This window comes from Rhipicephalus microplus, chromosome 5, assembly GCF_043290135.1.
Source record: "Rhipicephalus microplus isolate Deutch F79 chromosome 5, USDA_Rmic, whole genome shotgun sequence".
In the NCBI taxonomy this organism is placed as follows: Eukaryota; Metazoa; Arthropoda; class Arachnida; order Ixodida; family Ixodidae; genus Rhipicephalus; species Rhipicephalus microplus.
Window position 1 is genome coordinate 113,460,355 of NC_134704.1, and position 72,089 is coordinate 113,532,443.

Consider the following 72,089-nt stretch of genomic DNA (forward strand, 5'->3'; position numbering starts at 1 on the left):
CACGCACTGCGGTCACTCATGATGACAGGAGCAAAAAAAAAAGATAGAACAGAGCTTTATTTTGTCCCCGGAAGCAGAAGAACATTGGAAATGTGGATATATGTTACCCACGCTGGGTATTTATAACTCATCGTTGACGTCCGTATGATTGATAAGATATACAACCTCTCGAACGTTATTTTCAGGGTTTCTTTGCCCATTTTGTGCATAACGCTTGGTGCAGCATCGCTTATTTACCTTCGAAAGAAGATAGCATGGGAAGTGACTGCACAGACGATCCGGTTATACACCCAGAACTGCTGAGGCATTCCCAACATGAAAGAATAAAATAGCTGACAAATGTTGATTACGTTTTAAATAGCCTTATTTCATGCTTAGTGGTCATGGCATGTCCCTGTATCTCTGAGATCGTTCAACGAAGCCTCGCAAACCCTTACCGTGATATACGCAACACTGCCCTCAGATGTAGAACTTTCAATTGGATTGTTTTTTGCATTCATGCATGTTTACTTTCCCTTTGCCTGATTGAAAAAAAAAATCTTCGTTACGAATATAGAACTGGCTGCCATTAAAAAAAAACAGCCCTTTTCAATGTTTTACTGCCTCGGGTTTGGAATAAAAATCCCCTAAATATTCAAACTATGCTAATGTTCGGAGTAAAAAAATCAATTTGACCGATCTATTTAGTACACGAGAGATACTCAATCATTTTTATTTGATAGACATTACTTATTTTTTTTGTGCCAGAAAGTGGTCGTAATTGCAATCAGTTTTTAACAGAACAATATTTTACAGTCATGATGTCGACACTTGCCGAAATTTGGCCACGATGAGCATGTCTGTCGTGGTCCTGAGCATGTTCAGTCTTAGTTTCGTCACAGGAACTGAAAATAAGCCACATTTCTTCCAGTACAATTTTGTTCTAATTATTTTTTTCTGTTTGTCGACTGTTCTACTCTATCCGGAGAAGCCGCAAGCGGATTGATTGTATTTTTTGATTGTAACGTTTTGCCAGCTTAAAGAAGACGACATAACACAAGTTAGTTATTTCTTGTCAAAACACATCCTCAACTTCGAAAATTCATTGAAACAAAATGATTTCATAACCAGCCACTACGTACTAAGAACGGCGTTTTTTTTTCGCACTACTACATTCTTCTTGCTGAGTATCTGTGAGTTCACGTAAATGTTGACTTCGACGTTTACCGTCTGTTCCCTCACTTTTGGAGGGCTTTCTATTCAAATGTTCATTTTGAAATATGATCTTCCGCCTTTTGTGACAAGGGCTAGTCCTTTTTCAGTGTAAATCAAACTAAACAGGTTGAAATCGTTATCAGGCACAACCCTTCGAGTTTGACGTGCATTTTGTGTACCTTTACTGTGCGATAGCAAACTTTGCGAACTTACCCTGAATATACGCAGATAGCAAATACTTTTTTATTTTACCTGACTGACTCTAAAGCCAACCATTCATAAGATACTAGGCCTTCACAGTTTATACTATCTCTGTCTCGTTCTTTTTCACTGCTCGAAGCTGGTACTTTGAGCTGTAGAGTAAGCCTCCTAATTTTTTACAGCGAAAACTATTATGGGACCGCAACTGGGGCCGAATTTGGCGCTGTAGCTGTTAATCGCCGCCCCCACATGAGAGTGATTATTACCACTATTACGCGAAGTAAAAAAAAAACTGGCAGATCCCACGTACAGTGGAAATCGATGCTTTGTGAAGCACGAATGAGAAAGGTCGATATGTCACTTTAAAATCAGCACAACGTTACGAGGCGGAGATAAATTGTGCCGTACATGACTTCTATGTCATGATTATCATATTTGGACGTGTCATTTACCATTGTCGTCTATTTACGTCACCTCATACTTAATTTGGTATTGCTAGTAAGCTAGTAATAGGGCCAGTTTGGACGTGTTAATTACCTTCACGATATACCGAATTTGGTATATGTGGAGCTAGCGAAATGGCCGTGAGCGCATTATGAGCGTGGTATATTGTCACGTTCTTACATGACACGAATGTCATGAATATCATGCTTGCACAAGTCATATACCTTTGTCATCTATTGACGTCACGTAATACCAAATTTTGTATATGTGGAGCTAGCAACCGGCCGCGAGCGCATCATGAAGGCCCCAATATACTCTGACGTAACGTTGACGAGTGTGTGGGCTTGTCGCAGTGACGCTACGCTAGCAAAACGCGAGTACACTATAGTTTGACGTTAGGCGCGACCGGCGCGACCAGCCTCCGTCGGCACGGTCCGGCGGCAACCGGCGCTAAATGTGACATGCTGCCTTTTGCGCTGATGACGTTACGCAGCTCTACCCAGACAGCTCTATGTCGGCCTCTCTTCATGATGGAGGGATGCCGGGCGCATTCAAACGCGCATGCGTCAAAGCAACGCAGCGTGGCGTGCGATCGGCGCCTGGCGTGGCGCGACGAAACGAACGCAGGAGCGCACGCGCGCCGGGTCACGTCGAAATGTATTGGCACTTTGAGTGTGGTATGTAGGCATGTTCTTAAATGACACGCATTTCATGATTATCATGTCTACATCAGTCAAATACCTTCGTCATCCATTCACGTGACGTAATACCAAAAATTGGCATAAGTGAAGCTAGCGAAGCGGCCGTGAGCGCATCATGAGTGTCGCGTGAAGTCATGTTGTTACATGACACGCATTTGATAATTATAAAGTTTGCACCAGCCATATACTTTCGTCATCCATTCACGTACCGTAATACCAAATTTAGTATATGTGACGCTAGCAAAACGGCCACGAGCGCATCAAGAGCGTGGCGTATAGTCATGTTACATGAAACGCATGTCATGATTTTCCTGTTAGGCTCTTACGCTTGTGTTCTCGATGCAGTCATGTCATACCATACCAGTTTTGCAACTGGTCATGTAAACGAAACCACCGCAAGCTCAGCAAGACCATGAAATATAAATAACGACATTCATGACATACACTGTAAGCAAAAGTTAGCCGAGATGGGAGTTTCTAGAGCACATGTGCCCACAAAACTCCCCTGCCCCAATTATTTACTCCCTGGTAGGGAGTGAACTCGGCACATGTCTTCGTAAAACGCCCCCTCCATAATCACAGAGTTTATGAATGACATGACCTTGTTAAACTCCCCAGGGAGTTTCAGGTCACGTGGTTACAAACTCCCTATAGGATCTTTAAAAACCCTCTTTGGGCGTGACGTGTGTGTGTGTGTGTGTGTGTGTGTGTGTGTGTGTGTGTGTGTGTGTGTGTGTGTGTGTGTGTGTGTGTGTGTGTGTGTGTGTGTGTGTACGGGCATATGTTTGCACGTCGGTGTGAAACACATGTGCTTTGTGTGGCTAACCGTGTAAGCATCTGTCAACAGGCAACGAAATTAAAAGTGCAGCGAAGAATAGCAACGACCGGTTGGTATTTACTGGGAACATTTCAATATATTTCACACCGTTCAACCACGCTGCACATCGGCCCGATTCCTCAACAAAACACCGTGAATGCCGCGCTTCAAAGGGCCGAGTAACAAAAAACTTCGACGAATAAATTAATGGTAGCAAAAGTAAGCTGTTACGATCGTCAGCGGCTGCTCCTGGAGTTTCACCGTCAGAAACTTCGAAGTGGTCTGAAGTAGGCTTCGCTCGACTACGGCAGGCTGGCCGGCAACCGGTCTGAGAGTTGCACCGGCGACGCGCTCGCCCCGTCTCCGCCGATAGTGGCTTCTCGGAGTGTCACCGGTATTTCACCGGCTGTAACATCTAAGTGGTAGGAAGGCTTCGCCATGCCGTCGGTATCAAGCCGCCATCGTATCGAGCTCGCACTGCGCGCCGGCCACCGCGGCAAGCGCTACGAGCTAGCACTAACCACCGGCGAGGCAAAGAATGTGTTTCATTAAAAAAATTAAGGCTGCTGGGATGTATAACAGTCTTCTGCGCCTTGCGACCGCAGCTGTCAATGACTAACTACAAGGCGAGCGCCGAACGAGGCGGAGTACGATCGTCAGCGATTGCACCGTAAAACTTCGAAGCGGTTCGAAGTAGGCTTCGTTCGACCACGGCAGGCGGTCAGCAACCGGTGTGAGAGTTGCGCCGGCGACGCGCTCGCCCCGTCTCCGCCGATGGTGAGTTCTCGGAGTGTCACCGGTATTTCACGGGCTGCAACATCTAAGCGGTAGGAAGGCCTCGCTATGGCGTCGGTAGCAAGCCGGCATCGTATCGAGCTCGTACTGCGCACCAGCCACCGTGGCGAGCTCTGCGAGCTATACATGCAATGCATGCGAGCAACGGGAACAGCGACTGCGAACCGTCTCATTCGTTTAAGTCTATCGCTCCATAGCTTAAACTGCATGAATAGCGGACACCTATTTCTATGCATGGGAAAAACGAGACGTAAACTGCACATCAGCGAGCATTTTGTGATCGCCAGCTCTCATTCATCGAATCACCGTGCCGTACTCGTGAGTGAGGCCTAGTCGTCGAACGCGGTAGCGGCGGTCTACCTCGGTTCATCGCTGGAGCTGCTAAATGTGCCTCGTTAATGTGTTCATTCAAGGCCGCGCGCACTTTGTGTATGATTCCGTGCATTTTACGGGTCTACAAACAGTACTGCTAATGCAAATTCAGCCTGTACGATAGAACGTCGACTGATAAATTTTTTTCGCTATAGTAGAAAAATAATAATTATTAGGCAGGCTTAGGATAAAAGACATGTGTGTTGAAGTGCTTGCATCAGACCACCGCAAGTTCAAACTTACGCCGTGCGTATTTATTGCTTAATTAATTGCGATAAAAGGCTTTCACGAGGGCTACATGGGAGGTAAGAATGGGGTGCATATATATACCCGGTGACTATATGGTAGGTGTGTACTGCGTGTGGCAAGCTGTGGTGAGTGCGAGTGTTGTGATAAAACGTGAACGTTGTGATAATGTTTGTGTACTGTAATCATTGTTGTGCGCATTAAATGTTATGTAAGTAAAGTTACGCTTGCGCATGGTACGGCTGCTGACGTAATTCTTTTCTTTGTCGATGCAAAAAATTTACTCCCATACTGACCTGAAAAAGTTCCCCAATGGATGTAAATAAAATCCCCCCTGGCACCATGCAAAAACCCCCTACTGATGGTGAGTAAATTTTTTACTCCCTCTGGACGGTGTTTGTAAAACTCCCATCGGGACGTGCGCTAGAGGACAAGGTCATTTACTCCTATCTCGGCTTATTCTGTTTACAGTGTACATGTAATGATTTTCATGTTACGATCAGTCACTTATGTTCTTCATACATTCAGGTTTTGGAATACCAAGTTAGATATCAATATCATTATCGAAACGGCCAGGAGAGCTAAAAGTCGTAAGCGGCTAGATAGATAGATAGATAGATAGATAGATAGATAGATAGATAGATAGATAGATAGATAGATAGATAGATAGATAGATAGACACGCTCAAAGCGGCCGAAGTTTGCTAAGAAATGCCTCGCATTTAAAAACAAGAAAGTTGAAAATGCCAAAGACAAGAAGGATATTGAACAGCGCTACTCTGCGTGGCAGCCCAGTATTCTACCGCAGAGCAACGCCTGTCCTGAAAGCTATATTCCTATACAGGTTTCATATCGGGTAAATAAAATTGCGTCAGCATGTGTGATAAACCGTTTCAGAACGGCAGAGTAACAACCAGACGTCGGACGACGCGAACAGCGTAACAATTGGGTCACAGAAGGCTCCAATTCATTACAAAAGCGCCACAGAAGGCTCCAATTCATTACAAAAGCGCCATTCATAAATATTTATCGTCGTCAGCCACAGCATGAGCAAAGCGCACAACATCTCTTACAAATGTGAAGCGAGGTACCACGCTTCTTCGAAGAACTTATCGTTAACAATTCCATAGTGGACGCTTTCCTACGACCCAAAAATTATGACGATTTACGCCGTAGCAGGTACCACGCAAGTGTTCTGTAGTAGTGGCCCTTAAAATCTTTTTTTTTTTCAAAGATGTCTGCAAAGGTCGGTCTTCGAGTTGTCGCTCTGCGACTGCGTAGTGCGTCGCGCACAAGAATGGTGGATTTTTTTCGCTTACACCGGCCTACTCGTTACTCAACATTCTATGACTGAAACTTTCGGTTAAACTTACTACCTCTAACTTTGTATTTTTTGCTTTATAATTGGACATTGCATGAAGCTGGGCTGAGAAAAAAGGACGGCATTGGTGAACAAGTTGGGCGTTCTTTTGTTATAGCTCTGCTCTTTAAGAAAGAAGTCTTGGCTCCACTGTCATGCCATATTTACACTACAACTTTCTCCAGTCACAAAGCACTGGACAAGGCGCTTTCCGATATGCCGCCCGTGCATGAGCAAAAGTGGTCTCAGACAGCGCACGTAGGGATAAGAACGTAAAAGGATATAGAACGAAAGTATTGCTTCATGAAAATATTATGAGAAAAAGAAACCATGCTACATCAAACGAGACTTACCCAATGTACATTTCCCGCATGCGACTCACAAAGGCTAAGGAATTTCAAAGGCGCTTCCACGCCATCCACAACCACCGCAATACGGAAGAGCGTACGTGCGTTCTAGAGAACAGCTGCTTGTCACGTCCGGCTAGGGAATTCTTTCTCGAGGCACGTTGCCTGAGTGTCGATAGAAGCAAAAATGGGGAAAAACTTCCAGAGATAATAAACAAGATGCCTTTCTATTTGTGTCTTTTTGATCGTTCTTCAAGAATGGCACGGCGCCTGGGCTACCACTGGGGAGATTTCCTATTGACGATGGTCGAAAGCTGTGTGCCATGCTATTGTTAGATTTTGTAAATCAGTTTTTCGTGTAAGTGAGCGTGTGTGTGGTATGCGTGCGTGCATGTGCGTGTGTGCGCGCGCGTGTGTGTGTGTGTGTGTGTGTGTGTGTATGTGTGTGTTGATCGACCAGAGAAAACCTTGCAACAGTGCACAGAAAATGCAATTGCATTCATCCTACTTATTTCATAATTTCGGAACGTATCAGGGTCAAATTGACTGAATAGGCGAGCATAGTATAGTCAAGAGGACTCTACCCGAATGTTTTATGTATACTAATTTATTTACGCAGGTGAAGGAATGCCTCGCACTATAGTAAGAATAAAGCGAGAAGCACTTTTCTAAGCCGCTTGAATTTCTATCCCCTGTGGCCTTGCTCACCATCTGGTAGTAAAACTTTGTTCTCGTGTTACGTTCGGGTTTATTGGGTATGGCATTAGCTAAAGTTTCCATACCTGTGAAACGGCTTTTGATGTTAAAAAATGTTTGTTTTTTTAGCATTAAGTGAAAATGGCTAGGAATTTTTATTTAAGGGTGATACTGGTAGTTTCTTTTAATTAAGTGAATACAAAAAGAAATGAAACAAGTATCTTGCACCTGCTAAAAAAAATCTGCCTGAAAGACGCGACGAAAGATAGTACAACAGCACCAGTGGTTACCCTGATTGCAGCACTCAGTGCGACAGAACTTCATGTTTGACTTTTAGCCCCGCCACTGTGGTCTAATGTTTATGACATTCGACTGATAACCGGAACGTCGTGGCTTCAAATCCCGGCTGTGACGGCTGCAATATTGAAGAAGGCGAAAATGTTTGAGGCACATATTCTTGTAATTAGGTGCATGTCAAATAACCCCACTGGTATCGAAAATTCCACTGCTCTTCACTTCTGCGTCTCCAATAAGAAAATTGCGGTTTCGGGACGTTAAACCACCGATAATATAGTTCTATATTCATGCAGATTTTTTTTTCGCGAATGTCGTACCTACTTGCTGAGACAAAAGCAGTGTGCAAGCATCAAATAACTTTAAAATTCCTACTTTAATAAGCCTAGTTCATGCGATTACTGTGACGTACTTAAAGAGGAGCCATTGCGATTTCGGGTTTATTTAGCTCCCAAATGCGAGTTTATAAAGTTTTATTTCATACTCAGCAAAACGAATCGCTCCATAAGCCCCGTTGCCTTACACGTCGCAGGCTAGTAAAGTGACTGGGATAATTTGCTTATTCAATAATTCATTCATTTCTTCGTTCGTTACTGCTTTTATTATTTACTTGACTAAATAACTTCAGAAACCACATTGAATGCCTAGTAGTACTATTACGGTAGTGCAAAATTCATGGTAGTGTTATGGTGTCGTCAGTGTATCTAGAAAAGAAAAATACTTTTTTTTAGGGAAAGCGTAGTACAGTAGAGTAAGTCTCCTTTTTCATGATCTATATTGTGATTAAGTATAACACGTATATAGAAATAATAGAAATAAAACTAATATAAGTCACCGGGCATAGATCACAAGCGTACAAGAGCAACAATAAGATAGCACTCATATATTATGAAAACACGCACAAGAAAAAAATTACGGCATATTCACGGGGTGAATGATGATGAATGGGCGAAGCTCCGGAGGGATTCATCGGTAAACTGTGAATCTTCCGTGTAATTCGCCCAGTCGATCATCATGTAAAGACGTGAGAAACGCTGTGTGTGTATATACACAAATCAACTTTTATTTGTTCTTAGACGATGGATGGCTTGCGATGTCCCTTGCCACGCGCGCTCGCACATCGGGATTCTGTGTGCGAGCGCGCGCTGCTGCCGCCTTGCGCTCTCTCCGCTGTGCAGCCTTATCCATCCGGCGACTCCGAGCGCGCGCCAACAGCGAACGGATTTTATTACAACGCTCCCCCTAGCGTACGTCGCCACACTAAATCGAACAATTGCCTTCAACCAATGACACGCGCCATATGTGACATCATTCCTATTTTATAGGATCTCGCGTCTTTCATCAACTACAAGTACCGCTTTCTAGTTTATAACATCTTGCATCTTTTCATCATCAGCTACAAGTACCACCATCTAGTAAACACTACAAGAACTAAACGAGAGGTGGCTACATACAGGAGACGGTACCGCCATCTAGTGAGCACTGCAAGAACTAAACTAGAGGTGGCTACATACAGGGGACGGTACCGCCATCTAGTGAACACTGCAAGAACTAAACTAGAGGTGGCTACATACAGGCTACAGGGGACGCACAGCCCACGCCCTAAAGAGCTTCGCCCCTAAAAGCACATAGGTAAATATGGCCATGATTCAAGAAAGTCAACAACTCTTGCTACAAAGTGGTCTAAAATAGGCGAGGTTTAATTAACATCGGACCACTAGATTTAGTCAGAAGGATGTAGTGAAAAAAAAACAACTAAAGTTCAGTGATTTATTCCGAAGCCAGTGCTTGCCTTTGTGCTCGTGCTTTTAAATTGGAGATGGCTCAGTTATTGATTTATGGCTTTTTGTTCTGAATAAAAGTATATTTCGCATTTAAAACACCTTTTCTCCGCTGGTTTACTTATTTTCGTTTCTTATTTTGATGCTTTCTCTGCAGTGTACACAACAGGACATGCGTTTTGGGGATATCAATGTATTTTTTTTTCGTTTCGTCCTCGATGGACTGTGATACGCAAGATAAACCCTAGAGGTCTAATATCCCGATGAGCCTAATACTTACGTTAGTCTCACACGCAAATTTCACATGAGTCCAACCACTCCTTGAAATATGGGTGCCCCCAGGAAATGGTTGCACAGCAGACAAATACTGTATGGGTGGTATTACACAATAGAACCAGTTTCCAGGAGTTTCTGTTCCATCCAGTTTTTTGAAGCCTCGTCGGCTTCACGCGGTCATTAAAGAGGTCCACAGAATATGGTGTTGAGAAGTTCATATGCAGCTCCTGTTCGACTTCTCCTTGATGGTCTCAGGTGTTAGGTAATTGTTTAGTAATTGCGCATTTCAATGTATGAAAAGATACCCATCCGCAAAAACCAGAACAGGCATTTTCGGTAACATTCTTTAGAACATAAATCAGCGGAGTAGAATAGTAAAAGTTATTTTGAGCTGTCACCCTAAACAATCTCCTACGTGTGTCAAGGTAGTCAATAAAGACGTTCACAGAGGCCCAGAAGTTTTGTTGTGAGAGCAACACGAATTGACACGAGGGAGTTGTGTCTTAGTAGTTCATGTTACCAGTTCTTTGTTGTGTATTTTCTTCGTCGGCCATTCGAAGACGAAGCAATATGAATCAAACCATTACACTGCTCCTGACCTTTTCCTACAGAAACCATTGCCGCTAACGGAATCGTTGTAGTGTAGATGCCTTCGCTGACTGATCACAAATCTTGCAAAGCTTTGCGAACCTGTAGTATACCTTGCAAAAGAAATTTTTTGTTCGTTATATATGTATTTTTTCTATCCTAGCTTTTGCGGCAATTGTGAACCCAGAGCAAGACCCTATTTCACATATATTTAGGATTTTGTTTTCATCGTCAATTGTGCATACGTTGCTGTGTTTTTTTTGGAAAAGTACGTTGATCTATTTACCAAATCGACTCATTAAATAACCTGAGCTTGTTATAAGTGCTGTTTTTAAGGCCTACGTCTATTTATTTATTTTTTTACGTATGGGACACTGACAAAGAACACACACGCAGGCGCAATTACACGCGCACACATACGTGCGCTCACACACAGACGCATGTACGCATGTACGTACGCACACAAAGACAAAATTTGCAACAATATTTCAAAGGAAAAAAAAATTCATTCTTAGAGTTTCTTTTCCGTTTTTACATAGCTCACATTTTTCAGCAAACTCGGACTTTCGTGCTTTGTTGTGCGGCACCCATGCGTCTTCTACGCACAAAATCGTACTGATTTCTTGAGGAATATAAGTAGCATTCATATTCCTTAGTCTAGCAATGATCACCTTCAAACACTTACCATTTAGGTACATGTCAGTTATACTTTGAAAGCTCTTACAGTGGGCTCACCTAGCGAAATTTTGCTGCACTCCCATTCGTAATTTTTCATAGCCGATTTTCATCAGTTTAAGCACCCATTTTTTATCCACCGTGGATCGGTTTTTTACGTTTTGTTTGTCTCTCGATGCCAAGCTTACCCACATTGAGGCGTACCCACTACTTCCTTTCTTCTTAGCTTTGCAAAGTGCGGGCCGAAGACTTTTCCAACTCGGCGTGCTCGCACACGTACAAGTGAGTTTCCACAAAGATGGCGTGCGAGGAGGCGACAGCTGCGGGATTAATATCACGTGGGGCTCCTGAAACGCTTTCCTGAAATATCTCTCACCTGACGAGAAACACCAGAAAATAAAAAAAATAAAAAATAAAATAAATTTCTGGCCACCCGAAAAGCACAGCACATTCGCAGCGAAAGTAGGAAAAGCGCCTTTTCTAGAACCTGTTGTAAACTATCTCGGGGCTACTAATACAAGTATGCTTGCAAGGTACCAATTACTCCAACAAATGATTTGGCGGCTCATGAAGATGATCAATGCTGGCTCAGCCCTTTGCAATATATTAAAAGAATTCAACGACCCACTTGCTAGAAAATTCACATTCTATGACGCTGGTTGTTCTTGTACTCCTCGACCACACTATATTGCTGCATTTTACCACGGTTCTTTTCCAATATAACACCTGTATAGGGTTTTTGTGCACCAGAGTTTTGGGCAGTGAAACTACTCGTGTACGCAGTTGATGTCACAATATCTAGTAATCATTATGAAGATATTGAAGAATCATGAAGCATTTCTAAATGTTTCCCCTTGAAGCTTCAGGAAGCCACATAGACAAGAGTAAGTGCCTTGAGTTTTGGCATTTATATTCTCCTTGAAACCCAAGTTTTCACAGGCAATAAATGAACAGCAAAAACACCAGGTAAATATATCGGTGCTTGGATGGAGTCATGCAATGGTATTGATGACTACTGGAAACTGAAAATAAAGAAGTAAACGAGAAACCAAGTAGATGGAAAACAACCAATCAGTTCATATGAGCTAGGGCTAATGTATACAGCTGTTTTTTGTGTGCCTGGGCTATGGCATGTGATGCAAGTGCTGTTCTGCTCACGGGATAACGTGCAATAATTACATCGGGTGTTTTCAAAATTTGTGTAGGGGTCTAACTAGAAAAGGTGCCGTCATGCTGTTCTATATAAAAGTGTTGGGTCTTCACGGAGGAACGAACCCGTTCAAGCTCTCCGTTCCTCCGTCCAGACCCACCGTCAGTTGCTCTACAAAACATGCAAATAATTTTAGAGATTGTATCTTTAATGTGGTGTATCAGTTGCTGTTACCGTGTGGAAGATATTACGTCGGTCAAATAGGTCGTTGCATATATGAGAGGCTGAAAAATGTTATGTACAACATGGATCATTATCAACAAGAATGGCTGTCATTTCACTGCATCACGTGTGGCTAACCACACGCGAGATCATAGAAGCAGAAAAGATATGCTCGTCGAAAGATGCTTGTGTTAGCACCCCTTCTGTCACGCTTACCAATAAAGAAAAGTTGTTGCTTTGCTTGTCGGTGTGATGTACTTGTGCATTATCGTTCTGTTTCGCGCATGACTGGTGCAACTGGTAGCTGTATATAAGCGAAGATCTGCCCAAGAATATAATTGTTAACAGGTCAGTGCTCTGTCTCATCTCTTCTATCCCCTTCTGTCGTTTGTGCTGTTAAGCACTCTTTATCATGTTATACCAACACGCCAAAACCTATTGTTTTTTAAGATTAGAGGAGGTTTATCAATCGAATAACTCCGTGATCATTGTCCTGCTTCCGTAAAGTGCGCGTGTTTCCTTGGTTTTGCGGGGATAATTTCTGCAGCTGTATTTCGTTGATGTAATGCGTGAATGAATCCTGTTTAGGTTTAGGAATATGTTACTTGAGCTTAAGAATACATACTTTTATAACAGGCAGAATTTCGTGTGCAAGGAAAAGCAGTGAGTTTGTAGGTTCCTGAAATGATTTTTATGATTTTCTGTGATAGAAAGCACGGGTTTTCGCAAATTAATATTTTCTCATAGTTGCCTTATTTGCTGTCCCCCTTATCAACAATTCATAGAAACGTCTGAAGTAGAACAACCCAAATTATAGGGATTTAAATACCTGAGAGGGAAGGAGGAAAGCAATTTTACTCAAGCCCCCTACCGAACGAGCTAGATCTGTTAAGAGACACTTTAGGTGAGGCGCCTATGACAGGTGCTTGTGAAAGCAGATTTCAAAGAATGTTTATGTACTGACTTGACCTAGTCGCTAATCGCTGAACAAAATGGCTATACAATCATTGATACGCTTGTTAGTAGGTATAAATTTATTAATTTTCTGGTTTTGTTTATTTTTACTTTAGTTTTGGCTACCTTTACCACTTCTAGAGGTCCAGATATGTTGAAGCTTGTACTTCTTGATTGTTGGAGCCTGTGAAAAACATACTTGTGTCTTGAGCAGACATTTTAATTTCGGCTGTGTACTGAATTTTGGTAATATCACCTATTTATAAAAGGACAATCATGGGACTTCATCTCAAAATACTTCTTGTAGTACACGAAAATTCACGAAAATATTTGCCACGTTTTCACATTGCGTTGCATCATCATGACTCACAGCCATATTCACAAAGTTTGGTTAAATGCGTTTGCCAAATGTGTGCCCTCTAGAATGACATCAGCAACGTTTACTCGTTTAATTGAATTTGATATGACTGTCCTTCCAGTGAATGAATTAAGTTGCCTTCTTACATTGCCAGAAGCAGGTAATCGTACTTGTACTTTAGACAACTGCAATATATCAGTTATTTTTAAAGAGCTTTTCAGATTGTTCTAAATCTGGGTGTCGTCAATCAGCGCGAAATAATATTAGGTTTTTCAGCATTACCAGTTCTTGTTTCTTGCACGACGTTGCTGCTGATTGGTCGGACATGAACAGAAAATGCCGGAACAAAACGAAAACGAAAGAAAAAAAAGTTATTCGCAGCGCCAGGTTTTTCTTTTGCTAGAATGTTAGCGTACTACCCGCAATTAGCACAGATGCCAAAAAACTGCAATGAGTCACTGCACTCTAAAAGACAGGTGACCCAGAAGAGAAACTAAAATAAATAACAAAACACGATAAAAAAGAAAACGCTTATTCACCATGCGAAAGAACTCAAATACAGGAGACACGGAAAGAGACAGCTCGTGCCGACAATACGGCGTCGCCAAGTGTCTGTCTAGAGATAAGAATACAGCAGCGGCAATTCAAGTTTACCCTAGCCTACCATACAATTTGCTTCTTTTTCACTACTCTCTTTGTTGCCCCAATTGGCAGCCCTTAGAGCGCTCCTCCCGAATCTCCCTGTCGCGGTCCGGCTAAGCGTGTCATTGCCATCGAGTCAGTTCCTTCGCATGGCTTTCTGCTTGTGTTGCGGTTCTCTGTATGGCAAAACTTTCAGCAACCTTGCCTTTGCTCGGCTGTCTGCTGTCTCTTCCGTCTCTCTCTGCCTAGAAGTATAATTTAGCCACAAGATTGCCAATAAAGTCTTCCCTGATCCTGAGCGCGGAGTGATCAAAGTTTTGTGGTAAAATATTGGCCTCGGCTGCAGTGGGAAATTTCTGGGGACCGTCATTTGCTATAGATGCTTTATTAGGCGGCCGGCTCGAAGGATCGCTCCCAATAGATCTTTGCACAACTAATGGTTTTGTACGTGGGCCAGTGTGTCGTCTCCTCCAGGAATAAACGACCCACCGCCCTGCGCTGGCGACCACCACGTCGTTTACGAGCACAGGCAATGAAGACATGCGGCTGCACAAAGTAGCCGATGTAGAGTATTTGAGTTCTACTGCTGGCCAGATGGCCAATGTGGGTAGTGCCTGAGACAGTCGATGCAAAGGCACCATCTCGCAGTTTTGATCGCCTCTGATGAGATAATGCATTAGACATTGGTCTGTGCGTACGTATGAGCGCCGTCTTGTGTTGTGCGAGCGTGCTTGTAAAACCTCCACCCACTGAATTTTCATTCAAACCTATTTTATATTTGCTGTACTAAGGTGCGATCGCGGGCAGTTTTTGTACAGTAATCAAGTTTTGTTCTAGGTTGTGTTGTGCAACGTTTGTTGAAACCCGACATTTTGCCAACATTCACCACGTTAGTCATCTGAATGTGTAACCACCGAGACATCCCAAAAGAACTTCACCTGTCTAGCCTGATCATGTCGTTGACAGATATTTTCGCTTTGATCGGGCTAGTTTCTTCAGATATACGGCTAAATTAGCATTTGGTAAGAGTGGGCATCTGTTGCTATTCTTGCTTTGTACTACAAAACTGGCCCTCATACAGAGCTGAGGGTATGTGACACATGCCATTCCACTGCTCACCATACATGCATCATCCAGTCTTTGTTTTGAGTTCATTTTTTCATAACGTTCACCAAGTGCAAACCACACTATGAAAATTTAGGGATCCTCAGGGTTTCCCTTTAGGGACTGAATATCATAGTGATTTTATGTGCTTAGTGTGCACTTCATCGCTTTAGAGCTACTCTAGATGCTACTCTAGATGCGAAATGTTTTAGAACTTGCTTATGTACCACTACGTGGCCTCAAAAAAATACGCGCAGTAGTGTATGTGCCATTTATAATGGGTGTCTGGTTTAAACGATGAAGTCGTTGTAGTAATCACATTATACATTGTACCGCGCAATATATCATGATTTTACATGTTGCATTGTGAAGTCGGAATAGAAGACGCGTGTGTTTGTAAAGCATACCCGTTATGTTCTGACACTGCATAAGTTACACGTGTACCGCGAATTTTTACTGTGATATCGCTTAAAGTGCCGTTAAGCCTCTATACAACAGGCATGCGTTTGAAAAGCATGAGAATTCTTTTTGCTTCATTTTCAAGCGGATGAATTTGTTTTCACTGCATTACCAAGAATACGCGTGGCTGTGCGGTAGACCACTTCTTTGTAACGCAAACAGCCTGGGTTGACTATCATTGAGACTCAGAATTTTTTATTTTTTATTTGTGTTTCCTCTGTATAAGTTCTTGGTCACGCACACATGATTTTTCGCTCACAACCAACGACGCCCCGGCCGACGACACGAATATCTACGCAGATGGCAGGATTTCTGCGAATCCAGCCTCCTTAATCTTGTCTCTTTATCTGAATGTAACACCCTCGTTAGTGCGACCGTGCAAAATTACTGAACTGTAGACACGTTACAGCTTCGCATATCTTCTCCTTATAGCTGTGTCATGAAAGACAAAGTAAACAACAACCCATTTGTTGCACAAAGCCACAAGAAAAGCCGGACGTATTTTCTTGTGGCTTTGTACCACGAACGAGTGGTTGTCTACTTTCCTTTTCTTAGCCATATCGCCACCTTTCGGGTCTCCACAGAGCCTATTGGCATTACCAATGCTGTTTCATGTTTATAAATATAATAGCAACAACAGTCTCGCGAATAGTTGGCCACCAAAAGGTATCAACTTGTCTTCTGGCGAAAATTCGAGCATTCAAATGAAACATTTCCTGGTTTTGTCTCGCTTACCGTATAACAGTAATTCATACTTTATCCCAATTTATCGCCTCCCTCTAACTTCGTCGCTTCTCGTCGTTAATGCCACGCTATCATTGCAGTGAATCGAGAGCATTATTTACTTTGCTAAGTCACTACACAATAAATGTCTCCATCACTTCCCAGCATTCTTCGTAGTGCTTCTTCAAAAAAAAAAAAAAAACTCAACAGATCACACACGCCCTGACGCCCTGAACTTTTGACGGCACGTTATGTGAAGCATGCGGAGGGAAGGTCACCTTGTTGTAAATGTTTACTCAATCGCAGGTCATGCAATGACGCCACGTTTATTTATAAATGTCGCTCTGACAAATAACCGCCACGTATATGTTACTCACCACGAAATTGTTTAATTTATTGCGAGAAAAGCATTTTCACTAAATTATAAAAATTGTGTAATATGTATGTGTGAGTGTGAGCGTCCATGGGGTGTCGTGTGTGAGGCTACGCGTTTATCTGTAGTATATATCACAATCACACCTGCAATAGCATTTCAGGTGAATAAACAAGGTAACGCCTTCATGGCTTCCTCAAAGCTTTTCTCTCTCGGAGCTAGGCCTACTTCGAAAATGTAGGTTAATGTGTAGTCTAGCTTTTTTGTTTTTGAGATTCTTAATTACTTCGGTTAAATGTTTCCTCAGCTGTTTTTTTTATTGGGATATGTCTGGCAGCCTTTCAGTTCTCCCGATTCAAGAAAATTACCCATAATAAATTTCAATCGAAACTTTTTTATTAAGGTCAAACAAAAGAAGTGCAGTGTAGCAAGCAGATGGTAAGAGCATAGAATATGCTGTCATTACATGAAACCACTTGAGAAATGAAATAATCCTAGCAGATACAGTTGAACATAATCACTAAAACATCCACGGATCGAGCGTATATTTGTTGCCAACTCGTATTTGCTTTAAACTAACTTGCACACCAGGGCGGAATAATGGCAGCGCAGAAACAATAATTGTGCCTATTAAATTTGCTGAGGCCTAATAATGTTCGAGAAATATAGTTCGTTTGTACTGTATTTGCTATGGTAGAAATATCTACATATATCTAGAAAACGTTACGTTCTAGATCTACTGCGTCGTTTAAAGAGGGTGTAAAAAGGCAGACAGCTAAGCTTATTTCTCTAATTTTCACATCGAATATCTACGTCACGTGACAATATAAAGCTGTTAACAGCCGTCGTTGCACTACAACAAACTTACTCTGAGGCATACTTTGCCATGGCTTGCGGATATTAGTCTTTATTTATGCTCTCTATCTTCCCGAATAGGCATTGTGTTGGTAGTTTGCTACCATAAGAAAGAGGCTGTTAGTCTCTCAGTAATGACAATAAATAAAATTACCATTCGCAAGATCCTGGTGTGAAACGGGACGCAGAGGTTGCGGAAAAAGTGCTTGTGTATCAGGTGTTGCTTGTACTTTGCCGCATAAAGATTATTACTTGTGGTGGGGCATAATTTACAGGAGGCATTGACATTTTGTTGATGTCGGCTTCAAATGTACTGAAATTGTATGGTGATAGAAATTACATGGACGCTCTCGGTGTGATTCCTCCCATCACCGTCGTGTCTCGGCTGAGCATATGTTATCATCCCAAGCCTGACTACCTTCTCTTCTTGTATTCCCTGAACGTCAAGTTAAGTGCACTTGAAGCACGAAATATTATTTACTCGTATACGTGCCTTATACACTAAATATGGCGCCGAATTGCAATCCCAAATCGAAACGTGCCACGATTTGAAGACATTATTAGTAAGGTGCCATGCATGCAACACTTTGTGAAGTAATCGTTGAACCGCTTTATAAAAAGAGCTGAGGGCCTCACGAATCGACATCAGCCAAAGATATTCAAATTCTTTACATACGAGCGGGCTTACAAACAATTCTTGAGTTGACCGTATTTACCACATACAGCCTGACAATGAATGCTTGGGACGGCGAAAAAAATGAGAGCAAATCCACATAGGGAATGATGTTCAGTTGGGCGAAGCATGCGTCCATGCGTCCATTAGTGCGTGTGTTCTTCCGTTAATCCGTTCATCCGTCTGTCTGTTTGTCTGTCCATCCATCCATACCTTCGTCCACGCGTCCATAATCTATCTGTCTGGCCGTCCGTCTGTCCGTCCATCTGTCTGTCTGTCCGTACATCAATTGAACACATGTACTGCGATCTCGAATCTTTTCACCATATATGCATCATATACAAGTACCACCATCCAGTGCACATTCTGAGGTTTAAACGAGAAGTGGCTACCACGACTACAAACGACATGGTACATATGACCCGTGGCGTAAGAAGCTTCACCCCTAAAGAAGTTGCATGAAACAGCTTGACAATGCTTCACGTCCCATATTCACTCTCGCTAGACAATGGTCATAGCAAACTAAAATAAAACACACATATAACGAGCAAGGCACATGATAATAAATTAAAAACATTTCTCTAAAAATGGAATATATTATGCACATATCTCACAGAACCTATTGAAACTAAATGTATCAAAGAGAATATTCACAATTTCTTGATTCTCAGTTATTTTGAAGTCATTTCAAGTATTTACCAACAATAACAGAATGCTTGAAAACTATACTCAGTTTGTGGCCTCCGAACGAATCAGTCAGAGTCTCGGCTTAGGTGCATATTGGGATTTGGTTTCAAATTAGCTAAACAGCGTAAATAACTTCAAATTTTATTGACATCAGGCCTAATGGAAATTAATTGGAAGTGTTCAGAGAGGAGTTTCATTTTGTTCACCGATTAGAACGCTTTCTCTTTTTCTTCCCTATATTAGCGTGCCGAAACTTACGCAGGGAGGTGGATGACATGGCACAAGATGCCCCTTTGTTAGCACGTGTCATGACTTGGAGTAGACCCTTTTTTTTTCTTCGAACACTGAGCTTACTACGATCCAGCATTCGAGCATGCGGGGGCATCACATGGCGGGCATTCTGAGTATACCGTTAGCGTTAAGCAAAGTCAGTGGCAATGGACAATAAACTTTTGGTTTTGGCGTGGTCAATTGAGTCCATGACATGAGTTGTCGAGAGAAGAAGCAATACTTCTACACTGACTTTGCACTGTGTCAGTAAATTTCAGGCCACATGCCTCGCTGCAGTGTATGTCCCGCATTTTTTAAGAACCTCAAATACCGATTGCCAGTGATGTCTGACTAGGCGGAGTTTGCGTTGCATGCCTTTTTATGCAAATGAAATCACTCCTATGCCAGGTTAACATTGTTTTGTGAGTGTGCAAAGAAAAGCAATATTCTTCTTTGCTAGATGACAGTAATAAGTAAGTTATTTAAAAAAAACGCGTGTTGACCCAAAACGCTGAGGTGGGAAGCTTGCTCGGTAGTTCCTAAAATTAAGTGCGAAATACTGCAACCACGAGTACGAACCGTCATTTACTCTAACATTTTTTAACTTGGAAGTGATAGGTAATTTAAAAATTCCCAATTTCTGACCGCAGTAAACTTGCAAACGAGTCCTGTCATTCTTAGTTGTTCATTTTCACTATACCTCACTGAAAGTAACTTGTCTCAGTACTCTGACGTTTTATATATGCGTGGGTTGTGCAGCATGCGTACCTTTGATTCGCTCCCCATTTAGATATTACTTGTGACTTCATATATTTGCGATAATGTCTGCCTTTGATGTATTATATTTGAATTTGCATTCAATCTCTGATTGCATTCATCAGTACTGTCGGGATGACTGCATTGCGTATTGATTCAACTTTGCTGACATTATGGGGCACCAGCGCATGCATGTATCATTTTTTTTTACTCAAACATGTATTGCACGTGACACTCTAGTGCTGTTGGAAAGCCGAGAATAAAAATTGCTAGTGTTTTTTACGACATTAAATCAAGCCATATAAATCACGAAGAAGTCGACTGAACTAATGGATCGTTTCTTTTACTGCGACAAAATCCAAAAAGCGGTAATGCTCTTTTCTCAGTCTGAAGTCAGTATGTCTATAGAACAAAAATGTTTCGGGTGGTATCGAAGAAAGCAAGGAAGGGGCAATCAATGTTTCTCATGACAAGTAGAAAAAAAGGCGGCAAGGCCAAACATTGTGTTCAGCCTTCAGCTAGAACTGTATGTTATTTGCGAAATAATACCACTCCTACGTGATAATGGTGGGGCGTTCACTGAAGCAGAGCCGGAAAAGAAGCCCTTTGGTTGATCTTCCTTTTTTTCCTTCGTTGCAGTCTGGCATCAGGTCATTGTATGGCCTGGAAATGCCGCAAGCACTTGAGTTGTCGAAGTGACAGCGCACTGTTTAGTGCTGTAGAGTCTGAAATCGATGAAAATGTTTTTTCGGCGACAGTGAAAGGGCGACATACGCTGTTATTGTTACTGTTCCGGTGAATGATTTCTCAAAGAATTAGTTATACCTGTGCATTTTCTAAAAAAATTGTTGGTGAGTTGAAGACAGTGCAGTTTCAAGTCACATTCTACTAAATATTTATCGCGATCTTGTACCAACTAGCCTTCGCAAGTTTATTAGATGTTTCAAAAAACTTCACATTATAGCAAAAAGCACGATTCATTTTAACCAAGATGGTGACATTATTGATTTGATCTAACTCTCCCGCTCACAAGTAAGCCAGTATATCATTGCAGCTCAGATTAACATTGGAACTCTTGAAAAAAGGTAGTAGTACTTGGTAAACTTAGTATTTGATACAATACAGTAAGCTCTGTAAGTAACGGCTGGGAGGTAACAGTTACTACCTTTGATGATACTACCAGCATTTAAAATTGTTACTACTGAAGCTGTTACTAATCAAGGGTAGTAACTTTTAAAGGTTTCAAGAAAAGAGTAGTAACCAATTACCCTATTAATTTTGCCACAGTATATCTTCATCGCTAATGTTAGTTATTTAGTGTATCACTACTACACAGCTTTGGAGAATCTACCCAAGTTTGCTCACTACACTACAGTGCGTAGTAAGCGCGGAGTATATATAGCCCATACAATGAAGATGCATGTCTGGCATAATGGAGAACTTCTGCTTCAAGATGATTTATAATGACTGTGAGCCTAGAGAACCATATCATACTACTTGGTTACGTGCCTTTGGAACCGTAACGTAAGATTTTACTCAGCCTTAACAAAAACATATGTCATATTTATTTATTATAAAAGGGCCACCAAATTAATTATGACAGTGGCTAAGACAAGGTACCGAACTCATTAACATAGTGTCGGTACATTTTAATGTTTCAGACTTCTAATGTATCAGCGGGTAAAAGGTGAGAATCATTTTGGGGGTTTTATGCGCTAAAACAATTACAATATTTACAGACACACCGCAGTGAAGGACTCCACATTCTTTGAGACCATCTGGTTAATTTTAATGCGTCTGTCTTGTTAATTTGCTGAAATTTAGTCAGTTTTTTTGTAAATGGAGCTAATGCAACGCCTGTTGAACTTGCTCATGGTTCATTACCTTTTGCTTCTCCGTTTTGACAATATCAGAATGACGCTTAAAGGTCTCGGTTGCGTAATTTAAAACAATGTTTTTTGTTGATCCATAATTACCTTCTGTGTCTTTTTTTTTTCATTTAAAATCATACTTCGGGACGATTCCTCTCATAAATTCTGGCACTAGATATCACCTACTATTTTGGCTTAGACAGTCACCAGCCGGGCAGCAAAAAGGTAGTAACAATGCAAGAAAGTTAGTGACGGTGGCAGTTACTCCCTCTTTCATTGCAGTTACTGTTTACCGAGGTAGGTAGTATACCGGTGGCAAAAAGTTAGTAATGGTTCAAGAAAGGTAGTGGTAGTAAGCACTGCATTTACTATTTCCTTGCAGTTTCTTCCTTTTTACAAACTTTCTTAAAAATGTAGAAGTAAAAGAAACATTGATAAAAGAAAAGACGAAATTGTTTAAACTGTGTGAAACTAGAAGCCAAATACAAAGCCCTAGAAGCTGGGCGCAGCCATTCGATTGCAATATGACTTTGTCCCTGGACACAACGTGGTGGTTGAAGATAACAAGCCTTTCGATGGTGCAAGGAAGGAGTTATGGTCTTATAATTTGAGCACTGTTACCGTTTCGGAAGATGTATACAGCATTATTACTAAATCAAGTGACAAGGTAATGTATGACTTGCATTATTTTTGGCGTAAAACTTACCGCATGAATTTTGCGCTTCGTGATATGCAGTGAAGCTGAGAAAAAAGCAAACTTATACAACTTCACCATTGTTCCATTAAAAACTTTTTCCTTGGCTACAACAACAACTATTTTTTTTAAACCTTCTGTCCTCCTTACGAACAAAGCATACTATGCCAAAAATATAAGCCATTATTTTATTTTGAACGCTGAAATGCGAAATCAGAGCCCAAGTGCAAGTCAAACCGTCAATTGTACCAACAATTTTGCAATGTTGCGGCAAGGTTTCTACTTCCTTCACCTGCATTGTATTTTATGACTTATTATGGGAACTTGTAAAGAGTAACAAAAACAACAATATTATTATGCGAGATGCCGAAGGGGAGGCCCTTAGAAATTTCCATGATCTGGGGTACTTCACCAAGCCCCTAAATTTAAGTACACAACTTTCAAGCAGCCTTGCCTCAATGACCTCTAATACCTACCACGCGAATGTATTACCCCTAAAAAGGTTTGTTCCTTTTCTAAAAAGCGCTTTAGATACAAAATTTTGCAATGTTTGACATGAAAGATATGTTGAAGATTGATAAAAAAGATTGAGCTATCATATTGATGAAAGTACAGCGCCTTCCCATTGAGAAAAAAAATTGTGTCACCCAAGCCAGTAATTCCATACAAATTATCCAGCGCATCAACGTCTCTTTTCCAAGCCCAAAGTTTTAAGTGCCTTCTAGTCAACACGTCTGCTTTCCAAAATATGACACTCTCATTATCACATCTCAATTTAAATATGCTAGCATCAGAAAGAAATAGAAGGATAATGTATGGAAGCGTTAGCCCTCTTCCGAACAATGCCTTTGAGTGCATAAATTTTTCAGCGAACAAATATTGTTAATGGCTGAAAAATCAAATCAAACTTTTTCATTTGGTTTCAAACTCAATAGGTATTAACTATTCACTTCAGATTCCAGTCAACGTATCAACCATTTCCACCATCTGTCATTTTCTTGAAAAACTGAGACTCGCAGTCGCCTATGTGTAGCGTATAGTCAACAAGTTTACTTCCAGATTTTGGCTCACTGTGCATTGTTTTACAAAATCTAACGCATTGGCCACTGCGTGCTTATGAAAAGACATTCAGAGATTTCCAGAGTAGTCTTCGCAAGGATACGTGTCCAGCGAAGCCTGTAGCAAGCCATAGTAACAACACATTGTCCACTGACACTGCCAGCGCACTTGAGTGCCATCCAGCAGGCTTTAACTAAAAAGGTGCCATGTAGAGGGAGTAGCAAGTGGCCCCAGTGTTGAACCCTCCAGCACAGGCCTCAATGACGGTCGTTACCCACTTCAAAATTGGTGTGTTGTGTGTGTGATGGCGCCTCAGGTTAAAAATAATGTATAGCATGAACTTCTTCTTTGTTAGCATGGCTCTATCGCAACATACTGCGGCACATGATGTACTACTTGCCAATGTACAGGAGCTTGCATTAGGTCCTTCGGTATTGCTGAAAAGATTACGTTTTATATATTATGAGGAAGAGCTTTATTCGAGCTGAGTTCGAGCTGGCACACAATGATGGTGATATCTAAAGATCAGGAAATTATACAAATGATGATGACACGTCCAATTGATAAAGAAGAGTCGGTGACTGCGCTCACACTAATTCCCAGTCACGCTGGAAGCGGCCTCCTGGCCGCGCGAGAGACAATATTAGGAATTGCGTCGGGTGTACAGTTTCAGCCGAGAAACGTGTATAATTTCTGTCCCACGGCAACGGTGGTCGGAGGAAGCGGTAAGTGGTGAGATACGGTAATTAACGGGGGACGTTTGTTCAATCACCGTATAAGGCCCTATAAAACGACTGAGGAATTTTTCACCTAAGCCCGGCACACGCACGGGAGTCCAAAGAAGAACTTCGTCTCCTGGAGAAAAGGTGACAGCACGGTGTGTTGAGTCGTAGCGAGACTTGCGAGCTTCCTGAGAGATGCCGGTGTTGATTCGGGCCAGATGACGGCAGTGCTCGAGGCGAGACAACAATTGTGTGGATAAAGGGCTTGCTGAGGTAGCAGGAGCCGAAAGGAAGGAGACGTCCAGAGTTACACTTGGAGAGTGGCCATGGACCAGAAAATAGGGAGAAAAGCCGGTGGTGCGTTGCGTAGCTGTATTGTAGGCGAACGTTACGAATGGCAAAATGGCGTCTCAGTTCGTGTGGTCAGGGTTAACGTACATGGCAATCATGTCCAAGAGGGTACGATGAAAGCTTACCGTCAAGCCATTTGTTTGAGGATGATAAGTAGAAGTTGTTTTGTAGATGGTGTTGGCGGTGCGCAGAACCTCAGCAATAATAGAGGAAAGAAAGACCTTGCCGCGTTCACTGAGCAGAACACGTGGAGCTCCATGGCGTAAAAATACGTTACGCAGAAAAAAATCAGCTACTTCAGTGGCTGTACCAGCGTGCAGTGAGGCGGTTTCCGCGTTACGAGTGAGGTGGTCAACAGCCGTTACAATCCAACGATTGCCATTGGAGGTCACGGGAAGGGGGCCGTACAAGTCTATCCCGACGACTTCGAATGGCAAAGCGGGACAAGGAAGAAGATGGAGAAAGCCAACAGGAGCAGCAGTGGGTCGTTTCCGCCGTTGACATAAGGCACACGAAGAAACATATTTGGCAATCGCGTACGAGAGGCTAGGCCAGGTGAACCGACTGCGTATTTTGTCGTACGTTTTGTGATAGCCGAGGTGCCCAGCAGCAGGATCATCGTGGAATGTCTCAAGAACCTGACGTTGTAAACAACGTGGTATAACAGGGACCCATTTGTTTCCTTCAACGTGGTAAATATAGCGATGTTAAACACCATCGTGAAGCTTGAATTTTTTCAGTGTCGGCGAAGTCGGGCGTTCGGAGGAGTGGATGTACCTTCTAAGCGTGCTATTATGGAGAGGCAGTAAGGGTCAAAGCGTCGATGCGACACAAGGGTAGAAGGGCGGCCGAATCTTAGCCAACTGAGACCTGCGATGGGTAATGCTGCGGTGGAAATTGGTGACAGTGGGCTATTACGGTTGAGTAGAGGGCTGCGAGAGAGAGCATCAGCATCTTGGTGCTTCTTACTTGACCTGTAGACGACATCAAAGTTGTGCTCTTGTAAACGAAGCACCCAATGGCCAAGACGACCCGATAAGTTCTTTAGCGACGAAAGCCAGCACAATGCGTTGTGGTCGGTGACGACTGTGAAGTGGCGGCCGTGGAGGTATGAACGAAATTTTTGTACCGACCTTACAACAGCAAGGCACTCTTGTTCGGTTATTGTATAATTTTTCTTGGCAGCAGTCAAAGCACGACTGGCGTAAGCGATGACACGTTCGCGTGCGGTGTTGTCACGCTGCAGTAGAACGGCACCGAGACCATGACCGCTGGCGTCAGTGTGAAGAACTGTGGGTGCTCCTGGATCGAAATGACATAGTACCGGGTCAAATGTCAGGGCTTGCGTCAACGCCAGGAAAGCATTTTCACAGTCTTCGGACCAGACGAACGCCGTGTTACTTGCGAGGAGTTGATGGAGCGGAGAGGCAAGCCTTGCGAAATTGCGTATAAAGCGCCGAAAGTAGGATGCCAAGCAGAAAAAACTGCGCAGGTCTTTTTGACGCAACGGACGGGGAAACTCGAGGACGGCAGCAAGCTTTTGAGGATCCGGTCGAATACCGTCTTTGCTGACTAAGTGCCCTAGAACCTTGATCGTCTTACTTGCGAAGGTGCCTTTTTTCGTATTCAGCTGTAAACCAGCTTTTGCAAGGCAACCTAGGACTTCTCCGAGACTTTGTAGATGTTGCGAACAAGTAGACGAAAACACTATGATTGTCTAGGTTGCATAAGCAGGTTTTCCACTTCAGGCCACGCAGTACGCTGTCGATCATACGTTCGAAGGAGCAGGCGCGTTACAAAGTCCGAAAGGCATTACGTTAAATTCATATAGCCATCTAGGGTGGTAAAAGCCTTCTTCTCTTTGTCAGATTCGGCCACTGGTATTGGCCAGTAGCCCAATCGCAGGTCAAGGCTCGAAAAATACTCTGCGTCATGCAACGAATCTAGTGCGTCATCAATTCGTGGGAGAGGGTAAACATCTTTGCGCGTTATTTTGTTCAGTGCCCGGTAATCAACGCAAAAACGTACCGTTCCGTCTTTCTTATGCACCAACACAACTGGCGAAGACCACGGACTCGAGGAAGAACGTATGATGTTTCGTCAAAGCATGTCTGATACGTTTTCCTCGATTATCTTTCTTTCTACGAGAGACACGCGGTATGGGCGCCGGTGATATATTCGGGAGCCGTCACTCTGAATTCGGTGAGTCGCAGAAGTTGTCATACCAAAGACAGCATAATGAACATCAAACAAAGGGCGATGTCTGTTCAATAAAGTCAGCAATTCTTGATTCTGGGCTGCTGTCAAATCAGGGCTTATCGTCACCGATAGAGGAGTGGGAGAGTTTAGTGGCGGCGTGCTTGGCTCTGGTAGGTCTTCTTGACTTGGAAGGGCAACAATTGCAACGGGATGCGGGTCAATAGCGCATGTGACTGTCGATCCACAGTGCAACATTAAGGGTTCGGGGGTCTGATTTACCGCAGTAATAAAAGCAGACCCTTCAGAAAAACGAACAAGGCCTGGAATGATCAGAATGCCTCGATGTACCGTGTGGCCATAAGGTAGTGGAAGCACGTCGCCATCCACAATGTTGCTGCAATCAACGCTAACTACTTCTTCTCGGGATGGCCAAAGAACATAGTCTGAAGTGGTGACGAGACGAATGCGCTGTTCGGGTTCCGATACAGAAAAGTCGGTGGGATTGTGGTTGATGAGGCGCTGACGGCAAGATATAGAAGCGCGTGCAGACGACAGAAAATCTCACCCCAAAATGAGTTTGTGGGTGCACTCACTGAGAACCGCAACAGCAATATGATGACGAATACCGTCTATGAAAACACGAACTGTACACTGAGCGAGTGGACGACAAATGGCGTTCGTCGCACCACGGAGAGACGGTTCCGAGTAAGGTGTTGTTACTTTGCGGAGACGAGAGCAAAGGTCGGAGCGAATAATGGTAATAGCAGCGCCAGTGTCCACCAGAGCTTCCACGCGTATACCTTCGACTAACACTGTTAACAAGTTCGATGATCTGTCTGGAAGAATTGCTGGCTGTCCAGTGGATGCAGTTTCCCCTCCCAAAACTGCATTGGGGAGTTTTCCGAGTGGGCATTCAGAACTTTGGAGGCGGGTCGCAGAGGCGACACGGAACGGCGCTTGGGAGATGGTGAGCGGCGGCGAGACTCACGGGAGTTCACAGGCAGACCACTACTGTAAGGTGAAGAGGGCGAAAGCTGAAAAGAAGACCGGTAAGGCGTGCGCTGGTAGTTCGTGAGTGGACTGAAGCGTCCGCCTTCCTCTGGAGCGTAGCCACGTGGCTCGTCCTGTTGACGCCTTCGGCAAAAGCGAGATATATGACCCCTATAGCCTCAATAATAACAGATTGGGCGTTGAGGACGCGGAATGGCGTAATACGGCTGTGGGTGCATCGGTGGTGACACTGACGCAACAGTTACATGGCCACCTGGTGTAGCCGCTGGGATAGTGGTGGGTGCTGAGAGCACCGCGACTTCTGCGTACGTTGGTACCTGACGAGGTCTGGATTCGGCGGAACAAGGTGAATATGACGCAGATAAAATCTCTTGCCTAATGATGTCCCGCAAGTTGGTTGGAGCTGAGGCTAAAACAGATGGTGGGGCGCAGGAAGAGCAGCGCCCGTGAAGCTCCTCATGAACGATGTCGTGGACCAGGGCACGGATGTCGAGGGCCGCAGGAAGACGAATGTCCGAGGCATAATGGCAAAGACGAAGAGACTGAAGTTCTTGTAGTATCTGGCAAATGGTGACGACATCTTGAGTCGTGGTAGGGTTTTGCGACGCAAGGGCATTGAATGCGATGGTATTTATGCCTTTCATAATATGGCGTATTTGTTCGCATTGAGGCATAGCTGAATGTACACGCTTGCATAAGGCAAGAACATCCTCAATGTACGAGGTGTATGATTCACCCGCTAGCTGAATGCTTTCAGCAAGCTTCTTTGCTGCCGCTTCGGCGCGAACACTGGGCTAACCGAAAATCTGACGGAGCTGCCTTGCGAATGTGTCCCAGTCGGGAAGATCTTGGAGGTGGTTCCAAAACCAGGTTTTGGCAGCATCAGTTAGGTAGAAAGAAACCGTACGCAACTTGTGTAGAGTATCCCACCTGTTGGACTCGCTGACGAGGTCGTAGGTGTGTAGCCATTTTTCAACGTCGTCCCCTTTGAGACCCGAGAATACTGGCGGATCACGCTGGTGGCTGTGGATGGCCAGGGTCGACGGCGGAGGCTGCACTGGGCTGGTGGTGTTGGATGTACCAGGGTTGTCTTGCACTGCCATGGCAGGTGATAGTAGACGACGATCCGAGCGGAGCTTTAGTGGAAACGTGCGAGAGGACTTGGGGATTGAGAAGCACTGTCCACCACTTATGAGAACGAGCTTTATTCGAGGCGAGCTCGAGCTGGCACACACTGATGGTGATATATACAGATGAGGAAATTATACAAATGATGATGACACGTCCACTTGATAAAGAAGAGTCGGTGACTGCGCTCTCAATATATATATATATATATATATATATATATATATATATATATATTGTCACGTGCGTCCCGCGAAAAAGACGAAGGCGACAGCGCATACGCGCATCTGCACGCTTTTATGCAGAACGCAACAACGAGAAAGATGAGGAACTGTCTTTCACGCGGTTAACAAAAAGACCGACCCACTGCTGTTTTCTCAGCGTCTTCGAGTACGACCTCTCTCTTGACGTCGCGACACTGGTGGAGGTGCTGGGGCCTGCAACCTGATGCAAGAAAGCGTTGTTCGGGACCGTACACCCAGCCCGGAGCCTCAACGTCTTGTTGCGACTCCAGTACACCGATTCAGCCGGCGCCTATTAGGCCTAAGCCCAGAACTCTTGACGGCATCTCCTGTTACCAACATGGCGGCCCCTTCAGCGTCTGCGAATCTTCCCCCGGCCCCGGCCCAGACGACTCACCCTTACCAGGTAACTTTTGAGACTCCTCGTGTTTCCGAAGTCTTCCGTGGAGAACCGTATGAAGATGTCGAGGACTGGCTCGACCAGTTCGAGCGGACCGCTGTGGTGAATCGTTGAAGCGTGCAAGAAAAACTTGGCCGTGCCTACTCGCAATGGAAAATAGCGCTCGCACATGGTACGAGAACAGGGAGCCTACTTTCCAAACCTGGGACAATTTCCGCCAAAAGCTTCTCGAGACGTTCCTGAGTGCGGACCGACGGGATCTCACACAACAGATGATCGAAGCCCGCATGCAAAAGCCGAACGAAAGCGTGGCCATGTTCGCTGAGGATATGGCCCGCCTATTTCGCCGCGCTGACCCTGACATGCCCGAGGCAAGGAAAGTTCGTCATCTGATGCGGGGAGTTAAGGAACCGCTTTTCGCCGGCCTTGTACGAAATCCGCCAACAACAGTGGATGAATTCATCAAAGAGGCGACTGTCATTGACCGGGCGCTCCGGCAACGATGCCGCCACTTTGACCGCCTGCCCGACCAAACGCCTGTTGGTGCCGCCGCTCAAAACGCTGCCGTTTCTGAAAACTCTTTACGGCAAATGATTCGACAAATCCTGCGGGAAGAGCTGCGGGCCCTCGGCCTTCCGTCTACCGATCCCCCAGTTGCTTCTGTTGCAGAAATCGTGCGCCAGGAACTACGGCAAGCCTTTCCATCACCGGCGCCACCACCCGAACCACGTCCACTGACCTATGCTGATGCCGTCCGCCGTCATCCGCCTGCCCCAGAAGAAGCACCCTTTCAGCCGCGGCCCGTTACCTTGCCGTGGTGGCAGCGTGAACCTGTGCGGCGACCACCAGTACGTCGGACCGACTTGTGGCGCACTGCCGACCGTCGACCCCTTTGTTTCCACTGCGGCGAACCAGGCCACATCTCGCGCTACTGCCGTCATCGAGAAACCCGGTTTGGAAACTTTTCTCGGCCCGCTTCTTTTTATTTTGAAGACCCTCGTGACCATGGTGCTGATCACCTACCGACCAACCAAGCGTCTTCACCAAGTCGTCGCTGGCGGTCTCCCTCACCTGCACGAGGTCAGAATTCCCCGAATCGCCAAAGATACGCGGACGCCATCAGAAACCGCTCCCCAAGCCCGTGCCAGGGAAACTAACTGCCGCGACCTCCGGGGGCAAGGTTGCCAATTGCCGAGACGCCAAAAAGACCCCCTTGCCTCTACACAAAGACGACGTGACGACGGTGATGACGAAGACGACAACAACCACGAGTACTACTGCCAATGAATTTGTACGTGCCGACCTCAGCGTTATTATAGACGGACACCACGTAACAGCACTGGTTGACACTGGTGCTGACTTCTCTATTATGCGACAAGAGCTCGCCGACCGCCTTAAGAAGGTTAAGACGCCGTGGAGTGGGCCGAGTATAAGAAGTGCTGGTGGGCAGCTAATGACGCCAACTGGTAAATGCACCACTCGGCTCGTAATCGATGATTCGAACTTCGTCGCCACTTTTGTCATTTTACCGGACTGTTGTAAAGAGTTGATTTTGGGTATGGATTTTCTGCGAGAGTACGGTGCTATCATCAACATCCCAGAACGTATCGTCACCTTTTCCGCCCATCCTTACGTCGACGCCACCACTGAAGAACAACTGCAACGTTTACGTGTAGCCGATGATGTGATGCTCCTGCCGAGATCTTGCTGCCTTGTGTCGGTGTTGTGTGAACGGCCGTGCCGTAATGAGGTGATAGCGGAGCGAATAGACACGCTATTGCTTACGCAAGGTGTTTCAATAGCGAGAGGCATTCTGGCACTAATTGATGGGCGGGCAGAAGTCCTCATCACCAACTTCAGCAACGAGCGTCGTCACATCCAGAAGGGCACCGCGATTGCCTACTACGACGACGTGGACCAAGCCAGAGATTGCTTCGCTTTGCAACCGGACGAGGCGACCATCCCAGCCTCGACACCTTTGTCTGTCAACATTTGCTCAACCCTGTCAGCCTCGGAAAAACAGCGCCTACTAGAGCTGGTACACCAGTTCAAAAATTGTTTTTCGTGCACGTCGAAAGTCAAGCAAACACCACTGACCCGGCACCGAATCATCATTGAAGAAAATACGAGACCGATCCGTCAAAACCCATACCGTGTGGCTCCGAAAGAACGTGAGGAGATCCAAAAGCAAGTTCAGAAGATGCTCCAAGATGACGTAATACAGCCTTCCAAGAGTCCCTGGGCATCCCCCGTGGTATTGGTTAAAAAGAAAGACGGCAGCTTGCGTTTCTGTATAGATTACCGCAAGTTAAACCAAGTAACGAAGAAAGACGTCTACCCACTGCCACGTATAGATGACTCTCTTGATAGGCTGCGGCATGCACGCTATTTCTCATCGATGGACCTGCGAAGTGGCTATTGGCAAATAGAGGTCGACGAGAGAGACCGTGAGAAAACTGCTTTCGTGACGCCCGACGGTCTTTATGAATTTAAAGTGCTTCCATTTGGGTTATGCTCAGCGCCAGCCACTTTTCAGCGTTTAATGGACACTGTGCTATCAGGACTTAAGTGGCAGACATGCTTGGTTTATCTAGACGACGTTGTCGTCTTCTCAGCTACATTCGAGGAACACCTAAGTCGATTATTCGCAGTTCTACAAGCTATACGTTCGGCTGGCCTGACTTTAAAGCCAGAGAAGTGCCATTTCGGTTTCAACGAACTTTGCTTCTTAGGCCACGTGGTCAGCCACGAAGGTGTTCGACCTGACCCGGGCAAAATCGGCGCTGTCGCAAAGTTTCCCGCACCGCATGACAAAAGAGCAGTGAGACGCTTCTTAGGCCTCTGCGCTTATTACCGACGATTCATCGCCAACTTTTCGTCTATTGCGGCGCCTCTGACGCGGCTCACACGAGAGGATGTCCCCTTTCTTTGGAGCGAAAAGGAACAAACAGCGTTCAACAAATTACGCCAACGCCTCCAAACACCTCCGGTTCTGGCGCACTTTGACCAGGAAGCGCCAACAGCACTTCACACCGACGCAAGCAATGTAGGCCTGGGCGCCGTACTGATACAATGGCAAGATAACTCCGAGAAAGTGATAGCCTATGCCAGCAGAGCTCTCTCTCGCACGGAAGAGAACTACTCGACTACCGAGAAAGAGTGCCTCGCCGTGGTTTGGGCGGTTCTCAAATTTCGACCGTATCTGTACGGCCGCTCATTCAAGGTCGTCAGTGATCACCACTCGCTTTGCTGGCTCACTAACTTGAAAGACCCATCCGGCCGTTTAGCACGCTGGAGCCTTCGGCTTCAGGAGTTTGATATGACCATTATTTATAAATCAGGGAAGAAGCACACCGACGCAGACTGTCTCTCGCGGTCACCAGTTGAGCCTGCCGCTATTATTGACGAGTCTATGGACGCCGCATTCTTGGGAGTCATCAACGCGACCACTATCTCACAAGAGCAGCGCCGTGACCCTGACATGCTTTCGCTTATCGATTTCTTAGAAGGACGACAGGAAGACGTGCCGCGAATTTTTGCGAGAGGAGTGCCATCTTTTTGTTTAAGGAACAACGTCCTATACAAGAAAAACTTTTCTCCCACCGACAGCCCATACTTGCTCGTCGTCCCTGCATCACTGCGAAAAGAAATCCTGGAAGCCTGCCATGATGAAGTCACCTCTGGTCATCTCGGTTACACTCGAACATTGTCCCGTCTGCAAAACAGTTACTACTGGCCTAACCTACCTGCTGCTGTGAAACATCACGTCCAAACATGTGCCGACTGTCAAAGACGCAAAGCACCACCCGGCAGGCCGGCAGGCTTATTACATTCCGTTCAAGTACCAACAAAGCCATTCGCCCAAATCGGAATGGATTTCCTGGGCCCATTCCCAACTTCTACCACAGGGAACAGATGGATCATTGTCGCCACTGATTACTTGTCTCGGTACGCAGAAACTAAAGCCATGCCGAGGGCCACAGCAGCAGAAGCGGCTCATTTCTTCATAGAAAACGTCGTCCTTCGGCATGGTGCTCCAACAGTTCTCATCACGGATAGAGGAACTGCGTTCGTGGCAGAACTTTTGGAGTCGGTTCTCAGGCTCAGTGGTACAGCTCACCGGAGAACAACGGCGTACCACCCACAAACAAACGGACTAACAGAGCGGCTTAATAAGACCTTCGCAGACATGCTCTGCATGTATGTCGACACAGAACACAAGAACTGGGACGAAATCTTGCCTTATGTGACCTTCGCCTATAACACTGCCCGACAGGAAACTACCGGAATGACGCCGTTTAGTTTAATACACGGGCGCGAAGTCACTACAACGTTGGACGCTATGCTGCCGCACGAGTGTGACGACACTCACGCTGACGCCGAAGAATTTGGTCAGCGTGCCGAAGAAGCCCGACAGCTAGCCCGCGTGCGTATTTGTCACCAGCAACACAAAGATGCGAAACGGTACGACCTACGACATAAATTGGTAACCTACAAACCAGGCGACAAGGTATGGGTCTGGATCCCAATACGTAGACGCGGACTTTCAGAAAAGCTATTACGACGATACTTTGGCCCATATCGAGTCACCCGACGATTGAGCGACATCAACTACGAAGTTATTCCCGACGGCAATTGCAGTTCCAGTCGCCGAAACTGCTCACCCGAAATCGTGCATGTCATCCGGATGAAACCCTACTTGTCCAGCTAACTCTCGTTTGTGCTGTGCGTGCCGGTGCATATGTGCGTTTTTATAAGTAGAGTGCCTTGGCTGCGCATCGGGACGATGCCATTTTTGGAGGGAGGCAAATGTCACGTGCGTCCCGCGAAAAAGACGAAGGCGACAGCGCATACGCGCATCTGCACGCTTTTATGCAGAACGCAACAACGAGAAAGATGAGGAACTCTCTCTCACGCGGTTAACAAAAAGACCGACCCGCTGCTGTTTTCTCAGCGTCTTCGAGTACGACCTCTCTCTTGACGTCGCGACAATATATATATATATATATAGGATCTAACAGACAGTAATGCCAAGGAATGTACAGGGGAAGTTATTAGAACCAATGGAATGTAAATAGGAAGAAAGAAAAGTGGATTAAAAAATAACCAACCGTGGGCAGGAATCAAACCTACGACCTTCGAATAACACGTTCGATGCTCTAACCACTGAGCTACCACAGCGGCCTTCCCTGCATCCACTTTTTTGGGCTTATATGTGAATTTAGAAGTAGGAGTGACAGTCAGCGCCATCTATAAGCCAAACAACGAGTGTGAAAACACTCTTCTGCGTATGTTTAGCGTCACGTAGCACGTGAACTTATTATGAGCGGGCAGCTGATTAATTGTCCCTCTTATACAAACTAAACACACCAAGTCTGCCATTACGAGACCCTCGTTCAATGAAATAAGGGAAAGAAGTAGGTTCGATTCCTGCCCACGGTTGGTTATTTTTTCATCCACTTTTCTTTCTTCTTATTTACATTCCATTGGTTCTAATAACTTCCCCTGTACATTCCTTGGCATTACTGTCTGTTAGATCCCATTAATATTGTGTTAAAACACGGAAAAACGAGCCCTTAGGTATACACATCTTTCCCTTATTTCATTGAACGAGGGTCTCGTAATGGCAGACTTGGTGTGTTTAGGTTGTATAAGAGGGACAATTAATCAGCTGCCCGCTCATAATAAGTTCACGTGCTACGTGACGCCAAACATACGCATAAGAGTGTTTTCACACTCGTTGTTTGGCTTATAGATGGCGCTGACTGTCACTCCTACTTCTAAATTCACATATAAGCCCAAAAAAGTGGATGGAGGGAAGGCCGCTGTGGTAGCTCAGTGGTTAGAGCATCGAACGCGTTATTCGAAGGTCGTAGGTTCGATTCCTGCCCACGGTTGGTTATTTTTTCATCCACTTTTCTTTCTTACTATTTACATTCCATTGGTTCTAATAACTTCCCTGTACATTCCTTGGCATTACTGTCTGTTAGATCCCATTAATATTGTGTTAAAACTCGGAAAAACGAGCCCTTAGGTATACACTTCTTTCCCTTATTTCATTGAACAAGGGTCTCGTAATGGCAGACTTGGTGTGTTTAGGTTGTATAAGAGGGACAATTAATCAGCTGCCCGCTCATAATAAGTTCACGTGCTACGTGACGCCAAACATACGCATAAGAGTGTTTTCACACTCGTTGTTTGCTTATAGATGGCGCTGACTGTCGCTCCTACTTCTAAATTCACATATAAGCCCAAAAAAGTGGATGGAGGGAAGGCCGCTGTGGTAGCTCAGTGGTTAGAGCATCGAACGCGTTATTCGAAGGTCGTAGGTTCGATTCCTGCCCACCGTTGGTTATTTTTTCATCCACTTTTCTTTCTTGTTATTTACATTCCATTGGTTCTAATAACTTCCCTTTACATTCCTTGGCATTACTGTCTGTTATATCCCATTAATATTGTGTTAAAACACGGAAAAACGAGCCCTTAGGTATACACCTCTTTCTCTTATTTCATTGAACGAGGGTCTCGTAATGGCAGACTTGGTGTGTTTAGGTTGTATAAGAGGGACAATTAATCAGCTGCCCGCTCATAATAAGTTCACGTGCTACGTGACGCCAAACATACGCATAAGAGTTATTTCACACTCGTTGTTTGGCTTATAGATGGCGCTGACTGTCACTCCTACTTCTAAATTCACATATAAGCCCAAAAAATGGATGGAGGGAAGGCCGCTGTGGTAGCTCTGTGGTTAGAGCATCGAACGCGTTATTCGAAGGTCGTAGGTTCGATTCCTGCCCACGGTTGGTTATTTTTTCATCAACTTTTCTTTCATCCTATTTACATTCCATTGGTTCTAATAACTTCCCCTGTACACTCCTTGGCATTACTGTCTGTTAGATCCCATTATTATTGTGTTAAAACACAGAAAAACGAGCCCTTAGGTATACACTTCTTTCCCTTATTTCATTGAACGAGGGTCTCGTAATGGCAGACTTGGTGTGTTTAGGTTGTATAAGAGGGACAATTATTCAGCTGCCCGCTCATAATAAGTTCACGTGCTACGTGACGCCAAACATACGCATAAGAGTGTTTTCACACTCGTTGTTTGGCTTATAGATGGCGCTGACTGTCACTCCTACTTCTAAATTCACATATAAGCCCAAAAAAGTGGATGGAGGGAAGGCCGCTGTGGTAGCTCAGTGGTTAGAGCATCTAACGCGTTATTCGAAGGTCGTATGTTCGATTCCTGCCCACGGTTGGTTATTTTTTCATCCACTTTTCTTTCTTCTTATTTACATTCCATTGGTTCTAATAACTTCCCCTGTACATTCCTTGGCATTACTGTCTGTTAGATCCCATTATTATTGTGTTAAAACACGGAAAAACGAGCCCTTAGGTATACACTTCTTTCCCTTATTTCATTGAACGAGGGTCTCGTAATGGCAGACTTGGTGTGTTTAGGTTGTATAAGAGGGACAATTATTCAGCTGCCCGCTCATAATAAGTTCACGTGCTACGTGACGCCAAACATACGCATAAGAGTGTTTTCACACTCGTTGTTTGGCTTATAGATGGCGCTGACTGTCACTCCTACTTCTAAATTCACATATAAGCCCAAAAAAGTGGATGGAGGGAAGGCCGCTGTGGTAGCTCAGTGGTTAGAGCATCTAACGCGTTATTCGAAGGTCGTAGGTTCGATTCCTGCCCACGGTTGGTTATTTTTTCATCCACTTTTCTTTCTTCTTATTTACATTCCATTGGTTCTAATAACTTCCCCTGTACATTCCTTGGCATTACTGTCTGTTAGATCCCATTAATATTGTGTTAAAACACGGAAAAACGAGCCCTTAGGTATACACTTCTTTCCCTTATTTCATTGAACGAGGGTCTCGTAATGGCAGACTTGGTGTGTTTAGGTTGTATAAGAGGGACAATCAATCAGCTGCCCGCTCATAATAAGTTCACGTGCTACGTGACGCCAAACATACGCATAACAGTGTTTTCACACTCGCTGTTTGGCTTATAGATGGCGCTGACTGTCACTCCTACTTCTAAATTCACATATAAGCCCAAAAAAGTGGATGGAGGGAAGGCCGCTGTGGTATCTCAGTGGTTAGAGCATCGAACGCGTTATTCGAAGGTCGTAGGTTCGATTCCTGCCCACGGTTGGTTATTTTTTCATCCACTTTTCTTTCTTCTTATTTACATTCCATTGGTTCTAATAACTTCCCCTGTACATTCCTTGGCATTACTGTCTGTTAGATCCCATTAATATTGTGTTAAAACACGGAAAAACGAGCCCTTAGGTATACACTTCTTTCCCTTATTTCATTGAACGAGGGTCTCGTAATGGCAGACTTGGTGTGTTTAGGTTGTATAAGAGGGACAATTAATCAGCTGCCCGCTCATAATAAGTTCACGTGCTACGTGACGCCAAACATACGCATAAGAGTGTTTTCACACTTGTTGTTTGGCTTATAGATGGCGCTGACTGTCACTCCTACTTCTAAATTCACATATAAGCCCAAATAGTGGATGGAGGGAAGGCCGCTGTGGTAGCTCAGTGGTTAGAGCATCTAACGCGTTATTCGAAGGTCGTAGGTTCGATTCCTGCCCACGGTTGGTTATTTTTTAATCCACTTTTCTTTCTTCCTATTTACATTCCATTGGTTCTAATAACTTCCCCTGTACATTCCTTGGCATTACTGTCTGTTAGATCCCATTAATATTGTGTTAAAACACAGAAAAACGAGCCCTTAGGTATACACCTCTTTCTCTTATTTCATTGAACGAGGGTCTCGTAATGGCAGACTTGGTGTGTTTAGGTTGTATAAGAGGGACAATTAATCAGCTGCCCGCTCATAATAAGTTCACGTGCTACGTGACGCCAAACATACGCATAAGAGTGATTTCACACTCGTTGTTTGGCTTATAGATGGCGCTGACTGTCACTCCTACTTATAAATTCACATATAAGCCCAAAAAGTGGATGGAGGGAAGGCCGCTGTGGTAGCTCTGTGGTTAGAGCATCGAACGCGTTATTCGAAGGTCGTAGGTTCGATTCCTGCCCACGGTTGGTTATTTTTTCACCCACTTTTCTTTCTTCTTATTTACATTCCATTGGTTCTAATAACTTCCCCTGTACATTCCTTGGCATTACTGTCTGTTAGATCCCATTAATATTGTGTTAAAACACGGAAAAACGAGCCCTTAGGTATACACTTCTTTCCCTATATATATATATATATATATATACATATATATATATATATATATATATATATATATATATATATATATATATATATATATATATATATATATATATATATATATAATGTTACCGGCTACAATTGACAGGGAATGACTTACTCAGATATATTTCCTGTCATTTTCATGTATTTCATGTCATTTTTCAGGTCATTTTCTGTCAAGTGTACCCGGTAACTACTTCGATCATGCTGAAAACACGTTTACAGGTATGTGTGAATTTGGAATGTAGGTATTGCAGTGTTGCATTACCAAAAACAAATGATTTGCATATACGGCACTTCAAACTTTGGGCATCCAAGTAAAACTGCGTCGTAATAAATGGTTAATATAAAAATACCGAGAAGTTTTCTTTGATGTCAAGGTGTAATTATTCACGACCGTGATAGTTTGTTATTTCATTGTTATTTGTTTTTGGCTTTGGTGAAGCATTTATTTTTATTATTTAGTGTTTTTAGAAGAACAGACTTTCTAGGCAGTAATATATTTACAATTTCTGTTTTACATGTTTCTAAAACAAATTCCTAAAATATATTTTGAACGAATGACGGAAAAAACATTTTCGTTTGTAGAAGTAAGGTTGGGCAGCATAAGTTGTTGCTACGTTGGCTCCACTTCTATAAACACTAATGAACGTAATATTCGTGATTTGTGACTGAGGAAGTTACATCTAGAGCACTCGATCCCGCAGGAGTACGCTCAAGAAATGCTGCCTAATATATACACAATTGCACCCTAACGTACATTTCTTTAGGATAAAATGATGCATGTGCTCAAACGTCACTACTTACGTCTCATTGTTTCAAAAGCTACCTTTGTGTGTCATTGTTCTCAACGTCACTAGAAAGCCCGAGTTGTGCACACAACTACTTCAGTTGATGCTTTTTCATTCAGTTCATTACACTTAGCTCGAAGCATACAAATGTGGCATAGGCATCAACTCAATAGTTGCATTGCATGTAGCCCATTACCGCAAAGCAAGGGATCAACACGGCAGGCTCTGCACGCACCTGGTGCCACAATGACACAGCCTTTCTCGGTGTGCCCTCATGCACTTTTATGGTAGTTTTGGCCTAGTTAAACAGGTAGCCACGTGAGCTTACACTTAGACAGACAGACAGACAGACAGACAGACAGACAGACAGACAGGCAGATAGATAGACAGATAGATAAATAGATAGACAGATAGATAAATAAATAGATAGATAGATAGATAGATAGATAGATAGATAGATAGATAGATAGATAGATAGATAGATAGATAGACGGACGGACGGATGGACGGATGGATGGATGGATGGATGGATGGATGGATGGATGGATGGATGGATGGATGGATGGATGGACGGATGAATAGATGGATGAATGGCAATATTCACTGGTAACTCCCACATCATGAGGAAAATTGGCCCATGTTCGTGGGTAACGAAAAAAAGAAGTTACGGGGCTCTGAAGCTTTGCTTTTAGGAATATAACGCGATTGCGATATCGTGTTAATTCTACGTGCGTACTTCAAACACTTAGTGCAGGAAACCTTTTCGAACGTTCTATGAACCCCCTACGTGTCCTTTAGGAAACACGCGCAGTAGCATATGTGCTTTTTGTGGTGGTTTACCGGCTTTGAAATACAAATGCACTATGATAATCCTATGTTCAATGGCAGTGTACGCTTTTACCGCGCATTGTTACTGTAATATTTCCCATTGCATTGTGAATAACGTATACAGCAGACATGTGTTTGTAAAGCATGAAAAATACTTTCACTGCATTCACAGCAGAAAAGTTATTTTCACATTATTCACAAGCAGAGGCGTGGCCGTGTTTCAGAACATCCGCTCGCCATAGAAACGACCCGAGTTTGATCCCACTCAGACCCAAACTATCATGGTTTAGTTCCCACTCTGACTCAGGATTTTTATATCATTTATTTTATTGTTATCGTTCTCAATTTTTGTGGTGACGCATAATATGATGCTTTTCTGCTCACAACTAATGACGCCGATGCAGAAATTTCTGCGAAACGAGCTGCACAACGCTATCCCGTTGAAATGTTAATCTCATTTATTTCTCGGTGTTGTGCTTCCTCCGTTTTAATTAAACATATGTACAGCTATTCTTAAGTTACCTCAGCTTCGTACAAGCAACACTTTTTAAATTCACTATGTCTTAGGTTGCAGAAATTAAAATGAATAATATTTAACGCATGGCGAGGACTAACCACGATGGAGCTGTTTAACGTTCGCGGCTTCTGTCAATTAACATCCGCCTTGATTTCGGGTATATATTTTTTTATTTCTTACTGGCTGTGATTCCCGCCTTCATTTCTGGTATGCCTTCGAGGTCTTGGGTCATTTGAGCCGAGTCTTTCTTAATGGCTTCGTGATTAGGGATGCTCGCTGTGTTTGCAACTTTACACAATGTTTTCAGTTTTATAGACTTAATTTGCAGAACATCACACACAAGATAAGACAAACTGCAGCCACAGTAACTGTTTATATATTTTAAAGCACTTCCCAAAAGCTTTTTTTGTTTATTGCTTTTACAATATCAAGGTTCGTCACAAAGGACTGGTGTCGTTACAGCAACGAGGCAGGATTCATTTCCTTAATTCTAATTGATTTTATTGAGAAATAACTGCTGGAACACTTCGGCATCTTTAGTGAGTCGTTTGTCATTTGACGAGGTTCGCGCGCTGCGGGTAATTTGATTGTTTAACTGCGACTGTATTGATCTCAAAAACCAGAAATAAGCTTGCGCTGTTGCCAGTTTTGCTACTTGCACATAGATACTTTCTCCGTCGTCATTAGCTCATCGGAAGTTACCACGCTCTGGTGCGACAAAACTTTCGGAATGATAAATTTCGCCTCTGAGAGTGTGCCACAAACAACTGCACTACTTCATTAAGTCCCTTCTCTTTTAATTGCTTTTTACACCTGTTTTTCTTGTTTCCTGGCTTGATTCTTTTTTTGTCTCTTTGATAACTATCGGGAGGAAAGCACGGGGAAAATTGAGGCGTTCGGCTCATTAATTCACAGTCGCTCTCTAAATATTCCCAAAGCTACAGGTTATTTTACAAAAGTTAGACTCTCAGAGCTTCGCTCTACCAGATGAGTGACATTTTTGCGGTCCTGTTTTTGTTGCCCACTTCGTGCACAGATATCGATTCGAGGATATATGTGCACGTTCGTAGTATATTCTGAATTTTATTCACTTCAAGCTTGTAGTACGTGGTTCACTCGTTCGACTTGAAGCGAGCATTTGGTACCTCAAGCAAGTTGTCAATTCATCTGCGATAGCTCCATGGTGTTGAGCGTAAGGTGTACCAAGATTTTAGAGGAGTGAATCCGTATACTTGCTATATTGTTTTTTGTGAGTGTTCGTGTAATGAGCTAAGGCTATCATAAAGCTCGCCTACTTGGAGTAACGTCCACACTACCTTGTGTAATAACAGAGCGAATATGCTATAAGATGCTTTTCTGGCATGCTACATGACCACTCGACTCGAAACAGCCAAGTTTTTTACTCACATCTGCGGAGTGGTTGACGTCCGCGAAAACAAAGTCCCTTTTTAACCTCATTGCACCCTACGAAAGCCTCAAGGGCGGTGGTGGATACACGTGAAGCTTAACTGTCTGAAATGGGCGATATTTTTTATTCAGCACGTTGAGAGTCCGCAGTGGCGTTGACAGGCCAAAGCTCAAACTGCCTCAGTGGTGTAGACCGAAGCAAGACGCAGCATCTGCATATTTTTGCCTTCTTTACGGGCCGGTACTCCCTACGTGCGAGGGCGCTCTTTCTTGCTGTTGTACATCCATTCCACTCACATATTAATGGTGCCTCGTAGATTATCATCAGACCTCGTCAGAAGCACTAGCTGCTGTTTCAGTGCGCCGACGCAACATCTGAGGTGCATGTGCGCATATGGAAACTCACGCCAACTGTAATAGGGATAAATGGGACGCGTAGAGGGCAGGTTATGGAGCGAAAAGCATGTCTAGCTGTGGTTCCCGGGTGTGTTTACGTAGGCTAGCAAATGTCGGCGCGACGTGCATAACAGCCAGCCAGCAAGTCTTATAGTCATTCTTCTCTTTCTTCTGTTTTCCATTTTTGGCCCCTGTCACGTTACGTCGTGTATTCGCAGTATAAACACAAGCACTCTGACACGAACTCAAGAGCCCAGTAGCGTTTTTAGCCAAGGCCTTTTGTTTCGGCCTGCCACGTGGTAGCACTGCGAAAACCAGTGTAACATTACTTTGACTGCGTTTGCAGTATAGTAAAGAGTAAAGAAATGACAAATGTGCCTTGAGATCAAAATTACTCCAATTTGCGTTTGTCTTAGAGGTGAGTTCATTTGATATTCGATGTTTTTGTTTACATACTAAGTTTTTCTTAGTTGACAGTGTTAACATGAAAGCGTTACTTGGTGAGGTTAGTGAAAGCTTGCATACTCCGACCATACACTGCATCTGTTACCGAAAGTCACATGGCCCCTCCCTACGGAATGATCGATGCCGGCGCTAGCTGCAGAAGCAACTTGCGGCCTAGGATTAGGGGAAACGAATCTCCGTATCAGAAGTGAAAATACTGACTCGGAGACAGCACCCCATTGTCCGCTGTACCGTACAGCTGCTCTGTAAGCGGTGTCACAGCATTGTTCAGTGAGTCTGAAGTTCACGTTGTAGGCCTAACGTGGACATCGGAAGAAGACTTGTCGACGCAGAACTATATGCAAGAAACTTTTTGAAAAGCGCCGCCGAATCGCTCCAGTGTGCAGGAAACTTATTTCAAGGATAGATAGGGGAGTGTTGAACCATACTTTATGCATGTTTTTCCGGGTGTTTGTTTGTGTGCGTGTGTTCATACACATGAAAAAATTGGAAACGTTTACGGGGAGGGGAAGGATGAATAGAACCTCTCTAACACACCATTTGATTGCTTCAGAGCCCAGGTGGTGTACTTTTCACTACTTAGCTATAGAAGTGTATACGTAAGACAAACTGACTCCACATGAGTGAGAGCGAAAAAGAACATCTGCAGCATATAAATGAAGTACCACTCTAAAAAATCACTGTGCACCGTAGATTGATGATGCCCAGCTTCACGATATTATTATTATCGGAGAAATAACGCACATTTGGTACTTTGTCGTTTGTGACAATTAGGGGGGTCAGTGAGGGCAATATTATTCCTTTTATCGGCTTGTGTGATAGAAAGGTTTCGACCATAACTTTATAATTTTTGCTCTCGTCCTCGTGGATGTGCTCATTGAGACCTGTTTTTTCCAAGTATTCAGACGCATGTTGTGATCAATAAACTGTGTGAGACTGCGCTTGTTCTAGGTACCTTTTCTTGTGAATGTGTCAATTTGTTCTCTCTAACTATATAGTAAGAAGGAATGTGAGTGCTGTAAAGGGAAAAAATACCGCCTTGTTGTCAATAATACAATGCATAACGACAGATGCTGCACACGAACTCGTAAATACTCAAACTTACAAGCCCTACATCTAGCACTTCATGAATCAGAAAGGCTCCTGCAAGAAATGTCTAGATTACTGCAGCATGTCAATACACCATCTATATGTCCAATGACGACGTCCTTCGATCGGGCCAAACAGAGGGGCAGCGAAGCAACAGCATTCGCATTAGGCTGATGCAAGCGCATATGTATTTAGGTCTCCACACGTGCTTCATACCGACGCAAAAATTACCGAAATATGAAAGTACACATATAGAGTCGAGACTGAAAAATGCAGACTCGCCTATAACGGTCGACCTTGTTATCGACCAATCTCTGTTATGGCAAATGCGAGTGAGTACTCACCGTCCGTAAGACAATATGTTTACGGTTCTGGTCACGCTTGTCGAATGATCAATTTGGGTTCCGTCTCCGTCCCAAGGGAAATCATCAGATGAGAACAAAAATGAAGCGTACGAAAGAAAACGAAAATATCGACATAGTGCGAAGTAACTATATCAAGTGAACTTCATCACTCACGTGAGTCCAAGGAAAACTCTGCACAACGGAGAACAAATAACAAAAGCGTGAGATATTGTTCTCCGCTTAAAGGTGATGCATCTCTTGCCTATTAAAATCTAAACTAAATCTTATGAGTACGGCGACTGAGCACTGAAGAGAAATGGCACAGTGTCGTCACTGAGGCAAAAAAGTTACTCACACCAAATCATAGACAAGAGAAGTGAATGAAAAAAAATGTTTTAGCGAGGAGACGGCAAAGCAACCACATGAGAGGTATACTAATATAATAGTATATTATATAGATTTAGATATAGATATATATTATATAGATATAATACTATAAGGGGCTTTATGTTCCAAAAACCACGATATGGCTACGAAAGACGCTGTAGTTAAGATCTTCTGACGTTTTCGCCGTTTGTTGATTGCACAGTACACGGGCCTTCACGATTTTACCTCCATCAAAATGTCATTGACGCGGCTGGCATTCAGCCAGTGATCTTCGGGTCGGCAGCTATACACCTTAGCCACCAAGGCAGACGTGTCCGTGTAATTGCTAGTGCAATATTACGAGGAGTGCTAAGGCAAGGAGCCCGAAAGGAGCTGGGAGGTGAGCGTTAACAAGAAATTCTCCTTTGTGAGATGGAGACGAGGATCAAAACAAAAAATAGAGAAGAAAACAACCTAAGTCAAACAAAATGTTTCTTGGCGATGTGGGATTCATTCCAACGTACGCCTTCCGAAGGCGAGCATTACAGCCATTCGACTATTTTTAGGCACGCTAGCAAAGCAACAATTTGTGGGAATCATGAAAGTTTTTAGCAAAGAACGAGAGGACGAGAAAAAGATGAAGATATAAAAAAATGCACATGCGAAATTGAGAAATGAAGGTCAAAAGAGATACAATAACTTTACAAACAGAGAGAGAAATAGATAAATATACATAAGGGACAGAAAAAGAGCCTCCATTTTACTTTCACAAAGGCAACTGCCCCTATCCAAAGTCTCGTTGCCATATCTAGGCTCAAGCGGCAATTTCTCGGCAAGCCTTGCTTGCTATGTGAAGGTCTGCTGTTCCTTACAACTTTTCACCAGCAGTGCGAAGCTGGTCTAATGTTTTCGTACTGTGTTTCCACCGCTATAGTACTGTCGGACTGGAGCATGCTACGGAACACTATGCAGATGACGATTGGCCCAGAGCAGGCTGAATTTTCTTCGTAGGATCTTTAGGTTAATTTAATGAAACCACTCACGTCATGTCATATACTCCAACAGCACGTGATCTGTCTAAGATTACCGATGATTTGCCTATATGAAGTAATTACTACCGCATATTATTCGTAAGGGAACAAAGAATCAGGCTTATAAATACCCCAACTGAGCCAGAAAAGTTTCTTCAAATTTTTTTCCTCAATATTCATACTTCGAAATAGGACCTGCACATTTCATTTTGTGGGAATTGTCAAACAAAGCAAGGTTATCATGATAAACTACTGCAACTTTTTTTGTATAGCTCATGGCCCTCTTTAGTTCACAGTCACTTAGCCCACATCATTTATATGAACATATCCTGCAGACCTTGTTGCGCATGAATTAATAATAAAAATTTCAGGAGTTGGACTTGCATGCCTGGTGCTTTTTCACGAGTACATAAACTTGAAGACATAAATGAGCTCCCTTTGTCCAGTTGAAAAGTTTGACTCCTACGCTAAGCATAATAATAAAATGTTATCGCTTGAACCTATGCAAGCACTTACTCATGTGAATTAGGCTAAAATAGAAACGCAGCTTCCTTACTACTTGGGACCCTACATATTATAGCTGAAAAAACTTCGAAATAAAAAAATAAATTAAACTGACTTCGTCCGTGGACGTCAAGAGTGCCCGGCAGAAACAAATTAGCGTCTGTAATTTTGATCGCCCGGCTTTGACACGCTACTTTTATTTCTACATGTACTTACTGATAATGTCTTAAGCAAATTGCACCCTTTCCTATTGAGAATATTCAACTATAACTCAGCGAAATTGCCTTCCGATCTTTTTCTACTATTTTGCTGGGCATTCCATATCACCTTAAGAAGAACGGCTGTTTTGCGAGCTGCTTTGAGAGACTGCCAGAAGACCTGAATTTTGCCTGAAACTAATCCACGAAATTAAGTTAGGAAAACAAGTACCCCTCGAAACCGCTGGAGCTGCTCCTCCAATCATTTTGTTTTCATGCTCACCACCAATCGGTTAAACATAGCCACCGCGTATTGTGACTAAAATCATTTCCAGTTGTATATACCATCCTAAACAATAGCTATGAAATGACGAAGAAGTAGTCGAATCTTCCACTAGGTCTCGCAATGCCTGAAACAGTGAAACGCGATGACAGAGAAGACTGATTTCCTAGCTTCTCGGCTGTTTCTTAGCTTTTGCTACATGTTGTAGAATCTGGTTTGTTTCCGTGTGGTTGCTAGGCATCAACAAGGTGATGATTGAGCCCGCGTGGGGAGGTTCGGGTTAAATCATAGACACTCACAAACACGACACGTGCAGTTACCAAACTATAAAGACAGAAACTCGCGCTGAAACGAAGCATTCGCGCATCTATAAAGGTTGTAGGGGTTTCAAGACTGCTCGTTCCAGAGCCCCGCAGGGAAGACGCGGAGCAGGACGAGCAACGTCCCTTCTTCATTTTTCTAAGCCTCGGCCGCAACTGGCCGCTGCCAGCAGGTGTCGCACGCCACGAGCGCACTAGCGATCCTCGTCCTCCGCTTCCCAATGTCAGCAGGTTCGCGGCCTTCGCTCTCATTAAGTCTTACGGGACGTTGCCGTTAATATAAGCCTTCAATCTCTTCGCGCTCTTGCCGCATTCGCAAGTAGTTTCTCTCGTCTAGTCACTCTAGTTTTGCTAATAATTGCTGGGCCAAGTGTTGCTTTCTTCAACTTTTTTTGTAACCAATGGTGGATAGTCAGATTTACGTACTCCTTCCACAACATACTCGTTTATTAGAGCGTTTTCCCGTGGGCCGGACTGTGGCAGATACCCGCCATTATGATGATAGTTTTGTGCAATCGACACACAAGGATTGATTTGCTAAAAGATTCGGTGTGAATAGAAGCGAAAGCGAGCTGATTTACATGTCAGGGTAAATATTGGCTTTCTTGTTAACCGTGCTATAGTTTATTGACGTTAGGCAACTGAACTGAATGGCGTGAGTGCATGTATGCACTGGAGCGACGTTAAGTGCGGCCTTTTGAGACTGTAGAAATGCAAGCACACGGGTGACCTTTGCGTGTGGCTTCCATGGAAATACGGTAATCGTGACTTAAAATTGAGTCCATGCCCTACAACGAATGAATTATGTCTTCAATTTGTCTATGCAAAATATAAGACGTGTTGCACGTGTAACATGAGACGTGATAGCTCGAGACGGCACTGTTCACGCCAACAAAGCACGTCTGTAGTCTAGCACAAAGTGTGTTTGACAACATGCTATAGTTTCAACCAGCAATATGTCTGCCTAAGAGACATCATCTCCAAAAGGAACGTTGTTAAACACAGCAGGATTTCCCAGCGGTACCGTAGGAATCGCAGTACAGAAGGGAAATTTCGCAACTGTATTAACTTTGACCTCGAGGCCACTGGATAGATATGACAGTGAGATTAAGAAAGGGAGTGACAGAACGGAAGAGGGTGTTTTGCTCAGAAGATAAATTGTCTGTCTCGTCTCGCATCGCATGCCTGTCATTTATGACCACTGAAGGTCCCGAGGAAGAGAGATTGCGCTGACTCGACCACTTCCACAGCTACGTCGACATCGTCACTCGGAGAAGAAAATAAATGAATAATGAACTCTGCAAACAGTGATGCGTTGAAGGTCTGCCTTTGTCAGGTCTGACGATTAGCCAATGCCGGGAGAACAGACTTGCAGTACCTCAGGACTAAATAAATGAGACTTTTCTTACGCAGAGCGTTAGAACCGAGGGATAGAATGGTTATCTGTCATGACAGCTTCGTTTACTGGGATGAGACGGTATGTCAGACAGTGTGTTCGAATGAAAATCTCATTATTCTTAGCATTCCAAGTATAGGTTTGGGGTAAGATTTACAAAAAAATACGCGATTTTCAATGCTCATATTTTTCTGGAAGAAGCTGTGGTGACAGTGTCACTCTGTTCTATGATTATTCAAGCTGAGTACAGATCACTGGTTTTATAAAGTATCACTGGACAGAAAACTACCTCTGGAGTATTCAAGCAGCTGGCTTTAAAAAAGTTACTATTATTTACCGGTTTTCCCTATAGAAATTGCTCCGACATATAAACACAATATGCACTGTGTACTCCTAATGTTGATGAACATTTAAAACAACAGCAGGGGGTGATAGGCATGGTCAGTGCTAGCCCTATATTGTATTTTTTTAAATTTTGGTTTACGTTAAATGTCACCTATATTTGGCATGGTTTATTATATGTCCAGGCAAGAATACACCAATCATGTAATTCATATACTGCACATGCCAAATGTCTAAGCAATCAGAATCCATTCCCTTCTATCTATTTTGACCAAAAGTACACGAAAACTATAGCGCGCTGCTAACACCCCGTCTGTTACAAGCATGAAATTACTTGCATTATTTCTAGAGACATTTTTATTTATCTTTATAATATTATTTAGATAAAATGGCCTTCAATTGAGAAGTACCTACGTGTCTCTCAGAAATTCAACACTAGAAATAGCTTCTCCATTCGTCTTAATGTCGGCTACGACAACAACAAACCCATTATTGTGGTTAATGATGCTAAAAAAAGTAGTTTGATGTTTCGGCATCGCCGTTTCTACAAGTGTGTGCGTAAAACGGTACAAAATAATAGCCATTGTACACATAGCATGTGCTGTGGTTCCAAGCATCTCTCAGTGGCTCATTTGTGTACGTGTGACTCCCCTTCCAAACAAATAAATTATGTGTCATTTAGAAGCACTTCGCTAACCAATTGCCGACAATGTTTGCGACATAAAAATATGGTGTTTTTTTGAAAGGGCGGGAGTGGAATTGGCATTATTCCAAACATCTTGCTGAGGTCAAGTCGAGAACGATAGGACGCCTAAGTTAGGGGGTGGGTTTGCTGAGAATAGCACTGCCAGCCGAGCTCTTGATAACTTCCTGCAGAGACTCCTCCGTTCTGCGTTGCACTGTGCTGTAGGTAGGGCACAGCCAGGCATCCGTTCGAAAGTGCAATAGGGATGCTTGCAAAGCGCGCATGTGGAGGAGTGGGGAGTTTGGTTTTTGTAAGTTTCATCTCAATGAAAAAAGTGGGATGCAGTACGGAACAGGCACAAGAGAAGAGGATGAAGACATGGGCGCATCGTTTTCCCCGTTTCTTACTGCACATCACTTTTTTTGCATTTAGCCCAAATGCCAGTTAGCCCAAATGCTACTTTTGTTCCCTAAGATGGGTAGTGTTGCATGAGTGCACGCTTGCGATATTTTTAGTGCTAGTGCTTGTGATATGTTAAAGTTTGGTGAGCTGCTGGAAATGCGCGTCTTTGTTTCCGTTAATGTGACGTATGGTATGTTAGTGCTTGGTATTTTTTGCTTAGATTCTCGTTGCCACCTCTAACCTTTCTTTGGAGGTGTCGTCGTCCACGCCGTGCCAGCTCACACAAAAGGTGGTTGACCTCATCGCTGGCGTTGCAGTAGAATCGTGGTACCTGGCGCATGTGCGCTGGAAACCAGGATATGTTGACTGGCGCTTTTTTTAAGTAGTGTTTCTTGGCTCTCGTATTCTCGAGATGCACTGACGGTAAGTTTTACGGTGCTTCTGGCTACGAGGCTATCAGTGAACGTTTGTGTTGCTGTCTGGCAGTCTGGGTGAATTTTATAATCAGCTCGGCCGCTATGACGGCTAGCATGACCATGATTCTGCTGCTGTGTGGGCATTTTGGTTGGTGGCTGCGTCTATATGCTTTCTGTCTAAGTCCACGACTGCTATATCAAGCACCTTCCTGCAGTAGTAGCGCAAGGCATCTACGAATGGGGTGTGCGTATTTTGCATGCGTATTGTGCGTAAGATCATTTGAGGCAACTGAGCTGAAATCAACTTGGAGCCTGTTGTTTGAACGTCATTCAGTGTGGTCTTCGTATTTACCTCTGCAGAAAAAAAAGAGGAACACAAGTGCATTACAAATACAAGGACGAGACGTATACAGTGCCTTGTGCAACACCGGTCCGGTTCGTGCTTTTCCTTGTACAGCGCACATTTCCCTCTGCAGTATAATCCAGGCGGCGTCCATCTTGTTTTTTTTTGTGGTTAAAATATTGTGGGGGTCACGGCGCGATTTCAACTTTTTATTGCAACGAGACATCTAATATATACACAGAGTAACCACTGTCCGTCACTTGTATACATACCGCACCTCTGTGGTACCCTCTTCTCCTGCCTTAACGACTTTCAGGCACTTGTGTCTTGCAGTAGTAATGACAGCGTCTGGGTACGCAGCTTTCTCAAGCTTGCTTACATGCCCATGCACACTGTGGTCTAATATATACTCGCGAGATTTCTCTTATGGCGAGTAAACGCAAAAAACAAAGATGCCTTGACAAGCTTTGAATGGCCGGAATCAAACCCCCTTGAGCAAGTATGCAGTATTACAGAGTTAGCATGGTTTCAGTTATTGTGAGAAAATGTTCAGATAATTATGAGTTTACAAAGACCGCAACAGTGGAAAAACAAAAAAGATGCTTGAGGCATATATCTACTGTGCCCAATAGGCATCATACGACTGCAAACTCCTCCGAATAAATATTCGAAATGCAGGTTTCACTGCGGTATGTACATATATAACTCCTGAAGACAAAATTCTAATTCAAACACGAGCTCTTTGGTTGCTCTCAATTTTAAAGAAACAAGTATAGTCTACGACAAACGTAAAGAGTTGCTGCAATACATGCACGTACACATGATACACACATGCAAAAACAAATGAAACGATGACCTTTACTAAGAGCAAAGAAATGCTCTTTTTTTGCGTGATGGCAAGGCACGAAGGGTGAACCGCAGAAAGCGTACAGTACGATATATTTTCCCACCCTTATAGAACCTTTGGCGTGATTTTTCATGTGATTCCCGAAAGCAGAGCTCGCGTAACCGGCTTATACGCTTGAAGTGCGTCGGCAACATCCCGAGCCGCAAACAGGTTTGCACTGCCGAGCTAACATTATGTGGCTGAGGCGCTAGCCTACAGTAGGCATTTCAAGGCATATTGATGTTCCACTGCACATACGCTAGCACGCACAAACACACAGAGAGAGAGAGAGAGAAAGAGAGAGAGGGAGAGAGATGAGAGAGATGTAGAGCAATAATTCAGAGATTGTTGCAAACTGAAAAGTAATTTGTAGTGCTTGCTGTTAATTACAAGATCACATACATGTTTATGCGTTGTGTGCATCCCACATGCGCCCATTTCAATGAGCTTAAGAAAATACTGCAAACATTGTTTAGTGCGGTTTTTTTAGATTCTTTAAGATTGCAGCATGTGAACTAGCTATTCTAACGCCCATCACGAATGAGCTTTCAATCTTGCCTCACTGCGGTGGCCTAGGGGCTAAGGTACTCAGCTGCTCACCCGCAGGTCACAGGATCGAATCGCGGCGGCGGCAGCTGCATTTTCGACGGAGGCTGAAATGTTGTAGGCCCGTGTGTTCAGATTTGGGTGCACGTTAAAGAACCCCAGGTGGTCAAAATTTCAGGAGCCATCCACTACGGCGTCTCTCATAATCATATGGTCGTTTTGGGACGTTAAATTTCACAAACCGAGCTTTCACTCTTTCAGTTCTTATCATTTTCTCGCCGTATTTCATGCGCCTTTCTAACTAAACTTTCTTCCAAAGTTACATAACAGTGAGAATATCGACTCTTCAATACCTGCGGTTCCCCCGCGTAAATTCCCAGAGGAGCAGTTCGCCCAGTAAAATCATGAGAACGCTTTATTTTAAAGCTTGTTTTTACAAGATGCCGAGTGTACACACGCTCAGAGGCATATACTCTGTCTTTTATTAGTTAGATTTTCCCAGTTAGGCCAAACACGCCCCAAACTCGGTGTGCTAACATGCTAACATACGTATTACTATATTCAGAGGCAGCCAGTGCGAGAGAAGGTGACAGCTGCGGAAACAATAAAAGTTGGGACGCCTTCAACACGGTCCTGAGTACTGTCCTGCTCTAGAAGAGTAAAAACGGCAGATTTCTTTTATTTTGTTTGCTCTTTTATCGTTCGCTGCCTGTTTACTCATGTGCGCTAAGTCATCATCTCCGAATCGTTTACAATGCACTGTGATCTGCCAGCTGGAGAGGATTTTGTTCCTTGAAAATAGAGAGTCACATAGCCAGAAGGTTCACGCCCAACAGAATATGAAGGTACAGCACTCGTAACGCAGCAGCAGGCTATGGCCCAATACTATCATTGGTTGGTACTCTCGAAAAGCAGACTGAACTAATTACCAAAGAGCAACGTTTGCTGGAACGATGCATGGTGACTTGTTACAAACATGGTATAATCTAGTATTTTGGAACAGTACACAATACCGTTCCAATACTGTAGCGTACTCCCCGGTTTCGGTCTGTTCGTCCGGACACACATCGCGACTCGACCGGATTATATAGCGATAGGGTCACGGCTTTCGGTCACACCACCGACCACGCCTGCCTCGGCGTCACTTAGGTGTACCGTGTGAAAAAAAGGCTGCGCCTTAACTTAGTACTGTAAAATTGGCCTGCACGTCACTATGCGTCTTTTTATGTAACATTGGCTATCATCGTTCATTTCGTTTTTTCAGGTGCTAGCTTTTAGAAGTCCGGTTTCTTCTTTTCAAGTATTTTATTTACTATATATAGGGCAGATCAGACGCAAGTCGGCGTATGTCGGAAATGGCTTCGACCTCAGTGCTATTTGTTTTATCTTTGCGAGGAAGACAAGTACACCGAAATTCATCCAAGTGCAGAAGAATGAAGATTGACATTTCTGCTTCGCTAGAATCTTTGTTAGCTCTGACTACTCAAGTCATTTGTTGCGGTTCGAATACGGAGTTATGTTATCGTTTACAAGCCTGAAATAACTCAGCTGGACAAACTGCGTCTGCTCGCCTTGTAGTAGCAAGCTAAGTTTAGAATACGCTGGTATGTAGACCTTTCTCATCATTCCCCTTCTTGTTGTTCAACTATGCGGGAGCAACACCGTTTTAGACAATCAGACATCCTTGTTTTCTTAGTGGGTAACGGCATCACTTGAAAGGGAAAAAAGCAAGTTCGTTCTTAATACACTGGCGGCTTTGTGGCCTAGCACAGTGTTGCATACATGCGTACTTGCTTCTTTTCTAACTCAATATCACCACCAGCGTACGCAGTAATATGTACTGAGGCTATCAAATGCATACCGCTTTTCAAGAGATGCTTACGTTCTCTATTCATTAGCTTAACTGGTTTTTCCTAAGGCCAGAGTACCATTCAATGGAACACCACTGTGTCCACCCGTGTATTTTTTTGCAATTTTAGATTATCGTTGATGTTCTCTCATCCATCATTTGAAGAGAAAATGGATAAAAAAAAAGGATGTGGATTCGAAAGCTGCAATCTACACCCATGAAGTGCATAATTACCGGTGACAAAAGTGGTCCCTAATGCAAAGCGCGAGCTCAGCTTTAGGTGTAATAACAAGAGTCGCGCTTGGATTGAGCCACGCTCAATGATTTTTGCGCAGTACTGGTTTGCTAGGTTATGGAGATGTGCAACGGTAGCTCAACCTGCAGGAAAGGGCGGCTGGGTGCAGTGCTACTGGGTGCAGTTAATTGAACTTTCCTGACACAACTTATGCCCACTCGTGGTAGCTCGCACGCCGTAAATCAAACTGCCTTAGTCCTTACCGAAAAGCACTACATTGCTTAATGAGGGCACATTTGCCCTTGTGCATATAAATTGACAAGATTTTTTCGGATATTAAGGCCGTCTTAATGAACTACGTAATATATTATCACTGTGTCATACGTATGTACTTTGCACCGCTGCGATGGTCTAGTGGCTAATGTACTCGGCTGCCGATCACCGGTCGCGGGATCGAATTCCGGCCATTGCACCTGTATTGTCGGAGAAAGTGAAAATGCTGTAGGCCTGTGTGCTCAGATTTTAGTGCAGGTTAAAAGACCCAGATGGTCAAAATTTCCGGAGTCCTCCATTACGACGTCTCATAATCATAAGGTGGCTTTGGGACTTTAAACTCTACATGTCAATCATTGTGTATGGACTCTAGTTTGTGGGTATCTTGTTATTTTTCTGCATTATCCCGAGAACCTGACTTGTATTTCTGTTTATCTGTATTTCTGTTATTTGTAATATTTGTTTACTATAATACATAGTAAGAAGAGAAAGAAATGCCTTCAGATGATCACTAAAATTAGTGAGTATATTTTTCTTTTCTATGACACTACTGGTAATGAAATATGGACGAAGAGGTACCGGAGCTGCCATAACAGTAGCCGGAGCAGCGCGTTTTTAACTACTCTCACCGACTTCTATCTTTCGTTTTTTCTGTTTGTTTAGCAGAGATGTAGCTCTCCACCACTGTCTCGCTATCAAAGCTTTCTACTGTGGCATTGCTGAACACGTAATCTTTACGTAAATTATTAATATACGTATAAACGTCAAATCGTGATTTGATAACATTCATTGTGCGCACCAGTAACAACACGTGAACTAGTATTTAATGAATGTAACGTCCATTGATTTCATACAAGTGCAATCTAGCTAATTGACATGAGGAAGGACGCACTCAGGCTTTACCAGCCAAATTGAAGCGATTCCTTATTTCAAATTATCCTACTTTCATACTCATGACTTGCTGAGTACGTTGTTGATATCACGAAAGAAAGTTTAAGATTGCATTCGCTGACTCCTCATGATGTCTTGTCGGTGGAAACCTGAAAAATCTAGGGATTAGTTCTATAATATCTGAAACAGGCTAACCAAAGGCGCAAAACTGGGAAGTTTTCTAGGTTTCATATGCATACCCACATTAATCAAAGTTTCACTTTAGATTGAAATGTGGCACTACTTGAATACAATTATGTATATGCAACTACAACAACTCGCGTGCAGAGTTAAAACTGCTTTGCGATAAATAAAAAAATACCCTTCGTCGAACTCAGAATACGTTACCTATTGAGGTTACGAAGCCATTGTTAAAATGAGTGCGTCTCAACTGAAGTTCTGCACAGCGTTGATTTTTGTTGAGTATTAGGAAGGAAAACTGCAGCCGGGAGCAGGCGAAATTTAGTTACAGTGATGTTTCTGAATTATGTGGCCCCGCCGCGGTTGTCTTGTGGCTAATTTACTCGGCTGCTGACCCACAGGTCGCGGGTTCAAATCCGGGCTGTGGCGGCTGCATTTCCGATGGTTGTAGACCCTTGTGCACAGATCAGGGTGCACGTTAAAGAACGCCAGGTGATTGTAATTTCCGGAGCCCTCTACTACGGCGTCTCTCATAATCATATGGTGGTTTTCGGTCGTTAAACCTCACATATAAATCAATATTAACAATCAAATCTGAATTATATGAAAAAACAAGAAAGAAATTTCAAATTTTTGTCTGTGCATAAAATTTTAAAGGAATACTGCCGTTCTTTTTGCTGATTTTCTACTATTTTATGTTTCAGCAACCTTAGATGAACCCTTCTTAGAGCGATTTTTTATGTGCACGTGTTTGTCTGCGTTTATTTATTTATTTTTATTAATTATTTATTTATTTCCCATTTATTTCCCGGTTTGTAGTACGCTAAGCTCCATACGTTCGATATCAACTTTCGATAGCTCTATACGTCTGTCTATGCAATTGCATGCTTGTTCTAGTACACACATTTTAATTACGACTACATTGGGCATTGGTTCAATATTCCTGACTCTAAGGATTTGCAAACTTGTGCTTGTGTGTCTATTTTGTCTACTATTAGGTCACATCTGTATTGAGCTGTGACAATCAAATGTTGCAGAAGAGCTGGTGGCCAACATTTTCGCCATCTTGATTGTCACCAAATAAATATAAATAAACTGAAGCGAAGTTGGCTCAGTTCATAACGTTGTTTATGCACTATGGGAAAATCGAGAGATTGGTAAAATACTTTTTCCAGTCCGAGGCTTTCTAATTGCTAATCAAATTAATGGCTAATGTTTCCGTCATATGAATAAGTATAACATGAAAGTAAAGCATGAAAGTAACATGAAAGTATAACATGAAAGTATAACATGAAAGTACAAAATGATTTGAACGTTTGCCGAACATTGATATAAGAGAGCTTGCACCTTGCCAATTCCTGTTAGGAAGCTACAGCACTGTTGAAAGTAGTTGCACTGACGTTCTTACTGGACACATGTCCATCCAGACGACTAATGTCAGTGAACGCTGAATTAACAAAGGTTTGTGGCAGCTGTGTAGTTCACGAAGAGGACGTGCAGTCGGAAAACCTTGTGACAGTCGGTTAGCGTTGCTCGTTGAACGTGCACATTGGGTCAAGGTCGCCGTCGCTCTATTTATAAAGAGTTATAAATTCTACAACTGGAGTTGATGGAGCCGCAAGACGTATTTTTCCGTTCTAGTGCAAGACTTTGCTCGTGGTGAGCGTAAGCAAAGTACCACAGCCAGACAGGCCCGGTGCATCTCACACAGCTGTGTACACTATGAGGTATACAAGCGACGCCGACAATTTAGCTATGATCGCCATCTCACCGAGTGCTAAGGCATTCACTAAATTGCACTTTTCCGATCGGGAATGTGCTGAAAGGGACGGACGAGTAGGAACGAAGCGTTGCGATTACTAATCATGAAGTCCATAGTCACTACTTCACTAGTCCACTGCTGCAATTCACCGCATTCAAAAGCCGAACACACCCGACTGACCTATGGAGCACTGGAAATAGAATTTGTAGAATATGTGGAACACATCTGTGAACCTTCCAGGGATGTTGACTAATATGAAGTGACGGCTGGCGTTTCAGTGTGATATTAAAAAATAGCAACCCAACTCGGGCTGGAACAGTCCTTTTTATCAACTATACAAACATTGAAACAGAGGAGCGAAAAACTCTCGTAGAACGCTGTATATATATATTAATATATATATATATATATATATATATATATATATATATATATATATATATATATATATATATATATATATATATATATATATATATATATATATATATATATATATATATATATATATATATATACTTACAACTTTTGCGGAGCCCCTGGATCCAGGACATTGGAAATGCGGCCTTGTCTTTCTCGACGGCTTGCAAAGCATATGGAGATGCCGTATGGTAGTTACTTATTGTGAGTTGAATGGTCGGCCTGTTCTTATTTATTTATATAACAAATCTGCATGTGTGTACAAAGTTATAATGATCCACATGTAAGCAGTCTCAACGCTAGGCTAATTAGATGCATTGGATAATAAAATCCTCAGATCCAACGCACTTTGACAATCAACGGTATGCGATGCTTGCGGAGGGGAGGTGACCAGGTGGTAAATTTTCATAAAGTGACAACGATCAAATGGCGCTAAAAATATGTGAAATGTTGCAGACACAGATATATGTAGAAAAATTATATGAGCAGATATAATTATAATTATATGAGCAGATAAACCGGTTATATGAGCACATGCTCATATAACCAGTTTTTTGCAGTTGCGCGACGATGCCAAAAAAAAAAAACATGAGTATTAACAACACCAGAAGCGATAAGCTGATACAAAGTGCTAGTGCTCGCGAGGGTGGTAGCCCTGCACATTGCTACACAAGTAAACTTCAGCGTATGACGCGAAACAACAATTACGTGAAGCCGAAGCGATGGCTCTAACACATTAGTACATATCTATTGTTTATAAATTTGGATTGCCAGCACTGCAGCCACAATTGACGATTCAATAACATTAGGGTCTATTTCAGACGTAGTTTTGAGACCTCCATGGCATGGTTTGTGCTAGAATACTTGATCGCAACACAAAATATTGGGGTTCGATTCCTGCTGAGAGCCCGACATTTATTCTTTGCATTCATCTGTTCAACGCTGCCAATGTCAGCTTATTATTAACACTCAAGCATTAAATTTACCCATGTGTGTTCTCGCTGTTGCTGTGTAGATACTTGACGTCATTTACTTTTGGCACATATCCGCATGTCAGTATCACATACCGGTCCATGGGGGCCACTGTCTGGAGGAAAGTGACGACGTACGTGACGGGATCATGACATTATTCATGGCTTCTTCAGGACGTCATATTTGTCCAACCATCATACCCCTCCATACAAATTTCGGTTACCGCTAAGTATAGGGGGTAACCATGAGTGCACCCAAACGTTAGCGGACACACAGATATTTACCTAGGTAGATAGATTGACAGACAGACAGACAGACAGACAGACAGACAGAGAGACAGACAGACAGACAGACAGAAAGATAGATAGATAGATAGATACATAGATAGATAGATAGATAGATAGATAGATAGATAGATAGATAGATAGAGAGAGAGAGATAGATAGATAGATAGATAGATAGATAGATGGATAGATAGATAGATAAAAAGACAGCCGCGAGAAGTGCTTGCAATACGCAAAGAACTGCTTCGCATTCAATAATATCGAGCAGAAGACGAGTACAAGAGAAGAGACATTGAAGGGGACATTTCCCATACTGGTGTTGTGCAAGTGGGTCTCTCACTATTTTATTTGAGTTGTGAAAGGCCCCAAAGTATGTGACAATATTCTAATAAATTCGTTGTTCCAACTGAATAACCGTTCTACAACAGTATTTTATATGGCTGTTTTCGTTTCATAGTTCACATTGTGCTGACTTACTCATATTATTGCATATTATTGTGCAGCATCTGACTCACTACCTATTAGCTAGCGTGATCTAATAATGCACTTTACCACTTCGGGAAAAACACAGCCCAGCTGCAGCGTCACCACAGGTATCAGTCGTCGGAGTTGGCTACTGAAACAGGCGGGCAACATCAGGAGTTTTTTTCCTTCGCCATCTAGATGGACATAGCGCCGGTATGCTCACCCGCTGCTGCAACTCACTCAACAAACAATCGATAAGGTACAACGTTGGGAATCATCCTGCCATAGACAAGTCATCCCACAGAGCAACAGTGGTATGTTTCTAAATTTAGTCATTAGTAATGGTGGTTGCTGGGAACACGTATGTGTGAGCCGGTGTAATTCTCAGAGAAAACTTTGCTATAGGTGCTTTGAGTGATGAAATTACCATAAAAAAATAATGTTTTCATGTCAAAGTGGTGATTGCAAAAATGAAGCCTTGCGAGTTTTTGTCAGCAAAGAAAGGTGAAAATGAGTAAAACTAAATGAATAAATAATTAAGGAAGTGAAGAAAAGAAACAAAGAACTTTGTGTGAAATGGAGGAACAAAAGACCAGGGTAACGTCGTGCTTCCTGCAGCGAATGACATTCACCTCTGAACACGCCAGGAAACTTCCCCTCGGTTTTCCTGTCGCGAAGTTCTTGCTTATCTGTGCCTGTCTCGACGTTTATTGCACGCCTAGAGTGCATGTGTCGTGTCGCAATGCTAGCCATCGTGTGTGAGGAACCACAAAGCTTTCATAAAATTTGATTTTATTTATTAGTTCTCAAATCAAGAAAAATCAGGTGCCTGTTTATTTTCTAGGCTGTTTCCATTACCTCATTCGTATTTTTCTTCGCAAGTTACTTGTCCAGTGTGCACTTTCAAGTCAGTGGAAAAAGGCCACTCGTATGTAGCAAAGGTTCAAACAAAAGACTAAATGTCACTCTAAATAAAAAAAGAAATTTATTTGCGAATGAATTCAGGGCTACAAATATGTTTGTGAGGCTCCATGTTTGAGCAATAATACTCGCACGAATTGTTACCGTACGTGATAAATTTCTTTCCTATGTACTGAGTATAACACCTATCGAGACCAGCAGGTATATAAAATCACAGTTTCTCAACCATTTGAGACCACACTTTGCAGAATCACACAGCATATATTGTTGGTGCAAATATCAAAAAAATCCCCATTCTAAATTCTAGGTGGCTTGTTTAAGCAACAAAGCAGGTAGCTTTCTCTGTCTCTCCTGCTCCTGAACCTTTGCACGCTGTCTATATAGACCCAAACGTCGATAAACACTCCACGACAAAGAGCTCAAAAATAAAATAAAAAGGATCACAATTCATTTTCAATTTTAAAGCCCCGTTCATTTGTACTTTGTGTATTAACCATTGAAAGTACGGTTCGTGGCCACTTAACTGCATGGTTCCACACCCTCACTTCCAGTTTTCATTGAGCAAGGCTCCGTAAATGAATGAAGAAATGGAATTATGAATCTTCATTTTCTGTTTACTTCCGGAGCTTCTCATCCACTAAAATGTCATTTTGGTAGCTGTAAATTCTTGAATCGACAATCATGACTTCATAGAGCTTGGTCTTGCCAGTATCCATGTCCAAGGAAGCCTATATAGCTCGTAAGGGTAATGAAGGATTCACTGCTATGCGGTCCTACATTACCATCTGACCTGCGTAAAATACGATGTTGCCACGTGGAAGAGCAGGTGGTACGCTGTATAATACAGCTTCCGTAACAGCCGCCTAGGCCCATTTCGGAAATGGCATTCCAGATTAACTAAATATATTATGGCACGACGCCTTGCGCAACCAATCTCGCTCTTTTGCAGATTCCGAGCATGGTGCTGTGATAAAAAACTGCCGATCCTGTTTGTATATTTATGAAGTTTGATGAAATTGCATTGCGTTTCACAATTCTTAAGAAAAACGTCGAAATCACTTTACTGCAAGTATCAACAAAATGAGAGAATTTACTCGGCTCTTCTCTTTAATATAACCCAGCCTTAACGAAATTCAGGAGGTAATGATTCCAAGAAATATCTAAGGAATGTGAATTGTTCTTACTGATGCGTAATATAGTCATTGTGACGGGGATGGAAAGAAAGTGATGTGAGCGGAAATACGACTTGCCCCCGGTGGCCGCCAAACCTGGAACCATCGGGTTTCACGCCACGCTCTTACCAAATGAGATAGGGTTGGTTTCTTGTTGGTTGTTCGTTAGAGTCTTGGCGGAACCCACCACGGGGACACTCTAGTGCAATTAGTAGAATATTTACGTGCATGCGAGCACCTGGGACTCCAAAGAAAGCGAAGATTTCAAGTTTAAAAAAAAATTGGCCTGCGTTCTTAATCGATAATTCATATACTTCTGCTGCTCACCTAATGCCTCCTTCCAACGAATATTTCATAACCGTATTCACAGAAGATACACCCGGTATCCGTGAGGGTACATATGTGAACCGTGAAGCTTATGAAGCGAGAAAAAAATATTTGCAATAAATGTCGATGCCTTGCGTAAGGGCGCACCCTTGCGGGTAAGTAAAAAGGGATCTCGATCTCACCTGATTGTAGGCCATTGTATGTATCTCTTTTCCACAAATCAAGGCACACATTTTGTTTAGTAAAAAGAGCTTCGAGCGATCAGTTCTGTTTGAATTTTGCGAGAGCTCAAGTGTTAGCAGCAGTGATAAATATAAACACATGGCGAAGACAAACCACACTGGAACAATTTACTGGTCGTGCCTTCATTAAATGAACAGCCATCGTAGTTCCAGCTGTCTGCTCTTTTTTTTCATTATTACTCGTGACAAGGCTGTCCCTAATTTTGGGCACGCCTTTAAGGTCTGTCATTTCAGCTAGGTCTTTCTTAATGCCTTCCTAATTAGACCAGGTGCTTGTTTTCGGAACCTTGAAAAGTTTTTTTATAGCTGCACAGATTCTTACTTTTATGGAACCTCCCAGAGCGAATAAGGGAGACGTCAGTTACGGGAACTCTTTCTGCAGAGAATCTAAAAAAATCCCTCCTTATTGGTTTTAGAAGGTGAGTGGACGTGATTAAGGACCGGTGTCTTCTCAACAGTGAGACACGATTTAGCTCTTTAGTTCACATTCACTTCATTGATGAAAAACTTCATGCGCGCTAAGCTAACTTTTGCCGAGTCATTTGTTAGCTAATCTGGCTCGTGCGATGGAGTTATTGATATTTTATGCAAATATTATTGTGCTGTTTGCTATTTAACTGATCAGGCATATATAGTTACCGTATCGTCTTTAGGCTTTGAAATTACCATGCTTTGGTCAAGCTAAACTTTCACCATGGTGAATTTTGACTAGGCGTGTGTGCCTCTAAAAGTAGACCAGTTTGCTAAGCCATGCATGCTGCTCTTTGTTGCACTATTTTCTTTCTTGCTCATTTCTTTCCTTATTTGTTGGTTTTTTATAGTAATATAAAAGTATATTGAGCCCTAAGTAAAAATCTGTATTAACTGGTGGAGTTAAAGGAGCCATGGAAGGCTTTTCTAAATAATCTTAAAAAGGCCTCAATCGTATGTTTAGAATATCTATCAAGTACGAGTGGTCTACACGAAATGTCTCGCGCTCTAAGCACTTTGAATTTCCTCCTAGTTTTATCCAGTGCGCAGAAAGCTTTCAAGGAAAGGAGGGCATGTTATAGCAAAAAGAAAAGGAGCTATGTTCGTAGGACACTGTGCATTTTAACCTTGAGCACTTCCTGTGCTTGTTTTAGATCAGAAGCAGCTCTTTGATTGGCCTCTATAACGCTGTCCATCCGTGTCTCCATGCCAAGGCGCCGCTCCACGCTCCTCTCGCTGCAGGTGTTCGAGCGGTGCCAAGTAGGCCACCCCTTTCCTCGCAGTACATGATGACGTCACTATCTCCCTCGCCGGCCGCGCGCTGGGTGAGTGTCATCTTTCTTTCGCTTCACCCTTTCAAGCGCTAGACACGTTCAAGCGCAAATAGAGTGAACACTCTTTCGGCTTCTTTAACTGTGATGCAGAGGACGCCAGAAAGCGAAGCTAATTCACCCGCCAATACATGCGCCGAAGCGATTGGGCGTAACGCGGCCGTCGCTGGCGTTGCGAGGGTTAGCAGAGCAGATCGCGTTCGCGAATGGCAAAGTCACGCTTGCAATCGACGTCCACTTGTAGCCGTAACACCCTTGTTTTCATAATTTTCAAATAGAACGTTTGGATTGATAATTTTTCATGCTTTCGAACCTGAACTGAATGAGCATGGCGACAAAAATGGCAATCGAGACAATGACTGTGTTGCAGTCCAGATTAAGTTGCATGTAGTTTGTCATGTCGAGCAAGCTCGGTTTTCTCGAGTGGAAAATAAAAATGAATGGTAAAAAAATACTAAAAATCACACACAATACTACCAGGAACACTGTTTAAAGGCAATAATTGGCCTTGAAATATCACAATAACTCGAGGTGACCATGGCATCTACAGATACTAATTTCATTGCATATCACCCACGACGAACATTTGCTGTAATAGGTCCGCCAATTTACCAAAACAAGCCAGTCTGAATAAGGAAACAGCGAACTGCGTGGACACTTTACAGCGAAAGCTTTCATGAGATTACAACAAGGGCTGCGTGCCGCTCCGTAGTTGTCCACCGTCACCACCGCCGTTCTCCGTACCCACTATCGCAGAAAATAAAAACACTTAGTAAATAAAAGCACTAAGTGCAGAGTGGAATGCGAACCCTTGTACTTTGCATGCCAGCCCAGAGTTTACCGCAGAGCCATGCCGATGCTTGATACTCCGTTGCGAACTTGATGTCGGGAAAGGAATCGCGTTAGTATGAGAAAAGCAAAGGAACAACCAGGCTTCACATAATCCGAATTGCGCAATGAGTGGGTTGTCTAATGGTTCACCCCGCTACAAAAGCTGTTTTTGATCATCTATTAACTGTGGTGCATACCTACATCAGGAATATTTCTTCATCGTTGTCAGGCACTTCGTCAAAAAATTTGCTCAAAACTCTTTGCAAGTGTGTAGCTTATACAATGCTTTTCCGAAGAATGATGATGCATAGCATACTGAATGCTGCCGTGGTACACAAAAATATAATTATGACGTAGCGGGCATCTAGAAAGTGTGCTTATAGCATTTACCCAAAGAGTGTTAGGACAGACTCTGTAAGGCCGCTCTTCCAGCTTTAGTTGTGACTGTGCAGCGGCTTCCGCACAGGCCTGGTGGTTTCTTTGTTCTCTCAATGTTCACGCAGGACTACTGCCACCATGAGCAGAATTGGAGGCTGCGCCTGCAGTCCTGCGCCTATACATTTAATAACGAATAAATTTCAGCGTGTCAAGGAGGAGAATGAACAGAAGAAAGTGAACAGCAAGATACTCATTGATTGACAAATGGGGTTCGACGTCCTAAAACCACCATATGATAATGAGAGACGCCGTAGTCGAGGGCCCCGCATATTTCGACAACAAGGGCTTCTTTACCATTCACCTATATCTGAGCACATGGGCCTACAGCATTTTCGCTTCCACAGAAAATGCAGTGGCCACAGGCGGGATTCGATGCCGCGAACCCCGGAGCAGCATCTTGATCGAGTACCTTAGGCACTTGACGAAGGCGGCGCGGCAACCACAAGATATTTACTAAGCAATTGTTAGAGTAATATTCCCAATCTTGGCAAGATTACCTATATTTCTGGCAAAAAATATAAACGGCTGGTCATAAACTCGGCTATTCAGATGTTCGAGGACCATTGTTTCATGTAATTTTGCTAGAGCGCGGCATGGACAGTTTTGCCCCTTCGTGACAATTTAGGTCAAACATTACAATTAAATAAAAACTCGTAAAATGAATAGCAGCAACAACACAAAGAACTCGTGTCAATGACTGAAACATTACTGTTATTTGATAATCTCAAATATTGAACTCGTTTCGAAGCGCCACTCTTGGACACCCTCTCCTAGCATGAGCTGCGTCACTACCTTTTTTGTCAACGCCATTAGTAGTGTAACGGATAGACATGAAAACGTCATCGACAGACATGAGAAATCAAAATTGGGAAAGATTACCCCGGAATGAACACGATAGAAACTTATTTGTAGCGCTGCCATGCAGAGGGTATTTCTGCGCGGCAGTTGAGTTTTCTGTCACGGAAACACAATTATACTTGATACTCATTCACAAAAAGCCCTATCTATGGATACTGTTGGGCGACAAAATGCGTTAACCTATATGCAATATAGCTTTTATAAAACAAAAAAGGAAATTTCCAATAAAGTAGCACAGTGCCAATTCCACAAAGAGTGTGTGGTTAGTTGTTTTCCACCAAGTGCAAAGTGCTCAGCTGTAATTATGCATGGTCATCAGCCAGATGCAGCATCAGCAAAGCCCGCATATTATTTTACGGATCCCCGCAGGGGCGCCTGTGCAAGCAGGCATTTGGTGTGTAGCGACACCACGGACCCGAGCTAACGGGGGAGTGTCCGGGGAAAAGGGGATCCTGGGGGTTGAGCCGACGCCGGGTGATTGGACCTTTAAGGCCCCCCGGCAGAGGCAACACACCCTTTTGGCCCCGGCTTCACGTAGACGGCACCCCTGGGCTGACCCACCCAGGGGAAATCGGCAGTCGCCTTTTCCTGTCTCTATCTCTCCCCTGATCATCGTCTTTTTATCTCTTTCAATCTTTCCTGTCATCTCCTCACTTTTGTTTACTTCCATCCTCCGGGCGGCAAGGGTTAACCTTGTGTAGTTACCCAACCTTGGGTAGTTATATTTGGTTATAGCGGCGATGCATGGCTGGCGTCTCTAAGTGTTTACTATTCAACCTTGTAGCGTCCCCATGTTGGGCTCGGTGGTGGGTGGCCACCATCGCCGCCGAACTTTAAACAAACTGTATGGCTAATTTTTCCCCTCTCTCCCTCATCGCCGCCCGAAAAGGTGGCGCACCGAAGACCCGTTCCTCCTTTCAAAACCAAAGCAGTCTTTCCCCAAGTTTCATGTCATACATAGCCAGAAAGAAAACAAAACAGTCCGAGTAATCTTACCCTTTTTTGTCTCAAAAACACTCACAGCAGCAATCGGGCCAGGATATCGTGTAACCAAGTTGGGAAGCGGCGACCTCCTTTTGGAGGTTCGCGACAAGCTGCAATATGACAATTTACCTAAACTGGTAGCATTTGGGGATGTCCCAGTTTCCGTAGGCCCCCACAGGTCCTTGAACACAGTGCGCGCTGTCATCTGTGATGACGACCTTCTTAGATTATCAGAGAGTGAATTATTGGAAGGCTGGCAAGACCAGAATGTAGTGAAGGTTCAAAGAATAGTAATACGACGAGACAAAAAAAAAACACCAACGAAACATATAATTATCACCTTTGGTACTAGCGATTTACCCGATTCAATCGAAACCGGCTACTGCAAGCTTCGAGTCAGGCCCTACATACCAAATCCTCGTAGGTGTTTCAAATGTCAGCGCTTTGGACACAGTTCGCTAAGCTGCAGAGGGCGTGCGACTTGCGCAAACTGTAGCTCCAACGAACACCCATCGAACAATTGTACTGCTGCAGCCCGCTGTGCGAATGGTGAAGGAGACCATCCCGCCTACTCACGAACGTGCCAATCAAGGAAAAAGGAAAAACAAATTCTTCAACTCAAAGTTAAATTCAATCTGTCTTTGCAAGAGGCGCACCAGCGCTTCTCCCTCCATAACAAGCACTCTCCTTCTTTTGCAGATGTGACGCGCCAGGGCGCCGTGCCACATCTTTCCGCGTCTTCGAATGTCACACGAAGTGTGACTACGGTCGCGGCATCTGCGCCCAAGGCTGGAGTAGCCTGTGCTGCTCCGCCTCCTGCCAATTAGGTTTAGCAGACTTCAGAGTCTGCCGGACCCCGGACCACTGCACCTGCAGTTGCGTCCGAAACGTCTGTGAATGTGCCTGCTCATCAGGCACCATCCGCCACCTCGCAGGAGGTGATGGATACAACTCCCACTCTTCCGACGCCTCAGACGCCGAGGGACAGGCTCAACTCTTTGGAGCACGCCCATAAAGAAAAACGTCAAATTACGGGGCCCCAAAAGGCCTTGTAAGCTGAAGTGACACTTCTTGTACACACAGCACCACACATCTTTAAAATGACACATATAATACAGTGGAACGTCAGAGGCCTACTGAAGAACCTCGACGATATCCAAGAACTTCTACACAAACTTACACCAAAAGTGCTGTGTGTGCAAAAACCACACTTAAAATCAAGACACACTAACTTTCTTCGAAATTATGTTATCTTTCGAAAAGACCGAGATGATGCTGTCGCCTCATCCGGTGGTGTTGCCATAATTGTTGATCAAGGAACAGCCTGCACACGTTTACCCCTTCGGACATCACTGGAAGCAGTAGCTGTCCGAGCTGTCATCTTCAACAAATTGGTAACAATTTGCAGTATATACATACCGCCACACCATCAACTGACTAAACAGAAGTTTCAGTCGCTGATAGCAGAACTTCCAGAAACGTGTCTCGTCCTAGGGGACTTTAATGCTCATAGTACCTTATGGGGCGACTCTCGCTGCGATGCGCGAGGTCGCCTGATTGAACAGTTTCTTTTTTCTTCCGGTGCGTGCCTTCTGAATCGGAAAGAGCCAACATATTACAACATAGCTAACAATACATACTCAGCCATAGAACTCAGCATAACATCCCCATCACTCGGCCTCTACTTAAATAGAAGGTCATTAATAATCCATACGGCAGTGACCATTTTCCTATCGTTATCAGCACATCAATAACAAATATTTGTCCTGCACAGATTCCCAAATGGCTCACCGACAAAGCCGATTGGGAACAGTATCAAAAAATGACTCTCCTAACTTGGACTGACATGGAGGGGTTAAGCGTAGAAGCTGCTGTGAGCTACCTGACAGCATTTTTGATTGATGCTGCAACGAAATGTATACCACAAACATGTGGACCGTCAGGCAAACGACGTGTCCCAAAGTAGAATAATGATTGCCGTAATGCGCGCAAAAAACAAAATATGGCATGGAAGTTGCTTAGAGGCTCGCCTACAGCCGAGAATCTTATAAACTTCAAGAAGATCAAGTCGCAAGGAAGGAGGGTGTGCCGACAGGCGAGAAGAGAAAGTTGGCATAAATTCTTATCAGGCATTAATTCATACACAGATAAGGCGAGAGTCTGGAACATGGTTAGTAAGGAAGCAGGAAGACAAGTACACACACTTCCTCTAGTGAACACACAAAGGGAGAGCTTGGAAGACCAGGCAAACACTCTTGGGGCGCACTTCGAACAGGTCTCCAGCTCAACACACTATAGTGAAGCGTTCCGACGATACAAAACCGCAATAGAAAAACAGAGATTAGAGCGCAAGCCCACAACACATGAGGCATACAACGAACCTTTCTGTTTGGCTGAACTACAAGCCTCACTTACCTGCTGCAATAAATCTACCCCAGGCCTGGACCGTGTGGCATATGAAATGTTAAAAGACCTGCCCTCTGACACCCAGAAAGCTGTCCTCTCTCTGTATAATGCGATATGGTCTTCCGGCGAGCTACCCTCAGCCTGGAAGGAAGTTATCATTATCCCAATTCTAAAACAAGGCAAGGGCCCGGCCTCAGTTTCCAGCTGCAGGCCATTAGCATTACCCAGCTGTATTTGCAAGGTCTTTGAAAAAATGATTAACAGGCGCCTGATGCACTTTCTTGAAATTAATGGCCTACTTGACCCATACCAGTGTGGGTTTAGAGAGGCTTGGTCCACCATTGACCACCTTGTTCGTATCGAGGCACAGATTCGCGACGATTTTGTTCATAAGCAATTTTTTTCTTTCTGTGTTCCTCTATATAGAAAAGGCATATGACACTACATGGCGCTTTGGCATATTGCGAGACCTGTCCGATTTAGGTGTGCGGGGTAGAATGCTGACAATTATCGAAAGCTACCTGTCCAACCGTACATTCCGTGTGCGAGTTGGCACTGTCCTTTCTCGAGTATTTGTCCAAGAAAGAGGAGTGTTACGAGGAGGTGTATTGAGCTGCACACTTTTCATAATTAAAATGAATTCCTTGCACCTGTCTCTCCCACGTAATATTTTTTACTGCATATATGTCGATGTTGTGCAGATTGGTTACAAATCGTGCAACATCTCAATGTGCCAACGTCAAGTTCAGCTAGGGTTGAACAAGATATCTCAATGGGCAAATGAGAATGGTTTTATACTCAACGCGCAAAAGAGCACTTGTGTCTTGTTCAGCCGAAAGAGGGGCCTCCATCCTGACCCCGACATTGGCCTGCATGGCCAATTTCTGTCAGTGAAGACCAAGCACAAGTTTCTTGGTCTCATATTAGACACTAAACTAACCTCCATGCCACACATCAAGTATTTAAAGGACAGGTGTTTAAAAACAATGAATATTTTGAAAGTGTTGTCACGCACTACATGGGGTAGTGACACGAAATGTCTGATGAAATTATATAGGAGCCTGATACGCACACGCCTGGATTACGGTGCTATAATCTATCAGTCGGCAACACCGTCAGCCTTGAAGATTCTCGACCCCGTCCACCATCTAGGCATTCGCCTCTCTACGGGTGATTCCCGAACTAGCCCTGTGGAGAGCTTGTACGTGGATTCGAATGAATGGTTGCTCCACCTACAAAAATGTTTCCTGTCCTTTTTGTACTTTTTGAAGGTGAAGGCAGACAAAAAACACCCTTCCCATTTCACAATTATTCATTTGTCTTGTTCTGGCTTGTTCGAGAACCGTCCTTCGTTTAGGGAGCTCTACGCGCTCCGTCTAAGGGCCCGGCCGAAGAAACAGATGTGCCTCTTCTCAAACACAGTTTGATGACTCCTGCCACTTATCTGCTACCGTGGCAGTGGCAGCTTATAGACTGTGATGTCTCTTTTGTTGAAGTCACAAAGCACGCACCACTTGCACACATACATACATACTTCATAGAACTACAACATAAATACACTTGTCCTGAGTTCTTTACCGACGCGTCAAAGTCAAACACTTCAGTGTCATATGCTGCGGTAGGCCAATCCTTTTCCGAGGCCGGCGTTCTTAATCCTCATGCAAGCATTTTCACAGGAGAAGCTTACGCAATACTGGCGGTCGTAAAACACATCAAACATATAAAATAACAAAAGGCGGTAATATACACAGATTCCCTAAGCGTGGTAAAAGCCCTGAAAACTCCTGAAAAACACAAGAACCCCGTGCTGGTGTCACTTTACTTACTTCTGTGCACACTGTACACATCAAAACAGCACGTAGTTGTCTGCTGGGTTCCAGGGCACCGTGAAATACAAGGGAACGTATTGGCCGACAAGCTGGCTGTTTCCGCACACGACACCACTTCCAATGCATCGATACCAATCCCTGCACTTGACCTAAAACTTTTTCTAGAACGAAAGATCAAGGGGTATTGACAGAGCACGTGGGATAAAGACACAGACAATAAACTCCATGCTATTAAGCCGCAACTATGGTATTAGCCGCCACTATTGAAATCATGACACACAGAAGTACCATTAACAAGGCTTAGAACAGGACATACATACTCTACACATTCATATCTCTTGTATACCGGCAATCCACCGTATTGTGAGATGTGGAGAACCACGTACAGTTCTCCACATTCTCGTCCAGTGCAATGAGCTTGATGCTCTAAGGAAAAAGCATTTTTTACTGCCTTACCGACAGCAGCTCCCACTACACCCTGGGATGCTCATCGGTAGGGATCCGCTTTTTAAACTACATACACTTCTCACGTTTTTAAAAGATGTGCATAGCTTTCACTCGATATTTCGAGGTCATCCGTAGCACGACCTCTGTACCGTGGTCGTGGCTGCGCTGACTACATCTCCTCCATGATATTAATATCAAGACATTTCCATCCACTTTCACAGCACATATTTCTCACCACTGCCATGCTTTTATTACTTCTATGTTTTACCCCGCGTTAGCGCGACGAATTTTAAGGCCCCTTTACAGCCACACATCATATCATTGTTAATATCTCTAGAATTACAGCCACACATCATATTACTGTTCATATCTCTAGACTATGAAAATGGCGCTCTTTGGCCATCAATTGGCCCTTGCGCCATTAAAAAGCACTCATCATCATCATTATCTTACGGATGTGTCACCCCACCACGGTGGTCTAGTGGCTAAGGTACTCGGCTGTTGA